Source organism: Esox lucius, chromosome 8 (genome assembly GCF_011004845.1).
Source record: "Esox lucius isolate fEsoLuc1 chromosome 8, fEsoLuc1.pri, whole genome shotgun sequence".
NCBI lineage: Eukaryota > Metazoa > Chordata > Actinopteri > Esociformes > Esocidae > Esox > Esox lucius.
In genome coordinates this window covers 25,070,927-25,143,015 of record NC_047576.1, presented here as the reverse complement: position 1 = coordinate 25,143,015, position 72,089 = coordinate 25,070,927, and the positions used below count along the sequence as shown (strand labels likewise).

Here is a 72,089-nt window from a genome sequence, read left to right as displayed (position 1 = left end):
TTGTCCTGTAGCCCATCCCAGCCTTGTGCAGGTCTACAATTGTATCCCTGATGTCTTTACACAGCTCTCTGGTCTTGGCCATTGTGGAGAGGTTGGAGTCTGTTTGATTGAGTGTGTGGACAGGTGTATTTTATACAGGTAACTAGTTCAAACTGGTGCAGATATTACAGGTAATGAGTAGAGAGCAGGAGGGCTTCTTAAAGAGGTGCAAATTAATTATAAAAAAATCATACAATGTGATTTTCTGGATTTTTGTTTTAGATTCCGTCTCTCACAGTTGAAGTGTACCTATGATAAAAATTACAGACCTCTACATGCTTTGTAAGTAGGAAAACCTGCAAAACCGGCAGTGTATGAAATACTGCATGTGAATGAAGGCCATTGCCTGTTGTTGGTCTCTGAGAAGAGCTTTAGAGTTGGCTAAAGGTCATGCAGTGGGTACATTCAGAGAAGGTCTTTGGCTTGGCCCTGCCCCTTACAGTGTACATATAAACTGTTACTATGACATTTAAACAGGTCTTACAGTATGTTCGAAACAGTGAAAGAATATTCCTGATCGGAGTGATTGGGCCAGTGGTTGACTAAAGTGTATTTAGTTCAATACCATATTGTGTTCTGTCTCCTGCTCAGTGTTCTGTGGTGATGTGGCATTGGAGAGACAAGCCAGCTAAATAAACACATTAGAGCCATATGAATTTACTGTGTTTCTAATGCAGCAGGGGCGTAATCATGTAGAAAATTTGATGGTCTCAGTTCAAGCGTTCATCATGAACCGTCATGGCCTGAGAGCGTCTGCCTTCTCTCTCTGAAACACATGCAAGTACATAAACACACCGCCGCAAACGCACACACCCTCCTAAACACACACCCACAAACGCACACACCCTCCTAAACACATACCCACAAACGCACACACCCTCCTAAACACATACCCGCAAACGCACACACCCTCCTAAACACACACCCACAAACGCACACACCCTCCTAAACACATACCCACAAACGCACACACCCACATAAACACATACCCACAAACACACACCCTCCTAAACACATACCCACAAACGCACACACCCACATAAACACATACCCACAAACGCACACACCCACATAAACACATACCCACAAACACACACACCCTCCTAAACACATACCCACAAACGCACACACCCACATAAACACATACCCACAAACGCACACACCCACATAAACACATACCCACAAACGCACACACCCTCCTAAACACATACCCACAAACGCACACACCCTCCTAAACACATACGCACAAACGCACACACCCTCCTAAACACATACCCACAAACGCACACACCCTCCTAAACACACATCCACAAACGCACACACCCTCCTAAACACACACCCACAAACGCACACACCCTCCTAAACACATACCCACAAACGCACACACCCTCCTAAACACACACCCACAAACGCACACACCCTCCTAAACACATACCCACAAACGCACACACCCTCCTAAACACATACCCACAAACGCACATACCCACAAACGCACACACCCTCCTAAACACATACCCACAAACGCACACACCCTCCTAAACACATACCCACATAAACACATACCCACAAACGCACACACCCTCCTAAACACACCCACAAACGCACACACCCTCCTAAACACATACCCACAAACGCACACACCCTCCTAAACACATACCCACATAAACACATACCCACAAACGCACACACCCACATAAACACATACCCACAAACGCACGCACACACCCACATAAACACATACCCACAAACGCACACACCCACATAAACACATACCCACAAACGCACACACCCTCCTAAACACATACCCACAAACGCACACACCCTCCTAAACACACACCCACAAACGCACACACCCTCCTAAACACATACCCACAAACGCACACACCCTCCTAAACACATACCCACAAACGCACACACCCTCCTAAACACATACCCACATAAACACATACCCACAAACGCACACACCCACATAAACACATAACACCAAACGCACACACCCTCCTAAACACATACCCACAAACGCACACACCCTCCTAAACACACACCCACAAACGCACACACCCTCCTAAACACATACCCACAAACGCACACACCCTCCTAAACACATACCCACAAACGCACACATCCTCCTAAACACATACCCACATAAACACATACCCACAAACGCACACACCCTCATAAACACATACCCACAAACGCACACACCCTCCTAAACACACCCACAAACGCACACACCCTCCTAAACACATACCCACAAACGCACACACCCTCCTAAACACATACCCACATAAACACATACCCACAAACGCACACACCCTCCTAAACACATACCCACAAATGCACACACCCACATAAACACATACCCACAAACGCTCTTGTGAAAAACCCACTTGTGTTGACCAGAAAAAACGATTCTCTATGTTCCTTATCTCCTAACCCTCCCCTTAACCTCAATAACATAACCCTTTTCCATAAACTTATCCTAACTCTGTCCTAACGCCTAAGCCCTAAGGGCAAAACCTGAAACTATCCCAAATTCTAACACTAGCCACAATTGTAAGTTTTACTTATAATAGCATTTTTCATTTCACGGACCAATTTGTGAGGTTTTACAATATTTATATTAATATTTCAGGACCCCACATGTTTTGCTACAATTTTTATCTTCCTCTATGTCTCACACACACCCACTACTCACTGTTGTAGAAGGTCTGCATCATTAGTGAGGAAGAAATGGCTATAGCAAAAACCTATGGTTTCATTGATATACAAACTCTTACCCTGAATCATCAGTAATATTGAGTAATTCATTTGTTGGTTGGAACACAAGTGGGGTTGATGTGAAGGTCATATCTGTGTGATCAATGGCAGGCCTGGAGGGCATCGATTGTCTCCAGGACCGATTATTTCCTCTATCAGGATGGGGGTCAGTATGAGTGATCCACATCTATGCGATCCTGTCTAAGGAAAATGGGATTTGAGATTTCCAGCTTATGGGTTGGGACATTGCAATTGGGGTGATTTTTAAGTGTAGGCATTACCAGTTAGGTCTAGGATTAGGCATTAGGGAAAGGTGACATTTTGCCATAAATGTTGGGTTATTGGCGTTATGGTTAGTTTTGGGTAAGGGTTAGGTTTAGGGCTAGGTAATAGGGAACATGGATCAGGTCTCAGGTTCCCACAAGGACAAAAATACAAACGTGTGTGTGTGTGAGAGAGAGAGATTGATGGAGAATGGGGATAGAGAGATAGAGTGCTTGTCCGTGTTGGGAGTGGGGGTATGAGTATATGTGCCTACATCTAGGATTCTGGGAAAACAACACAGCACTCTCATACCAGAAGTACACTCCATATGGTTCTCTATGTCTTAATGAATTCCAGCTGATAACTGAATACAGTAGCAGCCCACAGCTATTGCTGATGTCAGGATTTTACCAGGACCTGGCATCCAAAGAAGATAGTTGGTCATGCATACACATGGAGACAGGACTTCATGTCCAAAGTTTGAATGTTTTTAACCAGCTGTTGTTCAAAAAGTCTGGTGCTCATAATTAAAGTGGATGATGGTGAAATATATCTGTAAATTCACATTTGATTATTATATATATGCTACTATATCCACTCCAAATGACTCCCACATACTAAAAGTTTGAGTACAGTGTCCCATTCACACCACATCCTGAGACTGAGACCAGCCTGCTAAAATTGAAACGTTTTCCTGGACTATATAAACGGTACCAAAGCACTGCTACCTCTTCCTACCTTCAGGCTATGGTCGAACCCAACAGCCTATTAAACCCCCTCTTCTGCCGCATTTTGTCTCTGGCAATCCAACCTGAATCGGGGGTCAGCTCCTGCCCAATCCAGTCAAACTTTCTCTGGCACCGCTGTAGTTTTTAGCTTGAAGCTAGGACAGTCGTCCATGTCCATATTCTTAAAATGTTTAAACGAGTGTCTAAAATATCTCTATTTTCCCAACAACCCCACTCTTGCAATTTGCGACTTAATGCTTCCACTTTACTTCTTTAGCATTGACTTTGGTACTTTACTGAATAAAATGTAGGCCAGACTACATTTTAAAGAGTCCCTTTAAATAAAGTTCCCTAACTAGCAGAGAATTAGCTTAATGTCTCTGAAACGGGAAATATGAAAAGTTACATAATCACAGTTAAATCAACCCTCAGAGGAAACAACACACCGTGATAACTCAATTGGTTTCATGCCGGGATGATTGCAGAAGGGAGGACAGCATCACATCACACTGCTGCTATAAAATATAGTGAGTTTACAGAAGTCTTGTGCATTGCTTGAATAAATGTACATTTTAGAATTATTCCACCAATGTGGAATAACCTTTTCAACTCGGTAACTTGTTGAAAAAGAACATTTGAGGACATTTTGAAAGTTTTAAGCCTTATTTGTTTGTTCTCAAGAACTTTAATTTAAACAATGACTAAAGGAAGTGTTAATTACATGCTAAATAAAGTAACAGGATAGACTTGATAATTTATTCTTAAATCAGCATGAAATCCAGTTATGACAGATGGAAAAGAAGAATATTCTATTCCACAGAGAGACAGTTGAATACAACCTTAAAAAAAAGCACAGAATGAGTAGGATCAGCTCACCGGCTGTATATGATCAATGTTTTTATAATATATATCTATATTTTGCAATGATGATATATCTACCATCATCATCTATATGCAGTATATATGTGTGTGTAAAAGTTTGTTTTAGAAAAACATGTTGTAATTTTCATTACACTGGGTGATACACTGTAAAAATGAAATCAGTTTTGAGTGGAATGAAAACATGTCTCTTGTTGTTAAATTGTGACTTCGCAAGACCAAAATCATGAATCAGATATGATGAAATTGGTAGGGATGTAAAATATGGCAAAAAATGATATCAGATGAGGGATGCTAAATGGGAGTGGTATAAACAATGACTTACAAACAATGTAGTATACATTTTATTTGTGTTACTTTGTTGATGGACACACATATTTTTTTATTGTTGTAGAGGTGACATGTAGGGACAGAACACACAAAATATACTTAGGTAAAAACATATGTTAAGCATATGTATGGAATATGAGCAGTGAGAGTATATGCCATTAATAGTTTACAGGTATTTGCAAATCATGCACAATTTCCTTTCTATGTACAGAGTAAATCATCCTATGGTGATAGACAGATGTACTATTGGGAGATAACACTGCAACTCTATCTGCATCCCAGTTGCATGACAGAGGCATTTTAATTGACCAGTCAATCAAGGTGAGTTTATATATATAGGCTCCACACCTACTCTAGCCAGACTTCTTGGTAGTTTTCTACATTTTAAGCATTTGTATCAGGAAAAATATTACAGGTTAATTTCAGTCACTCAAAAGCCTATTTTACAGTTCACATCCTGGCTGCATCATACCCACAGTACCCTGGGGTACCACAGAGGGATGTCAAACTTGTCTCAGCATCGTCTGGGGTAGATGGGTCAGACAGAGTTGCCTTGCTCGTTGTACTGTTTGTGGTAGATTGAACACTTGCCAGCTACAACATGCTTGTTGGCTGGAGGATACTTCCCGTATGAGCGAACAGTGTAATTCAAAGCATAACTATTTTGAGAGGGGTGAGATTAAGATAACACATTTATGAAAAGAGTATCTTCCAATAACTTCTCGAAAACACATAAAACAAATAATTTGATTAACCGAACCCTCACAGAGTCTCCATCACCTCTGATATACATACTCTAGCTTCATACACCAATCAGCCATAACATTATGACCACCTGTCTAATATTGTTTAGGTCCCCCTTTTGAAGCTAAAGCAGCCCTGACCCGTCGAGGCATGGACTCCACTAGAACTCTGAAGGTGTGCTGTGGTATCTGGCCCCAAGACATTAGCAGCAGATCCATTAAGTCCTGTAAGTTGTGAGGTGGGATTGGACCTGTTTGTCCAGCACATCCCACAGATGCTCCATTGGATTGAGAACTGGGGAATTTGGAGGCCAAGTCAACACCATGAACTAGTTGTTGTGTTCCTCAAACCATTCCTGAACCATTTTTGCTTTGTGGCAGGGAGCATTGTCCTGCCAATGCCATCAGGGAATCCTGTTGCCATGAAAGGGTGCACATGGTCTGCACCAATGCTCAGGTAGGTGTTACGTGTCAAAGGAACATCCACATGAATGGCAGGACCCAAGGTTTGCCAGCAGAATATTGCCCAAAGCATCACACTGCCTCTACCGGCTTGCCTTCTTCCCATAGTGCATCCTGGTGCCATGTGTTCTCCAGGTAAGCGATGCACACACACCCAGCCATCCACCTGATGTAAAAGGAAACTTGGTTCATCAGACCAGGCCACCTTCTTCCATTTCTACATAGTCCAGTTCTGATGATCACGTGCCCATTGTAGGCACTTTCGGCAGTGGACAGGGATTAGCATGAGCACCCTGACTGGTCTGCGGCTACGCAACCCCTAACATAACAAACTAGGATGCACGGACTAGCCTTCGCTCCCCATATGCATCAATGAGCCTTGGCTGCCCATGACCCTGTCGCCGGTTCACCGCTTTTCCTTCCTTGGACCACTTTTGATAAGTACTGACCACGGCAGACCGGGAACACCCCGCAAGGCTGCAGGTTTGGAGATACTCTGACCCACTTGTCTATCTATTACAATTTAGCCCTTGTCAAAGTCACTCAGATCCTTATGCTTGCCAATTTCTCCTGCTTCTAACACATACACTTTGAGGACAGAATGTTCACTTGCTGCTGAGCCATGACAACAAGATTATCAGTCTTGTTCACTTCACCTGTCAGTGGTCATAATATTATGACTGATCGGTGGGTGTGTTGATGAAACTTTAAAGGGATCGTCACACTCTAAAGAACCTGGCGGTATAAGGCATCACACATTGCATTGAAGGATGTATTCACTTGGGTTAGACAATGGATCCAAATTGTAATAAATCCCCAACTGGGTGAACTACAAAGTATTAGCTACAAAACTGTACATTTCACTCTTAAAGCTCACTTTCTCCCTCTGAACAAAGTAACTTTGTCGCAAAATAAGAATGTGGAGAACCGTCCCATAGTTAATGCCATTAAGACAGTTTTACTCCTGTAATTGCTACCCATTTTAGAATATCCACGTATCCATACCCAAATCCTATTACTGGACTCTATTGTCAATAAAATTATCTGGCAGTATAAAACACATAGAATAATGGAAAAGTCCCATTGTTAGTCCAAATTGGAAGGAGGACTGACTCTCCCATAAGTAATATTTTACTAAATATCAGTGTTATTACATTTTGTCTTAATGAAGCTTCTCCAGTCTTCCCGCTGGCTTGGTGGAGTATTCATACGCGGACAAAAATATGACCACTATATACAGTTCCCTCCAGAATGATTGGCACCCTAAGTAAATATGAACAAAATAGTATGTGAAGAAAATTTCATTTCTGTTTATCAGCTTGCATTTAAACAATGATATGAATCTAATTTGTAATTATGTGGAAATTGATCAAAGACAAAAGTGATAGCATTAGGTCAGGGGATTTTTGATGGCCATTGCAAAAACTTGATATAATTGTTAGTAACCCATTTTTGTGTTAATGTTGAGGTGCAGTATGCTTTGGGTGTTTCAGGAAGCTTTTCCTTCTGGCAGAGGCAGACAGGTTTTGGCCAAAAATCTCCTGGTACCTGAAGGTGTCCATGTTGCCATTTATCCCAATTGGTTCCCCAAGTAAAACGGTCCCACAGCATCACACACCCACCTGCATACTTATTTTCTGTTTAATCATACAGTAGCTCTTTTTACAGCACCATACTAAACTTTGCCTGAGACACTGATTTTGTTAGGATGAGAAAGGGTTGTAAATAGAACTAGATATAAAAGAGAAAAAGAGGAATTAATGCGTAAATGTATATTTGTCTTTAAAATTCTTGTGTGAAGGGAAACCATGATCTCTTGTTGCCATGGGTCTTGTTGGCATATTAGTGTGTGGTATATGAGTATATGTGTTGTATGAGTGTGTTTCCATGTGGTTTTAGGAAAAAGGAAACAGCTGGTTTGACCTTTTTCACTTAGCTAAGAGTGATGATTTTGTTGGACTTGGTAGATTTGTCTAATTAGTAATCCTTCTGTTTCTACTTGCATCACGACACAAATAAGAATAATAGAATGAAAATAAGTTATCACTTTATAATAACTACAATATACTGTAGAATTAATAATGGTTTAGTGAATAATTTATATATTCTTACTAACCTTACTTTCTATATCGTCTTTTGCATTTTTCAGTGATTTGTTTGTGTTTGTTCAAGCAATTTAACCAACATTTTTAATACATATATAGCACTCATAAATGCACTAAAATTTAAGAGGTAAGCTTTACCGGCTGTGTGTGTGTGATAATGGCAGGTGTAGCCCAGTCTGCATGAGACTGAAACATGTAGCCCAGTATGCAAGATACTGAAACATGTAGCCCAGCCTGCAAGAAACTGTAACATGTAGCCAAGCCTGCAAGAGACTGAAACATGTAGCCCAGCCTGCAAGAGACTGAAAATGTAGCACAGCTTGCAAGGGACTGAAACGTTGTATCCCAGTCTGCAAGAGACTGAAACAGGTGTAGTCCAGTCTGCAAGAGACTGACACAGGGGTTGTCCAGTATGCATGAGACTGAAACAGGTGTAGTCCAGTCTGCAAGAGATTGAAACAGGGGTTGTCCAGTCTGCAAGAGACTGAAACATGTGTTGTCCAGTCTGCAAGGGACTGGAACAGGTGTAGTCCAGTCTGCAAGAGACTGAAACAGGTGTTGTCCAGTCTGCAAGAGATTGAAACAGGGGTTGTCCAGTCTATGAGACTGAAACAGATGTAGTCCAGTCTGCAAGAGACTAAAACAAATGTAGTCCAGTCTGCAAGAGACTGAAACAGGTGTTGTCCAGTCTGCAAGGGACTGAAACAGGTGTAGTCCAGTCTGCAAGAGACTGAAACAGGTCTTGTCCAGTCTGCAAGAGATTGAAACAGGGGTTGTCCAGTCTGCAAGAGACAAAATATCAATATCCAGCCTGTAACTGAGAAGACGTCTCTGTGACTTAACTGGGATCTTTATTCTGTTTGATTTTTCTTTATTGAGTTAAAGTCTGGAACTGTTAAAAGCACTGGCCATCAGACGGCCTAGCAGTCAGTGATTATATACCTTACATCCCCCAGGGTTTTTGGGCAGCTGCCCACCCTTCTGATGATGTCCGTTTAAAGAATATCACAGAGCATTATTTAAGGGTCTGTGTTGAGAGCCAAAACGAGGGAGCAAGAGATTGAGCAAGAGTGTCCGTGTGTGTTTGTGTGTGACAGAAAGAGACCACAAGAACAGGATCCAACAGCCTCACATCAGTACTTGAGGTTTGTGCAGAGGCGAGTGAAAGCAAATGTCTGTAAGTCAAGTGAAAAAGAAAAACATCTATGGAGGAAGTTAAATCAGACAGTTGAAGTGAAGGATGAGAGGATTAGCATGGCACCTGCACAATGCTGCACGGACATCAGTCTGGCTGGGCTGTGATTCAAACATATTTGGCTAGGGACGTTGCCAACTGGCTTTGAGCTAAATTATTTTGTAGGGGATTGGATCCACCTTTAAATAATCAGACCAATGAATTAACCATATAATATGGTACCACAGCACTGTATATCACTGCAGGATTCTGTCCCAGTCAATTCCTCTAGCAGACGTTATCAAGCAAGCAAGTGTTCAACAAGTTAGAATGGATTTACCCACAGTCAAGTACATGTGGTAATGACCCTTTCAAATTAGCAGTTGTTACAAATTAAAGACAACCAGCTTAAATCTCCAAAGATGAAGCAATAAGATCTGGAAGCACAGTGGCTTGGAAAAACTGGCTAGTCAGGTAAGAACTTCATCATCATCATCATTTTCTTCCGATTATCCGGGGCCAGGTCGCGGGGGCAGCAGTCTAAGCAGAGATGGCCAGACTTCCCTCTCCCTAGACACTTCCTCTAGCTCTTCCGGGGGGGGGGGGGGGGCCGAGGCGTTCCTGTATCCGGGATCTTGTCCTTTCTGTCATGACCCAAAGCTCATGACCATAGGTGAGAGTAGGAACGTAGATTGACCAGTAAATCGAGAGCTTCGCCTTGCGGCTCAGCTCTTTCTTCACCACGACAGACCGATACATCGACCGCATTACTGCAGAAGCTGCACCGATCCGTCTGTCAATCTCCCGTTCCATCCTTCCCTCACTCGTGAACAAGACCCCTAGATACTTAAACTCCTCCACTTGAGGCAGGCACTCTCCACCAACCTGAAGTGGGCAAGCCACCCTTTTCCGACTGAGGACCATGGCCTCAGATTTGGAGGTACTGATTCTCATCCCCATTGCTTCACACTCTGCTGCAAACGGTCCCAGTGCATGCTGACGGTCCTGGTTTGAAGGTCCTGGTTTCTTGCAGGTAAGAACTTATTGTAGGAAAAGAAAATAGAGAGGAGCTGGGCTCCAGGGGGTGGCCAGTTAATATTTTTAGATACTTCATTCCAAGTATTTATTGCATCTATCATGGTCGCACGAGGAACTACGACGGGTTGCTCTATTGTCATTCATCTTCATTAATGTTGTGTGTCAGATGTAGTGGTAGGTGTACATACATTTTTTTTATTAAAAAATAAAATAGAACACCTTTCATCAAGGCAGAGGTGTGTATGTTTGTATACACACTAAATAGCCCAATAAATACTAAAATAACTGCAACTATAACAGTCAGTTATACCCTTCCCTGGTTAACCTTCCTGTATATATATATATATATATATGTGTGTGTGTATGTGTATGTGTATGTGTGTGTGTGTGTGTGTGTGTGTGTGTGTGTGTGTGTGTGTGTGTGTGTGTGTGTGTGTGTGTGTGTGTTGATGTGTGTGTGTGTGTGTGTGTGTGTGTGTGTGTGTGTGTGTGTGTGTGTGTGTGTGTGTGTGTGTGTGTGTATATGTGTGTGTTTTTGTTCTTCACTAAAATGTTTTTTCTAAAGATGACCAATTCAGAATTTCTCAGAAGAAGTATGAGTATATAGAAACCTAAGGCTTTTAGAGTGTTTTACCTATATCCATTTTGTACTACAAATGCTTGATATATAGGGAATAAAATACACCAGGCAGTATCTGCAAAAATGAATGTATTCTATAGTATGGTACAGGATTGTATCTTTTCTTGTATCCCTGTCGTTCTGCTGAAATTGTCTGGACCCACTACCCACCCTCACTCATGGAAAGACCATGAATGTCAACCTGGTCAATAATTGTGGTACAAATGTCTTCTAAAACTGTAGTTCTTTGTATTCCACTTTGAGCTAACCCACCACAACGCATCTGAACCCCTCTTCCCTTATCTTTGCCTGGACCAGTGTTTCAAAAAGCAACGCTCAGGTGAACTCTTTAATGCATGCATTATAATGGATTTCTGATTGAACTGAACAATTTTGTTAAATATGTAGACATGTAGAAGTGTGGACAGAAGTCAAACTGTTTTGGGACATTGTATACTGATTGATTGGGTATAACTATCTATTAAAGATATATCTTTTCAGTTTGTATCTTTTGATGCAAGGATTTTGTCTCCTACACTGTATTTTATGTTTTGTTGGTCTTTTATACATATTTCAAATGAAGCTTGTCATTGTGGCTGACAGTGTTTCTAATTTGGACCTGCATATTAATTATTATGAAAACGTGAATTCTGCATGGACAAATGCGCTCAAGCAAATTGAGAAAAACTGTAACTTGATGTCTCAGTGACTGAGAGGGACATAAATAAAAAGCCTAATTTGCTGACAAAGGCAAAACAAGAAGAGAAACACTGCCAAGTCTGCTTCGTTGTGAAGTTATTACGTCAACAAAATTTGGTTCAAATGTAACCTTTTTTAAGGGCACACTGTTTGAGAAACCAATGCCTCATAAGTCCTTAAATGGCAGCTTCATAAATAGTACCTGCAAAACACCAGTCTCAATGTTAACATTGAAGACGCAACTCCTGGATGCTGGTCTTCTAGGCAGAATTACAGAGAAAAAGCCATATCTTGGACCGGCCAATAAAAAGAAAAGTTTAAGATGGGCAAAAGAGCACAGACACTGGACAGAGGAAGAACTCTGCCTAGATGGCCAGCATCCCGGAGTTGCCTCTTCACTGTTGTCATTGAGACTATTGTTTTGGGGGTACTTTTTAATCATGCTGTGAGTTGAGGACTTGTAAGGTGCCTTTTTCTCTTGCTCAGTTGAGAGCACCGGGGCCTCCCACTCCTCCTCCTTCTGGTTAGAGACAGTTTGCCCTGTTCTGTGATGGGAGTACTACACATAGTTGTACAAAATCTTCAGTTTCTTGCCAATTTCTTATATAGAATAGCCATAATTTCTCAGAACAAGAATAGGCTGGTGAATTTCCGAAGAAAATTCTTTGTTTCTGGCAATTTTTAGCCTGTAACTGAACCTGAATCAGCACAGAACAGAACAATTTTCAGCTGTGTTAAGATAATCGCAAAAGGGTTTTCTAATGATCAGTTAGCCTTTTAAAATTATAAACTTGGATAAGCAAACACAACATGCCATTGGAACACAGGTTGTACACCTATGTAGATATTCCATTGAAAATCTGCCATTTCCAGCTACAAGTCATTTCAACATTAACAATGTCTACACTGTATTTCTGATGAAATTATTTTTTTATTTTTTTATTGGACAAAAATGTAGCTTTTCTTTCAAAAACAAGGACATTTCTTTGTGACCACAAACATGTGAACGGTAATGTAAAGTGCAAAGATAGGAAAAAGAACAGGGATGATATTTGGTAGAATATTATGGCAGAATCTGATCTTTGATCAGTACTCCTCATAAACATAGGTCCAGGACATGAACTGGCAATCCTTGTGTTGACTAACATGGTTACTAACCAGTTTTATAGGTAAGCATTCTCTGGGGAGGCTGGCTGCCTGGCACCTCCCCTGGTTACAAGGATCTTCCTCAGAAAGTTCTAATTACAAACAAATGTCTTCAGTCCATGACTTTCTTCCATTGTCATGTTAGGTTGAAGCAATGCATTATTATAAACTTGTCAAAGGTTCATATTACTTCTAAAGTTTTATTTTTAATTCAATTTGAGGAAGGATCAGTGGTAAAGCAATTTCCTGGCAAAAACATCCTCAACAGTCAATACCTCAAAAATGCTTACCTGTATTTATTACAAGCTAAGAATATATCTTAAGCTCACTCCACAGGTAGCATGAAATTTGGCCTGTGGAGCTATCCAATTGGTACCTTTTGTATGGCTCAAACGGTTGGAACGTTCTCAAAGAGGGCAGTCTTGTGTGTTGAGGAGCGGAGGACCGCAAAGTTCTGACCCAGTGTGCCCCAGGCAAACAGTCATTTGGGGAAGCTAAACTGTTAGCAGTAGCACACTGATGTCGGTCTCATGCTTATCTTTGTCCTGTAAAACAACAGTTCTTTAGGGGACCCTGCAATTTGTTGTTTCGCTTCTCAACAAAGCCTGTCCATACATGATGACGTGCTATTTGACTGATCAATGTGACCTTGTCTGTGGAGTTTATGATTTGGTTATACAACACCCAGGGCTCTCGCAAGTAGTGGTGCCATTATTTACTTATTTTCTAGTTAGAACAGAACAATCCAAAACTTAAAAAGAGATTTATGTAGATAACAGTTGTTATTGTGAAAAGGCTCCTTGCCGTCTTTGAAATATGTGACCGAACCTTTCAAACAGTATTTCAGTATTCCTTATCTACACCATTGGTCTTAGGAAAGTAAAAAAAACAAAAAACTTTTAAAAGTGTTGAAAAAGGGCATCCGTTAAAAAAGCATGCAAACACTTCAGAAGTGTTACATTGTAAACAGTGTTCAATACTGATCTGAATTTGTGGTGCAGCCATCCAAAACTGCCTCATAAAACTGATAAGGTTCTGTGCGTGTGTCAAGCTTACACCTGTGCAAATAGGTGTTTATCCAACAATGAAATGGAAAATCTAACCAATGCCTCAAGTGTCATGCACTGTCTGAAATGTTAATAGCTGTCAAATGCTTGGTTGTTCTGTCCTTAAGAAAATCTCTATTTTCTTAAAAAACGTTGGAGAAGGTCAGAGGTCCCTCCACTCCTATCTTCTTATTCAGTTGGTTTTTAGAAAGAGGATAAAAAAAGACCTGAGGAATCAAGTAAATGCAGTTTCAAAGAGAGTCATGGTGTAGAGGAAACAAAATCAGAGAAAGCAAGCATTTGAAGCCTTGAAGATTTTATTGATTGTTTGTTTAACTATAAATAATGATTATTGTCAATTATTTAAATTTTGCATTATATTGTCCTTTCACTTTGTAATAATACAATGCTGAAAACATAAACATATGTAATGCAGCACAAACAAACCTCTAAATCACAAAGAACATGCCATGATCATGATTCATTTGACATTTTGATTGACATGTAGATGAGATTGTTGATTCATGTGGTTAAGGTTTTGTGCCTATGCAACCTTACTTTAGTCTGAAAACTAACGACAATATTGTCTTGCCTAACCATTACCCTGAGTTAACATTAACCATTTACCGTAAAGTTTATTCGTATCGTGGTGTTTTTCATTTTCAATCGATAACGTTAAGGAGCAATGTAACCATGAGCCATCAAAGACCAATGGCACTGGGGAAATTTTCATAGAGACAGTAATTGCACTGATTTATATTCATACAGAACATGTTACGGTTTACAAATTTGTTCTATATGAACGTAATTACTGAAAAGTATGGTAGATTATACCAGATAATAAAGTGACATTAATAAAGAAATCTCATATACATAACTTTTCAGAGAGCTGTATAATTTATAGAGGGACCTTCGGCAGCAATCACAAATTCTTCTTTTCTAGGGTATGGCTATACCAGATTTGCTCACCTTTGGGCAGTTTCTCCTATTCAGACTTTTTGCTGTGTTTATGGAGCGCTGCAGAGATGGTTGCGCTTCTAGTAGGTTCTCACATTGAATTCTGAAGTTCTGTTAAAGTGGCCATTGGGATCTTGGTCACCTCCCTGACCAAGGCATTTTGTGTCGATTGCTTAGTTGGGCTGGATGTTCTGAAGAGTCTTGGTGGTTCCAAACTTACATTTCACAATAATGGAGCACACTGTGCTTCTGAAAACTTTCAATGCTCAAGTTATTTTTTATAAACTACGGAGAGTTCCTTGGACCTCAAGTCTTGGTTTTTGGTCTGACATGCAGTGTGAAGTGTGGGTATATAGACAGGAGTGTGTCTTTCTAAATCATGTCCATTCAATGGAATTTTGTAAAGCCTCCAATCAAGTTCTAGGGACACAAGATGCATCTGAGCTCAATTTAGAGTGTCATTGCAAGGGTCTGAATAATTCTTTGGATGAGATCTTTCAGTTTTTTCTTTTCAATGAATTGCACAGATTTCTGATGTGATTTGTTGTGTTTTAATTGGTTGTATGTAAATGAATCAATTATAAATTTAGTCTAGAACATGAAAAAAACCGAAGGGGTCTGAATGCTTTGCGAAGCAAGAACATTTTATAAAGTCAAGGATTACTTTTGACCAGAGCTCTATGGGTCTTCAGCAAAACTAGCTGCCAATATACAAAATATGGTGCCATTTGGGACTCTACTGTAACACTATAATACTGTAACACTGTGACTGACCAAACCCTCTTTATCCTAAAATGCAGGACTGGGGGAGCTCTGAGCTCGGCTCAGTAATGCTCATTGGACCAATGTTCATATGCAGCACACAGCACTTACAGGTTGAGTGCTGAGAGCAGGGAAGATATGGAGGAAGGTTTAACAGTGCAAGCCTGGCCCAGACTTCATTAAAAAGCATTCAAAGTCAGGACCTAGCTACAGCGCTAAAGCTACAGTAATTATAATACATTGAGCATATTACTGTACCAGGCCTATCTCTGTGAGTAATGCCAGGCTAGTTGCTATGAGTACCCAGCTAGAATTGGTTCTTATGCTCATATTGCTAAGGGAAAATTTATCAGTACCTAGCTCCACAGACAGAACTGATTATTGCTCAATTCCCAACACAGATAATTGCTAGGGCCTGGAGCTCTCTGTCTGGTCCCTTTCATCAGAGCGGTTAACCATTTAGCACACTAAACCCTCCAGCCATTGTCTGAATTAGGCCATATCATATATACATATAAACTGGAGCTTCAATCATCTGACATCCTGATACTTGGAGTCAGTGAGAAAGTTGTGTTTTTTGTCTTTTCTCAGTGCAGCTGTGAAGAACACAGTAAAAATATTACACAAATATTACACAGTGAAACAGATCAAAACATTTGTATTTGATAGGGAATTATGAGAGGTAGTAGAATGCAGTCATAAAAATCTGTATTGCTGCCCATTGTAAATGTTTTATGTTTTGAAAGCAGCACATTAACCCTCAATATGGCGGTGTATTGAAAATAGCTTATGAATGTATTGAAAATAGCTTATGAATCTATTCAAAATAGTTTAGAAAGTTTCTAATTGTATGCTAGATAATGGGAAATGTGTCAATTTTATCATTTTATAAAAAGCTTCTGTTTTTGGTATAAGGGCCTTTCATCCAATAGAGACAATATCACAAAACGCTACTGCCCACAGGCGCCCCTGCCCGGCATGCAAACAAACACACACACCTACACCCACACACACACAGCACCCAAGCCAGATCGCCAGAGTGATTGTAGGAGACAGATAGTGATCAAGATTAGACAGATGAGGGATGAGAGGAAGAGATTGGGCATGAAGGTGAGAAACAGAAAAAGAGATGGAGGTAAATGCAGATTGAGAGAAAGAAAGTGAAGAGAGAGAAGCAAGTGAAGAGGGAGCGGTAGAAAGAAAGCGAGAGAATGGGGAGAAAATCTTTCTCAAGTTAACCTTGAGAAAGATGGAGGACGACATGGAAGAGGAGTGGGGGTGCTGAGATACTGGCTGTTGAATAAGGGAGACATAAGAAGGAAAGATAGATAATGGAGATATGTAGATAGAGAAGGAAGCACACGGAGAGAGTAAAGGCATATAAAGAGAGCAGAGGATTGAGATGGAATCAGAAAAGAGGGAGAGAGAGATGGAAGTTGAGAAGGAGAGAGATTGTCTGGAGGTATGCAAGAGGAATGTAGTGATCAGCGCCGGGCTGTGACCCCACTTAGTGGAGCTGCTGAAAGCTTTCCGCTTCACTGGGGCACTGCATGAAAACACACAAACACACACACACAAATTAGCTTATTAGTAACAAGCGTACACCTACAATGTCCTTGCAATCCCAGGACAATTAATGTGTGTGTGTGTGTGTGTGTGTGTTGTTGGATTTTTTTGTGGTTTGTGTCTTGGTATCTGTGTCTGTGGTTTTTTTGTGGTTTGTCTGAGTGTCTCTGTGTGCTTGTGTCTGGGTGTCAGTGTCTACGTGTTTGTGTATGTGTGTGACTCTATGTTTTTGTGTGGGTGTTTGTGCTTGTGTGTAAGACAGAAAGAGATAGAAAGAGAAGGAGACAGCAGTGAGGGTGTAGTTTGTGTGGGAGTGTGCACTGTCTGCATCACCAATCCTGCTGTGGCCAACTGGTCCTAATGGAATGTAACATCCAACCATAGTTGAATCCAGTTTCGGTTCCCGGTGTGCCTGGTTGCCGTTCTATCTTGGTAATCACAGACAGATGCGCGTGGTGCTTCTCTCATCCTCATCTCTCAGCCAGCAGTATTGGCTTATTGCAACAAAAAGCTTTTGTAATTTCCTTAACCACTCTCAGCTATATATATATATATATATATATACATATGACTAGGTGTGTCTAAACCTTTGACTGATACTGTATACCGATCAGCCATAACATTATGACCCCCTGCCCAATACTGTGTATGTCCCACTTTTGCTGCCAAAACAGCCCTGATCCATCAAGGCATGGACTCCACTAGTCCTCTGAAGGTGTGCTGTGGTATCTGGCATCAAGACGTTAGCAGCAGATCCTTTAAGTCCTGTAAGTTGCGAGGTGGGGCCTCATCACACTGCCTCCACCGGCTTGCCTTCTTCCCATAGTGCATCCTGGTGCCATGTGTTCTCCAGGTAAGCGACGCACACACACCCAGCCATCCACCTGATGTAAGAGGAAACATCCATCTTCTTCCGCTTATCCGGGGCCGGGTCGCGGGGGCAGCAGTCTAAGCAGGGATGCCCAGACTTCCCTCTCCCCAGACACTTCCTCTAGCTCTTCCGGGGGGACACCGAGGCGTTCCCAGGCCAGCCGGGAGACATAGTCCCTCCAGCGTGTCCTAGGTCTGTCTAGGTAAGAGGAAACTTGATTCATCAAACCAGGCCACCTTCTTCCATTTCTACATAGTCCAGTTCTGATGATCACATGCCCATTGTAGGCACTTTCGGCAGTGAACAGGGGTCAGCATGCATGGGCATCCTGTGGCTACGCAGCCCCATATGCAACAAACTGCCATGCACTGTGTATTCTGACAACTTTCTATCAGTACCAGCATTCACTTTTTCAGCAATTTGTGAAACAGTAGCTCATCTTTTGGAACGGTCCACACGGGCCAGCCTTACCTCCCCACGTGCATTAATGAGCCTTGGCTGTCCATGGCCCTGCCACCGGTTCACCGCTTTTCATTCCTTAGACCACATTTGATAGGTCCTGACCACTGCAGACCAATTAGACCCCATGTGGGCAGCAGTTTCAGAGATGCTCTGAGTCGTTCTGATCTTTACGCTTGGCCATTTTTCTTGCTTCTAACACATACATTTTGAGGACAGAATGTTCATTTGCTGCCTAATATATCCTACCCACTGACAGGTGCCATGATGACGAGATTATCAGTGTTATTCACTTCACTAGTCAGTGATCATACTGTTATGGCTGAACGGTATATATTTACAGTACCAGTCAATGGTCTGGACACACCTACTCATTAAATAGTATTTCATAATTTTTTTCCTATTTTACACAGTAAAAAACTATTAAATATGAGCATATGGAATCATGTGTCTCCTCTCCCAAAATTAGGAGTTAATTTAGAGTTACAAGCTTCAGAAATCGACAGTTAACTTCACCTCACATTGCAGTGCAAGTAAATGCTAAGTAACTGACCATTATGTTCCAATTGTTGCAAAGGTCAAATTGGAAAGGAACTACTGCTAATGGACAACAACAAAAAGGGACTAGCTTGGTCCAAGAAACACAAGAAGTGGACATTAGACTGGTGGAATTTTCTTTTGGTCTGATGGGTCCAAATTGAGAGATATTTGGTTCCCACTGCATGGATTGGTGAGACAGAATGGGTAAATGTATAAACCTGTCCCATCCTGTTTGTGTTTATTGGGAATATTATTAGTTTTTCAAAAGGACAATGACCCAAAACACAAAAAGGCTATTTGTCCAGAAGGAGAGTGATGGTGCTAGTCTTCACAATCACCCAACCTCAACCAAAGTGAGATGGTTGGGATGAATTTTACCTCAGAGTGAAGGAAAAGCAGACAACCAGTGCTCAGCATGTGTGGGAACTCCTTTAAGATTTTTGGATAAGCATTCCACGTGATTACCTCATGAAGCTGGTTGAAAGAATGCCAAGAGAATAAAATATTCACATTTCACATTGTGAAATAAATATTCCACAGTTATTGGCACCCCCAGAAATTCTCATAAGTAAAATCTAATTGAAATATATTCCCATTCATATTTTACGTTTTTAGTTGTTATGAACACTTTAGTATTAAACCATGACTTTCGGTTTGACTGGATTATAAATATGAGGTGACACACTGGCCAAATTCCCACTGTCATCTATCACAATGGGAAAGACCCGAGAATATAGTAACAATGTCCGACAAATGTTGTTGTGCTGGAAAAATCTGGAAATGACCATACAAAAACAGCTCAATGGTTAAAAATGACAAATATCCCTAACTGGGCAATAATAAGGAACTTTAAAGGAACTGCAGATGCTAACAATCGGCCAGGAAGAGAATGTTTATCTCTATGCACAGTGCGGAGGATAGTTTGCATGGACAAAGAATCTCCAAAGATCACAGTTGGAGAATTGTAGAAGTTAGTTGAGTCTTGGGGTCATGAATGTCTCCAAAATTACGATCAGACATCACCTCTGTTACCATATGTTGCTCTGGAGGGTTGCCAAAAAAAGCATTTGTTGTCATCAAACAACAAACTTTAGCACTACAGTTTGCCAAATGTTACTGGAACTTTCTATGAAACAGGGTTCTATGGTCAGATGAGACCAAAATAGAGCTTTGTGGAAACACCAGAAGTGGGTTTGGTGTAAACAGAAAAAGCCATGCAGAAAAGTACCTCATCCCCTCTGTGATGGTGGATCTTTGATGTTGTGGGGCTGTTTTTCTTACAAAGGCCCTGGGCAATTTGTTAGGATACATGGTATCATGGATAGTGCCGGGTCTAGCCTTTTGGGAACCATAAGCAACATTTTATATGGGGCCCTATCATCCCTATCACTTGGTTGCTCCCTAGCAGTTGGAGGCCCCCTAGTGGTCAGGGCCCTAAGCAACCATTTCTGAAGCTTATGCCTGGAGCAGGCTCTGATCATGGACTCCATTAGGTACCAGCAGATATACCATCAAAACCTTTGCCAGGAAGCTTAAACTGGGCTGTGGTTGGCTCTTTCAGCAGAACAATTATCAAAAGCACACCTCAAAATCAACACAAAAATGGTTCACTGACCACAGAATCAAGATTTTGCCATGGCCATCCCAGTCACCTGACCAAAAACATATGGGATGAGCTGAAGAGGAGAGTCCACAAGTGTGGACATCGGAATCCGAAGAATCTGGAGAGATTCTGTATGGAGGAATGGTCTTATTTCCCTTGTCAAATGTTCTCCAACCTGATTACGCATTATAGTTGAAGATTCTGTGCTGTTATCTTGGCACAAAGTATTAAATGAGGTTGACAATTGTGGCACAGTTGTATTTGAGAAAATAAATGCAGAAAAGTGTTTGTTTCTTTCAATTGTATTCTTTTCATTTAAGGTTAGATTAGTGTTAATATTTTGACTGAGAGGGCAAAAGGATAAACAAAAATATTTTTTCACAGCCCATTTGGCTCATATTTAGCCTACAAGGGTGCCAATATCAGTGGAGGGCACTGTAGCTAAGTCACATGTTTTTTGTGAAATTCATGATTGTTTAACTTCTTCAGAACAGAGATTCACCCGAACACGCACAATTCCTATTCCCGACTTCCTCCTCCTCTTCCCAAGTTCAGGCCCCCTCCGTGACCAGCTGTGTGAGATGACGGTGAGGGAGGTAGAAGATTCCTATTATAGTTGACTGAAGTTGTCCGCTAGGTGGAGATACTGAGGCCTGAGTTGTTTCGTCCGACTGGTAGTCAGTAAGTCATTCAGCCTCAGTACCAGGCAGAGTGCACTAAGCTCAGCGACACAGAGCTGAGACAGAGAGTAGCGAGAGGACGAGGCTGTTACATGCCGTTGCGGTCAGTTTACTAGTGGGCATTCTACTGGACCGAGAAAAGAGAAGGGGACTTTTACAAGGCATTCAAGGGAGGGACTTTAATCATGTTTCTGACTGCCGGCGCTCTGCTGATGGTGGTGGCAGCGATGCAGGTAAGCTACCTACGGAACCGTTGTCTCGGTTGGCGGTGTATGATGGTTTGGTTGGTTATGGGACGGGGTTCTGACGGAGTGGATTTCTCTGTGTGACGATGTTTAACTGAATCCTCCTACGGAGTTACGTATTTTCCTCTACATTACGTCTATATCAGTACCCAATAAAACTCTGCTTCTGATAATTATTAGAGTTAAGTTTACCATAATAAACTACCATAGTAGGTCGTTGATTTATAGCAATTGATTTTAGGCTATGCGTCATCCTGTAGCTGTTAGACATCGCTTTATGGTCTCATATTTGTTCATTCCATTTTCTTAAACAGTTTTTAATATCGGTCTAGCACCCGAGCTTTGCAGTAGGTATTCCGTAGCTTGCACTTGATTAAACTGTATGATCTCCAATGGTATTTTTTGTTTGTTGCATATTGCCTAATATCCGTACATAATTCACGCGCTTAGCCCATAGACTACTCGATGCAAGAAATGTTTTTTTTTTTTTTTAGATATACAGTACCAAACATCTCGTTGCGACGTGTCCATGGTTATGGCTACCTCGTAGTAGATTTGTAGGCTGTGGGGTTGTGGGACAGCGGTGTAAAAAGCCATTTATGACTATTTGATACGATACGGTTATTATTGTGCAGAGGCGTTACGAGGCATAAGTTGCACCAGTGCAAAAAATCTGATGTGTATTCATAACAGAGGGGTCATAGAGGTAAAAATATAACAACTGTACAAACGTAAGGAATTTAAAGTAGCCGTCGGACAATCGCCTGTATCCGCTCCACAAATCGGCTCAGAGGAATTGCCTTGTCTTTTAGTATGTTAGTTCTCCAACACGCAGGGGCTCGCGCACTTATACATATACACACACGTCTAACTCAGATTTCAAAATTGTACATCTGAATTCCCTTAAAATTCCTGTTTCTATAATCCTACACATAACTTAACCCTAAGGAAAAATATATCCATTATTGAAATGAACCTGGTTTAACTATATTTTGGGGACATTTCCTCCAGTTATTTTGCTGAACATCTTCACACGCTTGCCAAAACATTATTTGAAACCGCTCTAACCTACATAGTAAACCCCAACACTACAGGTCTGTAGGCAGAGGGATGCCTCTATAGCAGAGTGGATGTTGTTGAATCAATTTGCTCACCTTCTGGTCTGCGATAACATGTTGGGAAATGAGTATACTGACCAGATATTTTTATGGCTGGTGAGGCTACAGCTAATTAAATGTTAATTTGCAATCATGTCAGTGCCATCAAACATTTTAGGACTGGCCTTTATTTACCCTGTTTACCTGGGAAGCTAACCTCATCCCCCAAGCATGTTGAATGGATGACTCAGTCCATTTGGGTTCACATCTTCATTACATTAATGAAAGCTTTTCATTTAGGGGAATATCAATGTTTGAACCGTTATTGTTGCTGTTATCTGACCTAGTTATTGGCTTATCTGTGGTCATGTTACATTAGAATATTACTTTCCTATGTTGCCTATCATATTGTATTGGTCAATGCTAATTGATTATTTCAGTGCGTATTAATGGTACTTATTCCATTGTTAATATCTTGCCATTTACATGGCAGTGAGTTCATAAATGTCACAGGACCTGTTGTTCACATGCTTCTGCTATTCCTACCCTCTTCTCCAGGTTGCCGTGCAAGGAGGAGGGACCATGGGGTCATTGCCACAGAGGCAAGGGTCGTTGCCATGCACACAAGGATTCTCCCAGGAGGAGTACAGTATTGCTGTAGATGAGGAGCTGAGGGAGGGACAAGCACTCTTCAATGGTACATCTCTCCCTCTCACAAACACACACACAATCTTTAATTGTCTTTAATGGATCCTTGAAGTCAATTTGTACTGTGTATATACACACCTGACAAATAGGGGATTATCTGATTCCTATTTTACTGGTATAATCTGATAATATTTTGATCTCTAAGTTTTTGTATGGATACCTCAGATGGCAAATGTAAGCCCTACAATTCTCCCAGAGTTTGATGATCGTTCTGACACCATTTAATGTATCAGTTGGAAGGAAGTTTAAATTCTTTGGAAATCATGTGTGTATATATATGTATGACTGTGTTGGACTGGAGCCACTGAATTCTGGTAGTTGTCAGTTGTCACTTGAAAGCAAAACATCACTGACACAATCCGTTGCTGGCACAGCTCTGTCTGTTGCCCCAAGTATTGCTTCACCACTCATGGAAACGGAGGTGGCGAATCGGGCTGAACAAAGCCCTACCTTGTCATCTCCCTCTCTTTTTTACCTCACGTCCCTGACAAACATTTGAATGTCCGAGCTTGAGGAATACCCATTTCAAAGAGCTAACACCCCAGATTTTTGAGACTTCACTAAAAGGGCTGTACAGCAGAGTTGAACGTTCTTAGCGCAGCACTTGCCTTTACATCCGGTAATTGTATCCGTTGTTTCTCTCAACACAGATTTTGATTGCCTTTACCAGTGATTAGTAGTGAGGGGGATCTTTTTCATTATCACACATACAGTGGGTGCCCCCCCACACACACACACTGATGAAACAGCGTTTGATCAATGATATTGATCTGGCCAGCTTGTATCTATCCTCTGATCAATGATCTCTCTGTGTGTTCAGACAGGGAGACCCACCAGGGTGTGAACTGGGTGTGTGTGAGCCAGAGGCAGACCTAGCTGTGATTCTGTGTGTAGAATGGTGAAGTTCATTGCACTTCATGTCCTATCCAAGTCCACAGTCTGTTGGCAATTTAGCTCATTTTCACCTTTCGCCTTTCTTTGGCTCCTGTGAATCTGTGACCTGTGACTAGAGTTCTGTAAGTTAATTTTCAGACAGGGACCTGTGGTAAAACACAGGAAGAGAAAGACAGAGAGAGAGAGAGGCTTCTTGACAGAGAGAGCGAACATCCCCCTTTGCCATCTCTTCAATTTGTACTGCTAAGATAACCTCCAGCATTGAATTTCACACCTGTGTACGACATGCCACGGTCTGACTGGATTTAGTGTGTGTGTGTTTTATGATTCTACCTATGCTGAATGACCTCTGGATTGTGTCCTGCTGATTCATTTCCCCTGTTCTTTGTATCAGGAGATTAGCCATTAGGATGTATGCTCACACACACAAACACACACACACAAACACACACATTTGTTTTACTGTCCTTGTGAGGACCAGAAAAACAAAGTTCCCTTTTTTCCCTGTCCCTTAACATTAACCCTTTTGTCAGGTTGCACAATCATTGTGGGAACTTCTTCTAAGCTCACACACACACACACACACACACACACACACACACACACACACACACACACACCAGGAAGACACCTCATTAGTTGTGTGTTTTAGTAGAAACCACTATTATTAGCAGCATCAATCTGGTGCCACCCTCTTTCTCTTCTCTCAGAGACCCTATCTCTATTCCAAATGGCACAGGGCTCTCAAAAGTAGTGCACTGTGTTGGTAAAAGGATTCCATTGGGGACACATGCCTGTCATCAGACAGATGGCCCAGCTGTGAGATACATTCTTCCTGTTTTCGGGCTTGTTATTTTCACATCCAGAAAATCATGGAAACCCTTTCATAATATAATGTATAAATAGTTATGCTGGCTCCAGGTTGAACTCTAGTGTCAAGATCAGGTCTCTGGTCAAGAAGAGCTCTCTGGTCACAAAGAGGCTCTGGTCAAAAATAAACTCTGATCAAGAAGAGGCTCTGGTCAGGAATGTGTGTACTACAGGGGGCTAGTTGAGTGGGCCTAAACATGGTTCAGTGAGGAAATGTGTCAACTAACCACAGGGAGTTAACATGGAGATGACTGGGCAGAGACACCCTGTGTCTGTTTCTGTTAGGAAAGGTATTTTCAACAGTTCAGTCACAGAATGACTTGTGTGTGTCTGTATTGTGTGTTTTGTGTGCACCCAGTGGAGTGGAAATGTCAAAAACTCAATTTAACAGATGGTAGAACATGGCAAAAGTGTTTTGACCATGCCTTTTTCTGAGGGTGGATCCAACAGTTTGTGTGTATTTCAGTCTGTGTTAGAGCATTTGTTATGTACACTGTTCTTTTCTATATAACAAGTTTTAAAACAGGTTAATGTGATTTGTTAAGATGACAGAGCAAACAACACAGTCAGACAAAGACAGACAGTCAAAGACAGACATACAGAAAGACCGCAAGACAGAGAATAGGGACAAAGAAAGACAAGACAGAGAAAGACAGGATATGACATGATGTAGGAAGAGACAGACGCACACAGACATAAAGCCACAGACGGACAGCCCTGGGGTACAGACGGCTCGAGGCTTAGTTAATTATTTAATTGGAGCAGGAGGAAGAGAGTCAATTATTAATTAGGGGATGAAGATGAGCCATGATTAAAATTAGGAGGGGGGGTGAATGGAGTGAGTGGTAGATGGTTGTAGTGGGGGCCTGGGCTGGAATGAAAGGGCGGAGGGGTAGATGGTTGTAGTGGGGGGCTGGAATGAAAGGGCAGAGGGATAGATGGTTGTAGTGGGGGGCTGGAATGAAAGGGCGGAGGGGTAGATGGTTGTAGTGGGGGGCTGGAATGAAAGGGCGGAGGGGTAGATGGTTGTAGTGGAGGGCTGGAATGAAAGGGCGGAGGGGTAGATGGTTGTAGTGGGGGGCTGGAATGAAAGGGCGGAGGGGTAGATGGTTGTAGTGGGGGGCTGGAATGAAAGGGCGGAGGGGTAGATGGTTGTAGTGGGGGGCTGGAATGAAAGGGCGGAGGGATAGATGGTTGTAGTGGGGGGCTGGAATGAAAGGGCGGAGGGATAGATGGTTGTAGTGGGGGCCTGGGCTGGAATGAAAGGGTGGAGGGGTAGATGGTTGTAGTGGGGGGCTGGAATGAAAGGGCGGAGGGGTAGATGGTTGTAGTGGAGGGCTGGAATGAAAGGGCGGAGGGGTAGATGGTTGTAGTGGGGGGCTGGAATGAAAGGGCGGAGGGATAGATGGTTGTAGTGGGGGGCTGGAATGAAAGGGCGGAGGGATAGATGGTTGTAGTGGGGGCCTGGGCTGGAATGAAAGGGTGGAGGGGTAGATGGTTGTAGTGGGGGGCTGGAATGAAAGGGCGGAGGGGTAGATGGTTGTAGTGGGGGGCTGGAATGAAAGGGCGGAGGGGTAGATGGTTGTAGTGGGGGGCTGGAATGAAAGGGCGGAGGGGTAGATGGTTGTAGTGGGGGGCTGGAATGAAAGGGCGGAGGGGTAGATGGTTGTAGTGGGGGGCTGGAATGAAAGGGCGGAGGGATAGATGGTTGTAGTGGGGGCCTGGGCTGGAATGAAAGGGCGGAGGGATAGATGGTTGTAGTGGGGGCCTGGGCTGGAATGAAAGGGCGGAGGGGTAGATGGTTGTAGTGGGGGCCTGGGCTGGAATGAAAGGGCGGAGGGATAGATGGTTGTAGTGGGGGCCTGGGCTGGAATGAAAGGGCGGAGGGGTAGATGGTTGTAGTGGGGGCCTGGGCTGGAGAGGAGGGGTGAGCGATCAGATTAGCAGACAGAAAGAGGGAAGGTAGAAAATGGGGACAAGTCTCAAATAATGGAGAGACAGGGAAAGTCCTTATGAAGTATCGGGCTTTGGGTCTTTTTTTGTTCTCCGTGCTCTGCAGATCCACGGTGATCACTGCTTCCTCATAGGCTCCCTTGTTCTGGGCCCGACCAAAAGATTAGCTGATTGGCCGACTGAGATGTTTGTTCAGGTTATGGGGCCTTCATGGGAAGATTGGCTCCACTGTTCAGTGTGTTTGTTTTGGATGTGGTGGTGGTCAGCCAGTGGGGACTCTCCGGTCAGTGGTGGCCTTCTCTGAATCACCGTACAGGGAAGCGGGAAGAGGAGTCAGATGACCACAGCCCTCTTCAGAAACAAACGTGGGCGTTTCATAGTCATTGTGGACATGATTGTTTGATGTGTGGTCATGACTGTCTTTGTCTATATATGGACAGTGATTCACCTGACCACCCGAATGGCAGACACTAAAATGTGGGAGTGTGTGTGTGAGAGACAGGGAGTGAGACGTTAGTGCTGCAAGGGAGAGAGGGGTTATGTTACGGTCAGCCAGTGGTCACAAGACAGAAGTTTTGGCTGTGGAGTGTTACAAATCAGCCGTTCACTGCCAATGAAACGTACGTATTCCTGTACATATTGTAATTATTAATGCCCAGATTCCACAGGAGTCACCTCAATTTATTCACACGCTCATGCAAATTCCACACGAAACAGCAGTCGCTCAAGGGAAGCCGAAAAAACCCTATTTAATTTAAGTCTGACCTCACTATCCCACTCCTCTTCCAGATCTTTTTATCTCTCTCTGCTCCTCTTCCTCCCTTTCTCTGTGTGGGGATTGTCCTAGTTACACTTAACCACATCACTGTTTCTGTCTTCCTGTCTGTCTATCTGTCCGCCCGTCTGTCTGTCTATCTGTAGGTCTGTCTGCTGCATTTGGGGGACTGGAAACAAAGAGCTCAATCTATATCTCTTCCTCCCTCTAATTCTCTCTGTCCATCCCTCTGTTTCGCTATATCAGAGCTCAGTCTCAGAGACAGAGAGCTCAATCTCTTATCTATCTCCCTCACTCAAATCAAATTCAATCTCAGATTGCTTTAACTACATGAAATACAATATGTAGATTTTGCCACAGCAGTGTAGTTGTAAAACATTTTGGAATTATAAAGCTATAACTAACTGAACTAAGTCCAACACTATTAATCTTCAGACAATAAATATGAATATATAAACCATAACATATTTATGAAAGATTGTTGCACTACTATATAATGCTGGTTAATTATGTAAAATATAAATACTTTTTGGAATGTCCCTATAGCTATGGCAATCATAGATATATCCGGGAGTAATATTTGCTGTTTTTCCTTCACACAGAATCATTCCCAGCATTGTCTTCAGTAAAGGCACAGGCATTGTTAGGGATTGATTGGGAAAAGAGAAAAGATTCTCTTGTTTGGGAGTATTTCTTACAATGAAGGAGAAAGTGTATCTGTCTCTTCCTCCCCTGCCAAGTTAGGAATTGATTGGGATATTTTCCCCAGAAAGATTCTCTTGTTTGGGAGTATTTTTCAGAGTACAGAAGACAGTGTATCTTTGTCTCTTCCTCCCCTGCTGTGCGGTGCGGGACCCACACACGCGCCTCTCTGTGGGTAGCCATGTCTTCTTGTGTCTGCCTTTTTCTACAGCCGCTCGGTGGTCCCCAAGCCTGTAGTTGGACAGGATTTGATCTGTGACAAGAGTAGAGACCTGAGAGCACCTCAGAGAGTACCTCTCGTTTTCTCTTCCCTTCTCCCTCTCTCCATCTTTTTTTGTCTTCCCTTCTCTCTCGCCATAATTTTTTTGTCTTCTCTTCTCTCTCTCCATCTCTACCCCCCCCCCCACCACATCCCTCTCCCTCTCTTTCGCTGTCTATCAACATTTCTATTTGCTTTGTTGGCATGACTTTTCAAAATATAATGCCAAAATACAGTTTTACATCAGAACAAGTTGTTAACAAAAGAAAATTATGAAATTAAAATTGCTACAGAAAGGGGGGAGTGGGGGTCGAGGAATGCTCATTATAATAAATAACACTGTAGACAAAAGGCTACAACAACCACACATATTGTGACTCACTGTCCCTCGTCTTGTGGCAGGCTGTTATACAGTGTGCTGCCAGGCTGCGGATCCCTTTGTTCTCTCCTAATAGGATTGGCAGCTTTTCATTATCTCCGAGAGCTTTTTCAAACTTTTGATTATACGTTCACGGTTTCACAGTTTTGGAAGTTAATGTCTAATTGTTTAGCATTTTGTGCGTCTTGTGAGGAAGTGCAGCCTTGTCTCTGGTTCTTTATTTTTCAGCAATCGCACAGCCTTTCCTCTACAGGGAGCCAGGTTTTCCTGTGTCTGCCCTTCTCAATGGCAAGGCTGTGCTCGCTGAGCCTGTACTTTGTCAAGGATTTTAAATGTTTTTTATCTGTAACCGTGGTAAAACACAGCACTTTTCCATGGTGTACTGCTGATTTAGGGCCAGATAGCGGCCCATTTTGCTTTGTCCTTGCGTTTCACAATAGGTAATGTCGTTTTGTTATATTTTGTTACAATATATTTTAATTTGGTATATTCTGAACGAGTGGATGTTCTGTTCCTGAAACCTGAGCGTGTTAGTAGAACGCAGCCCCAAGACCAGCTTGATGAAAAGACTGTTGGCATGGTGGGGTGTGGTAATGATCTCTCTCTACCAGCTCTCTTTGTTTCTGTTCTCTCATGTCTTTCCACCTGCTCTTGTCTGTCCTCAGTGAGATAACGTAGTTGTATGTATCAGGGGTATAGTGTGCGACACGTGTTATCGTGTTAGCGTGGGTAGAAGGAAGTGCTAAAGCAGGTCTTCAGGGAAACTAGCTAACAGAGGTGGGAGGGGCTCCTGTCACACACAATATCTCCACATGTCCGATTAGCGGACTCACCCGTCAGCGCTCAAACTGACAACATCCCTGTCTTTTCCTCTTCTCAATCCCTTCTTCCTAGTGCATCAGCAAACTTCATACAAAAAACGCTCACATGTTTCTTTCAGCCCCTTCCTACTTGACTGTTCCTATAGTAGCCTTTGAGGGCTGCCCGATGCTCTCCGTCCCAGCCCTGGGCCATGTCTGATTTAAACTGTAATCAGTGGTCGGTCTGGCTACAGCCGGGCGGCGCGGAAATGACAGGAAGGTCGCAGTGGTCTTTTCACAGTCAGTCAGAGGTGAGTGGAGTGCAGGAGGGCTACCGCAGAGCCGTTACAGATACAGTTCAGAGTTCACCGTGGGCTCTTCACAAAGTCCTGCTCTCACTCGCAGTCATGGGACTGTGTGTGTGCGCCTGTGTGGGCGTATGTTAGAGGGGTTCAGCCTTTGGAGTGCCTGGGTCTGGTTCTGATTATACGTCTGTGTGTCCGACTGACTGACAGTGAGGAACACCAGCCGTGCCATCCAGACCTCGACAAGTATGTCCGGAATGCCAGTCGGGGGGGAGGACCGGGCGTTGGACTCATTGGCGCGCCATGGTGACCCCACATTTTTCTGCATGTGTACGTCTTTTTGTGCACATCTTCATGTTTGTTCGTACTTCTGTCAGCCTTCCTGTTTTCCTTCCGTTCTATATTCAGTCTCCCTCTGCAGATCAGCAATTGGATATTCCCTTTCTCAACCCGCCTCCCAGAAAATGAATTTGGATATTCCCTTTCTCAACCCGCCTCCCAGAAAATGAATTTGGATATTCCCTTTCTCAACCGGCCTCCCAGAAAATGAATTTGGATTTTCCCTTTCTCAACCGGCCTCCCGGAAATGAATTTGCGGTTGCTTCTGTCTGTGTTCCTGCGTGCTTGCGTATGTGTGTATATGGTTCAGTGTGTGTGTACATGTACCAAGCGCTTGCCTTAGCAAACACGGGTGTGTGTGAATCCTGGATTGATAAGAGTGTTATGAAAGCCTCCACTCTACAGTCTCCCTATGGTCCTACCAGAAACACATTGTTGTTGTACGGCTGGCTGGATACTGCTGTCCTCTTTGCCGTCTCTCTGTCCACACGTCAACAGGAGGCTGTTAGTTAATCTCCCTTAATCCTGATTGGAACTCCTAATGTGTGTGAAGGACTGTGTGAAGTGTGTGTCTGTGTTTGAGGGAGGGACAGGGAGGGTTGGGGAAAGGAAAAAGGAACCTTGGCACGTTGTTCTTGCAAGTCCCCAGCTCCTGGGAGAAATTTGTATGTGCGTAGCATCTCCGGTTTACTCTTCATAGCTTCATAGCGTCATGTTAATATGCAGACATACGGCATTACGCTAGATCTAAAGGACTAAAACAGACATACTGTCTCCATATTTTGTTGCTAATTAGCTTTTTGTTTATTAGTGTATTCAAAGTAGTAGCTTCAAAATAGCTTCTGATGTTTCTAGATAGTACGCACATTAAAGTATGGCTTTTTTCCCCTGACAGCTATGATATGTCACTATCATGAATGATTGAGTGTTATGAAGGAAAGGGCTCCACACAGGCTACAAGCTCTTCCGTAGTAATGCCATTTAGTGTGGTGGGCATGTGTGTGTGGGTGTGTGTGTTCTCCCTGGTTGGTAAACAGAGAAGGCTTTGTGGGACTGGGAGGCAGTCTGTCTCGCTGTTGTGTTGAGTTAGAAGTCCTAAAAGGCACCCTTCTCCCTGTATAGTGCACTACTTTTGACCAGAGCTGATATGCCCTTGTTGATATTAGTGTTCTACGTAGGGACAATGGTTGCATTAGGTAGGCAGCCTGTGTCTTTAGGTAATGGTTAAGGAAATGTAATCAGCTGGGCATGTTAGTGGCGTTTAGGCCTGTCACAGCCTATTAGACCTCCATCCACATCATTACAGTCTTGAAGACACACAAACATAAAAACTCTCTCTCTCCCACACACGCACATACACACACACACAAAGATTTTACATTTGCAGGCACCCCAAACAGATTCAAACTATCTTTTCTGGTTACGCTAACCAAAAACAAAACATTATTTAAAGATGTTTTATTCTTCAGGCATTTGATGCTTCATTGGACAGAAAAGCGATGAAAGGTAGAGTGAGGACGCAACCAGATGAATAACCCACAGAACGGTACATATTGTGGTTTGAGGGTGACATTTGGTACGTTTTCAGTACAGCACAAAGGCTTATCATCAACCGTTAATTTGAGTTAATTTGGCAAAAGTTGCAACACTATTCCAGGAAGAATAGATAATGCCTGTTGAGAGCACAATATAACAAAGTACAATATGCAAACATGGCACAGACATTGTTGTACATATTGCTATGTTGGCATGGTTAAGCTAAATATCTGATTAGCTGCTTGCTAAATTGGGGAATGACAATGGCTATACACATTCAAATGAGAAGGGGAAGTGAAAATATAACAATCATATCATTGGATGTATTGAAATGAGATGACAACGTGACGTCAGGTCTTCCAAGCGAAACCAAAACTGAGTGATTCAGACTTAAGTCATGGATTTTCCAATAAGGCTCTGCAGACAGTGCAATGATATAGATTTTCCATACTTTGGTGTCAATAATTACTCCAGCCTTAATTCAAATCTGCATTAAATTCAGTAGAAGTGCAGATTTTGTATATACCCTCAAATGTTTCATCAACAAGTCTTTGTCCATCATTGTTCTGGTCTACCTAAAAGCAAAAATGCTGACAAACTGTAGATTTAAACAAAGCTGATCACTTCAACAATGCTTGTTTATCGATACCGCCACTCGGCACAGTGGAACTAGCTGTTCCCCGTTTTCATTACGACACATGCAAAGCCTCTTGTTTCAGCAGAATCGCCTAAAATGTTTCATTTCAGGTCAATCAGATGAATCCAATAGGCACTGAGCCTACTGGCGTGCAGCAGTGACCTGTAAAGAGCCTCCCGTAACCGTATGGTTATGAGCGTGTGTATTGTTACGGCACCCGCGGTATTACATCCCCACCAGCGGCGTTAGACTATTGGACCTCCAAATCGAACCCAAATCCCATCAGTAACTGCCTAACCCCTGTGCCCGGAATGTCCTTTATCCCTGTCAGACTCTACCGTTTTCCTTGTTTTATTATCCTTAGGAATCTAGTTTATTTTTGAATGAAAAACCCACGTGAACACAGCAACGCGGCAATGTCACAACCTCATCACTGCTCCCTGTGGCCACGCCGCATGGTCAAGCACACACACACACACACACATTATGTCGTCGTGGGAGCTCATTGACCCGCAATTTAAGCCACATGCAAATCTGACTTAGGGAAGGTTGTCTGATATGATGGGGGTGGGGGTTGGGGGGGGTGGGGGGGTGTTAGAGGAAGGATAGTTTCTGTTTTAATCCGTGTTGACATCCTCTCTAGGCTCCGCACACACACACACACACACACACACACACACACACACACACACACACACACTCAGTGACACATTGTGTTGTGTTCAGGTGCCCCCCCCACTCGCAGGCATTGGCCCGTTAGCGATCCATTTCCCTGATGCTGTTCGGCTGCTTTTTAGGCTTTAATGTGTGGGCATGTGTGTATTTGTGTGTGGCAGGAACATTTGTACCACATGTTTAGCTTTGGTAGTCCAGGGCGGCGGACTGGTCTTCTGAGATTCTGATTCAGATTTCGGAGGACAGTATCGATGCCACGAGAGTCCAAGCCATTTGTCGTCAACTGCACAAACAGCTGTGTGGGTCCGCCTTTGTGTCTAGGTGGCTGTACTGCACCTGTCTGCCACTAGCATTTGTTGTAATCAGCGTAAGGTTTTTGCCTGTGTGCTTATTGTTCGGGCGTCTCTCTGTGTGTGCAGGGATGTGTGGGTCCATGCCAGTGTCAGGGTCATGTCTTCCTCATGACAGCTGTCCTATAAGGATTAGTTGTCTATGCATCTGTAGTCTGCTGTCTTTGTGTGTGTGTGTGTGTGTGTGTGTGTGTGTGTGTGTGTGTTGTCGGCTTCCCCAGCAGGCCGGTGTTTAAGATCTCTGAGCTTCTTTCTGCACGCTCCTAACCCTGGTCTGACCTGCGTGTTTGAAAAACCTTTAACCCGTTACCCCAAGCCTGTACCCCCACCCCTCCCAACAGTGGCCCAACTCCCTCCTTGTCCTGCTGTTTGGAATTAGCATCTAGTCATCTTTACCTCACCATTTAACAGCCTCAAACTGTACGAAACAGGCCTGACTATGAAGCATAAAACACCATCCATAAACCAGGCCACCTTTACTCATAAAGCAATCTTAAATGTACTCAATAAAACATGCTACAGCGGTATAAATCACAGCCATTATATAATGTGACATACAGATGCCGCTGCTGGAAACACACACACACACACACACACACACACATTCAGCCTCACTTATCGTTGTCAGTAGGCTGTCTTGAGATTCTTTGAGATTGCCTTTGTGTGGCAACGCCGCGTGAGAGCTGGGTATCGTGCCTTAGTTAGCATGTGGTGTGTAAAGGAGTAACATGGCTGGATGCCTTGGCCTTGGCTAGGGCTGTTAAGACTATAAAAGCTTCGCTCCGCGTCCCAAACGGCACTCTATTCCCTATGTAGAACACTACTTTTGGCCGGGGGCAATAAAGACGTTGGCTCAGGTGAAATGTAGGGTACGTTATAGGAGACATGGTGCCATTTGGGATGGAGAAACACTGTTCTGCTGCATATTTGAATAGATTCATTAACACAGTAAGGGTTAGTTCATTATCAACACCACAGCTGTGTGTGTGTGTGTGTGCGTGCGCGTGTGTGTGTGTGTATCTGCTTCCAGACTCCCCGCCGGTGACACACAAAACAGAGGCGTGTGCAGATTGTGTATTTGTGATGCCTTGACGTGTGCCCTGTTCATTGGCAGAACTGCAGGTGATCAGACGCTTTCTCTTCTCATCGGCACCCCATAGACAGTCCTATATTAACGGAGCCTTTATTTAAACAGACACGACCGATATCGCCTGCTCCATGAACACCCCCAGATATCCCTGACGCCGGCCTTGCCGTTTTAGAACGCGCTGTACAGCGTTTCGGTGGCGCTGATGTGGTTTCCGCGACGCAGCGGGTGCACGGTACGCACGCCCCGCCTCCTCCCCGGCGTGTCTAAATGTAATGTAATCTTAGTCGAGTGCAGGCGGGCTGCGTGTGGAAACACACTGGCGCTGAAGCAGCGGGGACGGCGTGTCAACATGCCAGGCGATCCGCTGAAAGCCTGCCCTTCACGGGGGCTGTATGAAGCGTCATGACTCATCCCCGTGTCGTCTGCCTTCTCTTCCGTAAACCCATTAAGCCGTCCTGATGCATATGTGTAGTGCACTATTTCTGTCCAGGGCTCGACACACACACGCGCAAACACGCGCACACACAAACACACATGTAGCGTATGTTATTATTTTCAAGCAGGCGTGCAAATGGCCGGGCCTTAAACTGCGATAATGGCCCTCACAACAGGTGGCTGGGGAGCTGAAGGAGGCTGGCCGTTAAGTAGATCTCCTCTGGTCTCCTGTTGACTCGGATGTATATTCTGTGTGAGTGGGTGGATCTATTCATTAGGGCTCCTATTCAGCATCTTCACGTGGTAAATGCTGCAGGCTGGGAGTATACGAACATGGGGGTTGAAGCCAGTGTAGCCCAGCACATCCCGGTCCGCACACACTGTACTGACAACGCTCAGCAGAGAGGAGCTACGCAGGTTGTGTGTGTCTGTGTTGTTACGGTGTTTCATGCGTGTGTGATTCGCTACCTCAGGGGCCTGTTTGGGTGCCGCATCGCTTTTTTCAAGGCGTGGTCGATGGATTCGACAGGGTTTCCGTGGCGTTACGCTGTCGGAGGACCTGGTAGTGAATAATGGAGCCCCGGGCCCCTCCCCCGCACAATGCCTAGCCCCACGCCCTAAGGCAGAGAAAGGCATTGCATTCGTTCGCTAGGGGTTGTCAAGGGTGACCGGAGCAGCGCTAAGCAACCATCTCCTCTTGGCCAGAGTGTGTGTGTGTGTGTGTGTCCCAAACGGCACCCTATTCCTCCTGAATTGTACTAACCGGACTAGTGAAATAGTGCACATTAAGTAACCAGACCATGTGTTTTAACTTGAATCTTTTTGAAATAACAATATTAAGAAGGTCAGTGAAACCAGCTTTACAACTGGAGCTACTTGTATGTGGTTTCTGAGTGGTAGGTCATCTGAGTGCTTGGTCGTGGAGACCAGGGCGGCGTTAGGCAACGAGACACCGACACGAACTGACAAAAACTCACTTACAGCCTCTGAATGTGTGTGTTTGTGGGTTTTAATTGGCCTGTTGTGGTAATGTGGAGGTTACAAGGCTTGACTGAGCCAGAGTTAGTGACAGGTGAGAGAAAGGGGGATGGGGGGAGGTATTGGGGGGCTCTTACAGACGCTGAGGTCATCCCTGTCATCCACTGTCACTCTAAAACACACAGACAGACCTCTAAACACACACAAGCCTCTACAGTGCGGTCAGCTCTTGTGTCTGTGGTCAGAATGTGAAGGGCTTGTAGAGCGAAACAGGAAAAAAAATTACACTGTGGGTTTTTGAATTCATAAGGACAGATTATTACAATGTAATACTGTTTATTTGTGTGTGTGTGTGTGTTTGAGAGAGAGAATGAATGAACAGATTGATTCTACTATCGGTAAGTTTCCCAGGTTTCAGGTCTGGGTACTGTCAGGACACTCACAATACAACATTATCACCATAAACATGGATACCATCTACTTGATATACAGTTCATATGTTTAGATACTGTATCTATTTATAACAATATTGTTTGACGTAATGTGTATTGCTATTTCTACGATTCTATTTTATTTTGATTCAATGTTCCAAACCGTTTGTCTCATCATATGTCTTGTTACTGAGAGATAGGAGATAGCCATGAGAATACAATTTCAGTCAGTCATTGAAAAGAAAGTGCCCAAAAAATATTATTGAAAACAAGCAAGCTACATATGAATTTAAATCTTGTTTAATCAAAAACAATATCGCCACAGTGTCAAAAATAGGCTATGACTGAAGCCAAATCGATTTTTCCACATTCGCTATAATCTTCACAGTGGAAAAAGTTCCTTGAAACTCCTTTATGCTATACCATTAGACCATGTCAGTCATTCTGTTAGACAAAACCACTCAGGCACATTCCACACCCACACACACCAGTTCAGTCATGCGCACGTACACACTCACGGTCCAGTGACTGAAGCATCAGACAACACACACGCACACATAGCATCTTGTCCAGCACGGGCCATGTCAGGTTCCTGACCAACACCAGATGTACCTCATTAGACCCTGACCAACGAGTGCCAACAAAATGTCACTGGGCAGAAGGCCCGTCTGCAACAAATGAAACCGATTGGCTGTGTTAGGTCCAGCCATATATGGTATGTAACGGCTTCATCCACGACCACGTGGAACAACAGACACACTCGTTTCCATGTTGGAACATTCGTGTGCTGAATCATTCAGATGGATCCGCTGTGGCTCATTAGTGAAGCCATAGATAAGACAGGAACATGTATGGTGATCCGTAATGGGGAGCCAGTCGCTTAGGAAACAAATAGAGAAAGATGTGCGGCTATGGCCCTGACCGGCTGGAGCGGCTCTGTCTGTCGACTGGTTAAAACCAACCAATCAGCCGTGAGCTCCGGTCTAATCCTTGCTAAGACCCCACCTGCTGCTGTCCTCCAGGCACTCACTGTGTGTCCATTTACATGTGCGTGTTTGCATGTGTTTTCAATGTAATTATTTTTGTCTGGTCAGGCCTTGTACAAACACGCACACACACACACACACACACACACATCTGCTCCACCAACTCTGTGGGGGAGGGTCTGACTCGTTTTCTTCACCCCAGTAAAACAAAATCAATTTATCCCTCGGTCCTTTCCTCCCTTTATTCATCCATCTTTCCCTCCATCCCTCCCTCCCTTCATCCCTCCCTCCATTCCTTCCTCCAACCAGCCGTTCCCTATCCATTCCTCCCATCCATTCCTCCTTTTGCCCCTTCTCCTGACTGAACCTCCGGGACAGAGGGTTGATTGTGTGCAAGTATTATTTCAGACTTTTTTGTTTCTCTCTCTTTCTCTTTCCATCCCTGTCATCTTCCATCTGTCTTCCTCCTCTCTCTCTCTCTCTTTCTCTCTCTCTCTCTTCTTCTTTCCTTGTCACCCCTCTTTTTCTCTTTCCATGGCTATTTATACAAGTGTGAAGTTATTCTCATCACCTCTCACACACACATGCACAATAACAGAAATAAGTTTGGGTGTGATGGTGTTAGTGCGTGTGCAATAGTGTGACTGTGTACCTGTGTGTGGGTGTGTGTGACAGTGTGTGTACACTCATCAGGTGCAGCAAACAGCGCCTGGTTCACAGATACTCACCCAACAACATGTCAGATAGGTGTTAATGTGTCACATGAATCCTCTTCTGGATCTTTAACTGATGCAAACCACAGGGTCATTAGATGCTGTTTTAGGCATAACAGGCGTGTCTGTTCATGTTTTATCGGCCTGTGTGTATGTATGTGTATGTGTGTGTATGTATGTGTGTGTGTGCGTGTGTGTGTGCGTGTGTGGTTGTTTGAGGGGAGAGGCAGGTAGGAGGGATACTACAGAATGGAGGGGGAGATGAGGAGAGGAGGAAGAGAGGTCTGTGGGAGGGGCAGGGGGATGGAGGAGATGAGGAGAGGAGTAAGAAAGGTCTGTGGGAGGGGCAGGGGGATGGAGGAGAGGAGGAAGAGAGGTCTGTGGGAGGGGCAGGGGGATGGAGGAGATGAGGAGAGGAGTAAGAGAGGTCTGTGGGAGGGGCAGGGGGATGGAGGAGATGAGGAGAGGAGTAAGAGAGGTCTGTGGGAGGGGCAGGGGGATGGAGGAGAGGAGGAAGAGAGGTCTGTGGGAGGGGCAGGGGGATGGAGGAGAGGAGGAGAGGAGGAAGAGAGGTCTGTGGGAGGGGCAGGGGGATGGAGGAGAGGAGGAAGGAATGGTGTGTTAGTAGGGGAAAGAAGGGTGAAACAGGAAGAATGTACATTACCTGTGTTTTCAGCACTCTGCTGTGTTCATTTACGTCCAATCCTCTGTGCTGTATACGCTGACGGCATGCTTTCTCTGGACTGAGTGTACAACCATAGGGCCCTGAGTTGTGTTCTACTTGTTATTAGTCCTTGCTGTCAGGTTGTGTATTGATGTGATCACTATCCCCTCACTGATTTTAATCACTATGTGGACTATTGACTGGGCGAACTGATGTCTATACAGCCCCCCAAAACACACAGTCACACCAACTCACACATGTTGGTTTTACTATCAAAGTGAGGACCGTCAATTAAGTACCTTTAAAAAAAAATGTACCCTAACTTTACCCTAAACTTAACCTCAATAACCTAACTATAAAGTCAAAACCTATCTCATAATGCCTAATCTTAGGGCTCCTGACTAACAACTTCATATGTTACATATGTTTAGTTGCCAATCATTGCCCGCCAAAAAAATTCTTATTTAATATTTGGCATATCTTTTTATTCTAAATAAAACTGAATTCAGTAATTTCCTTAGATTGTATGTTTAGACCTCTGTTCCTTACATCTAAGATTAAGCCCATGACATTAGGAAATCACTGTTTTTTGTTAAACTCTATTATGCCTACACCTATATAGCACTTTTTTACTGCTATTTTATCAGGTACGTATACCAAGAACACATTACTTACAGTCAAGTCCTTAATAGAGAACATTATATATGTTTTGCATTAGATTTGTATTGGGTTGATTTTGCTATTATAATGTTACATCTTAGTAAATACCTCAACGACGCCGATAATGACTAGTGATTAGAGATTCAGCTATTTGTACTGAATCGGATCTTTGAGTCATCCAGTGAAAAGCACAATTATGTCACTGATTTCATTCATTTGAGTCAGTAATGCAGAGAGCACCCCGTGACCCACTGCCAGTGAACAATTAACTAAAAGCCATGATTCTACATACAGGCCTCTTCTTCAGAATAAGGATTTACTGCTGGCATGCTTTAGACTTTTACAGGGTTCAAATAGGGTACGGGGGTAACTACTAAGCATACAGTAAATAGTATTTCTTAATGAATTAAAAAACGACAGTAGGCCTAGTTGCAGCTTTAAAACAATTAGATTACTTTTCTAACAGAAGAGCGGGTGATGAGCACAAAGACAACGAACTGCAGAGATTTTGTTGTTTACACATTCATTAATCTTAGTCAGTAGGCATGGAGGCGAAGCAACTTGATCCGCTGTGTAGCCTATGTTCTATTTTCTCAGCTATGTTGCCAATAAACCAAGCACAGGTTGTTTCTTTAGCATGTGTCGGATAGAGGGGAGCAAATTTTTTTTTGTACAACAAGCTCTGATTTGAACTTTAAATGGCATTTTATAGGCTTATTGAATTCCGCGCAAACAGCTGCTGTTGTAGTTACTCCCTCGTCGAGAGGAAAGATGAGTGGGAGGGAGACAGAGCTGATTATCTCACCTTTCACAGAAGTAAAGTTAAGTCTTTGCTTAATATGTTCCCGACCTGCAAAATAATAGTTCTGAAAGGCAAGCCAACCCCCAGTAGAAAAATTGCTTTTATTCCATCGGTTGAGTGATTCATATGCAGGACTCTAGATAAAGCTTCTAAGTCAAAGTGAGGACTGTCTAAATCATTTTCGTTCTTTTTGTCTGTTGTAGTGAGGACCAAGATACTGAAACAGGAACACACACTTCACATACCTGATTTGGGACCCACAAATCAAATGTACAAAATAGAAAGGACAAATGTTTAAGGTCTGTGTATGTGAGGACCCCCAGGGACACACACACAGAAACAAACACTGTCACACAAACAAACATACAGCCCTACTAAACACAATTCTGTCCTAGTTCTTCCGCTGTAGATGATGCATGTTGTAGGACAGGAGAGGATAGGTTGCAGCTAGTGTTTAGCTTCAGCACAATGTAGCTTTCAGCTCATTTCTCTGGATGATTCATGAGCATTTACTCAGCCCTGCCTGAGATGCATGTCCCTCCACAGAGAGATACAGTCGATATAAAAAGTCTACACACCCCTGTTAAAAGGCCAGGTTTTTGTGATGTAAAAGAATGAGACAAAGATAAATCATGTATTTTTCCACCTATAATGTGACCTATAACATGAACAATTCAATTGAAAACTGTAATCTTTGAGGGGAATTTTTTTTTAACTCACAATAACCCGGTTGCATAAGTGTGCACACCCTTAAAAAAATACTTTGTTGAAGCACCTTTTGATTTTATTACAACACTCAGTCTTTTTGGGTAAGAGTCTATTAGCATGGCACATCTTGATGTGGCAATATTTGCCCACACTTACTTTGCAAAAGTGCTCCAAATCTGTCAAATTGCGAGGACATCTCCTGTGCACAGCCCTCTTCAGATCATCCTACAGATGTTCAATTGGATTCAGGTCTGGGCTCTGGCTGGGCCATTCCAAAACGTTAATCTTCTTCTGGTGAATCCATGCTTTTGTGGATTTGGATGTGTTCTTTGGGTCGTTGTCATGCTGAAAGGTGATCTTTCTCTTCATCTTCAGCTTTCTAACGGATGCATGAAGGTTTTGTGCCAAAATTGCCAGGTATTTGGAACTGACTAACGCCCCGGTTCCAGCTGAAGAAAAACAGCCCCAAAGCATGATGCTGCCACCACCATGCTTCACTGTGGGTATGGTGTTCTTTGGGCGATGTGAGGTGTTGTTTTTGTGCCAAACATACTTTTTGGAATTATGGCCTTGTGCGTTTGGGGTAACTTCAGCCGGGCTTGGATGTTTTTCTTTGTAAGAAAAGGCTTCTGTCTTGCCACCCTACCCTATAGCCCATTCATATGAAGAATACGGGAGATTGTTGTCACATGTAGCACACAGCCAGTACTTGCCAGAAATTCCTGCAGTTCCTTTAATGTTGCTGTAGGCCTCTTGGAAGCCTCCCTGACCAGTTTTCTTCTCTTCTTTTCATGAATTTTGGAGGGATGTCCAGTTCTTGGTAATGTCAATGTGGTGCCATATTTTCTCAACTCGATGATGACTGTCTTCACTGTGTTCCATGGTATATCTAATGCATTGGAAATTATTTTGTACCCTTCTCCTGACTGATATCTTTCAACAATGAGATCCCTCTGATGCTTTGGTTGCTCTCTGCGGACCATGGCCTTTGCTCTGAGATGCAACTAAGAAAATGTCAGGAAAATCCTACTAGAACAGCTGAACTTTATTTGTTATTAATCAGAGTCACTTTAAATGATGGCAGGTGTGTAATTACTTCTATTTACCATTTGAATGTTTGAATGTGATTAATTAATTCTGAACACAGCCACATCCCCAGTTATAAGAGAGTGTGCACACTTGTGCAACCAGGTTATTGTAAGGTTTTTATTTTTCATTTTTCCCTGTGAATGGCAAATTTCAGTTTGTTTTTCAATTGAATTGTTCACATTATAGGTCACATTCTTTTACACCACAAAAACCTTCCATTTTAACAGGGGTGTGTATACTTTTTATAGCTACTGTGCTCACTGTAATGTGTATGTGTTTTTTTAGGTCACACAGCAGGCCAAACACAAATCTCCTGTGACTGAAAGACACATCTTTTAGTATGCTTTACACTCTCCCTCCATCGCGCCACACCCACATATACAAATGTGGGCTCCTCTTTTCACTCTACCTCCCTGTCTTACCATGGTTAGCTCTCTCTGACCTCTGCAAAGTTACCCTCCTCAAGGGTTTGGGGGTAGTAATGTAGTAATGTTTGACATTTTCATGCTGACTGACTTGTTCTTCTTCAATGTGTGGTCTCTAAATAACAAAACAGACAGAGTCATAACTGAGTATACCAAACACCACACCGCAGATTGTATAGTGAATGAAAAACTAGCGATGGGTCTAGTTATTCAAACACTACTAAACAGTGGTGGTATTTGTAAACCAAAATTGTTAAAATCTCAAGTTTGACCGCATTTTAGCATTCCGTGGGCAACAATAGTAATAGAAAGAAATTATGATAAAACTGCTGCGCCGCAGTTGCTAACACCAAAAACATGTTGACACAAGCTAAAATCACGTATACAAGCAGCCTTTAACATCAGTCTAATCAGGTAAAAAAAAAAATGACAAGAGCAATGAGTGTGTAACAATAGTTAGGTCCTACAAATGAGAATAATGGGTTTCAGAAACTTCTAAGGTGCTTAACGAATATTCCTTTCCAACCCATTTCAGCAAATAGATTGTAGACTTCCCACAATATATGATTGTGGAACAATGGCTGTGTTATGTGTATTATTTGAGATTGTGCTCTCACCAGACATATATTCTTTCTCGATTTGATCTTTTGGCAAACTAAAAACTGCAATATGTACGACTGGTTTCTTTTTGGGTTCGGACCCTGCTAGGGAGTTTTTCCTAACCACGGTGCATCCATTTCTGGTTATTTTCTCTTAGAGGTTTCTTGGCAGGGTATCTGTATAAACACTATGTGACAACAGCTGATGTTAAAAGTACTTTATGAAATAATTTTGATTTGTTTGATATAATCAGGTCTAAAGAAATTCTGAAATCATGAGTGAGACGACCAAATATATATATAGATTATTTTTTTGTGAATCTGCGGGTCTGCAGAAACGGGGGGGTGGGGGGGGGGGGGGTGCTCATCTCTGATATACAGTAAGCCTTTATTGCTAAGGTTATAAGGAGAATGATTGTTACTTGGAGATTACATTTTATGAGAAGTATCAGTCATGTAACAGTTGCGCCAGTGTAGTCCTGGGAGCTGTTTTAATATCATGCTGGTCTCTCCCCCTCTCTCCCCCCTCTCCCCCCTCTCCCCGTGCAGTTAAGTTTGACGACTGCGGCATGGGCCCGGTGCTGTTGGAGGTGAGAGGCGGTAAGGACTTCAGACTGGGAGGTGATGGTGTGGTGTATACCCGGCATGCCCTCCGTCTGGCCCACGGGAAAAGAGCCTTCCTGGTGGTGAAGGCAAAGGATCCGAAGACCAAGGAGGAGTGGCAAACGCGCGTTCACCTCCGGCGGACACCCCGACCGACGGCAGAACTGACGCACCACAAACAAGTAGGGATTTTATATAATATATATATATATATATTTTTTTTTTTATGCTTTAATTTAACAGACACTTTTGTCCACAGCAATTTAGAGAAGCTGTACGTTTACACTGTGTAAGTGTGGTTAGTTCCGGAAAACTGCAAATAATAATGTTGTCATTTCGGAGACATTCTCATCCAGAGCGACTTGATAATAGGGAGTGCTTGGATGTAAACACTTTATTTGGGAATCGAACCGGCAGCCCCCATTGCAAGCAACCGGCATCAAAACTGAGACACAAGGCTTGTAGTCCATGACCACTCCCCGGCCCGAAGGATGGACAAAGGAACAATGAAGCCCTGTTGATGAAGTAGCTCTATAGTGATGGGCAGTGTTGAGGGATGAGCAGTTCATCAATTATCCATCAGCAGTACATAAACCACCACCCAGTCCATTTAACCAGCACTCCGACTTATCCATGCAGATTAATTAATGTTACATTAACTAGGAGCATGTCAAAACTCATAGCCTACTCTGTTGGTCTTTCACGGCCAGTGAAGTACTAATCACCACGGGAACAAGCCCACGCTCAATACAGTATAGGCCCCATCCCAAACACCACCCTATTCCCTATAGTGCACCACTTCAATCCAGGATATGGTTCCTTAGTAGTGCCCTGCATAGGTTATAGGTGGCCGGTTGGGACCGATCCTTAGCATCTGGTGCTGCTGCCTGCTGTGTGTGAAGCAACCAATAAATCAATGAAGAGGTCTCCTCTGAATGAGGAGACATTAAAGAGGTACTGCATGAACCCACTCCCATCATCCTGTAAACATTTCCCCAGAAATAGAGCAGTGCCATATGCTTGGTGTCTGTTGGAGTATCTCAGCCTTCGGTGGGAGCAGGGAAAACGGTGCGAGGAAAGAAAAAGCTGTCTGAAACACAAGCACTTCCAGAACTGTGAATTAAAGCTATGAAATGTAACAAGTAGAGTGTTAAGCAGCTATTAGTCAGCTAGCTCTCTCAAGAGATGGATGGATCCAAATACAAGAAGAGAGTGCGGGTTTGGAGTGAGTAGAAAAAATAAGATGGATGGAGAAGTGGGGAGGAAGAGATTCCAGTGAGAAAAAAAATCTAATTATGTAAAAGAAGGCTTGACAGAAGCTGAGAACTTGAGTACAGAGATGAGATGGCGCATATTAGAGTGACTGTGTCACAACGCATGCATTTATAGGCTGTAGATACTTTGGAGGGGACCCCTTTGGCCATACTCACACATTCACACACACATATATGCACACAAAGCCATGGCTAGACATTGATCAGGTCCTCAGTAATGAAAGCATTAATCCAGCTCTGTGGATTGAGGTCATAAATACTCAGAGTCACCAGGCCGGAACCCATACAAACCTACTGGACATAAACAGCTTCAGCTCTGGAAGCACATCCTGGGATTGATTCTGTGTGTGTGTGTGGGGGTGTGGGGGGGGGGGGGTGTGGGGGGGGGGGGGGGGCTGTGGATTCCCGGAGGCGTAGTGGAGAGATTGAGGGAAATTGTGAACGTGGATGTTTGGTGTTTTTTTCTGGTTTGTGTGTGTGCTTGTCTTTATCTGCGTGACCTGTGTTTAACCTTCGATGTTATCTGGTCCCAGCAGGTGAACTCCAGCTCCGCAGCTGTGACTCAGCAGGGGCGGGAGATTGTGTTTCCGTGGCGCAGTGTGGTTGTCGGGGGCGATGGATCTCTGCGGAGGGTGAAAAGGGACTGGGTCATCCCTCCCATCAACGTCCCAGAGAACTCACGAGGACAGTTCCCAGAGGAGCTAGTCAGGGTATGACACATAGACACGCATAGATGCGCACTCACATACACACACAGATACACGCACAGTTGGGACACATTTCCCACACATTTCCCAGTGGGGCTTATCAAGGACAACAAACACACTGTCACACAAAGTCTGTCAATTGGCAGCTAGCTCACATGGTTGTATAGAGAGTGTGTCTACAGTGTGTGTGTGTCTCTACAGTGTGTGTGTGTGTGTGTGTGTGGGGGGGGGGTTATCCAGTGTCTATAGGACTCACTCGTTCCTTCTAACACCATCTGCTGATTTGGTGTTTGTATTCTGGTGGGCAGCCTCAGGAGAATCAGGGGGTTAGTGGTAGAATGGTAGTATGGATTTCCACAGGTTTTATTAAGGCTGTTTCTAGCCTGTGTCTGTGCAGCCTATTGAAGGGTGTTGAGGGGAGCTTAAGATGTGCTTCTAGCTGTGTCTAAAGTGGAAATATCGCTTTCTCTCTCCTCCCCCCCTCTCTCTCTCTCCTCCTCTGTGTCTCTGGCCCTCCTGTTAGATCCGGTCGGACCGTGATAAGAACCGTCTCCTGCGCTACAGTGTGACCGGGCCGGGCGCTGATCAGCCTCCAACCGGAATATTCATCATCAACCCCATCTCCGGTCAACTCTCTGTGACAAAACCCCTTGACCGCGAAGACATTGCCAACTTCCATGTAGGTTTTCAGCTCATAGAATTAGAGTGAGAAGAATGACATCCCCATTCCGGTCAGTTACGCTTGGCTGAGTATTCTTTGTAGGTCTATGTGAAATGCCATACAGAGTGAATTGGGTAGGAAACTTCAGTCGGAGAATGTAAACTTTGATCTCGTATACTTGTATGCGTGAGTAGCTCTGACTCTGATCCGCACGCAGGGCATTTGCATGAAGGGTGGGTCTTCATGAATATTCATGCGGCGTGATGTAGTTGTCAGAGTCATGGATGCTTCGCCATGAATATTCATGAGCGGTTGCCGTGGCAGTACTGGAGACAGGGAATAGGAAGCAGCACAGCCAGTGGAGCAGCTATGTATGAGACCGGCTACAGCTGGTCGCTACTCTAACGGTAGAGCGACGTGGCCGCTCCTCCTCCGTGGATTGTGGTAGGCCTCTCCACCTCTCTGCGATGGCTTTTCTCTGACAGGGTTTTCTCTCTTAGAGAGGCTTGAGGAGAGCAGCACTTACGGGTCCCTAGAGTCATCATAGACAGGACAAGTGTACGCTAACCTCCGAGTCAATGGCCAATCCCTGTACTCCACACCCATCCCCCATCACTACCCTGGGTGGCTCTGAGGTGTAAGTAATGTGCTGAAAACTACACCTATCACCAAGGCCCATGAGAAGGTATTATCATAGCGCTTGAACATACTTATATAGCATCATGTCAGATCCATGTGGGAGACCAGGAAACGTCTCGAGCTATATCTTTCGGGAAAACTCTCAAATATTAGAAAGAGGACAGCCTCTTGAATCCAGTCCGACGACCGGACTGGCATTCCGGTTAAACCGGCTTCAGAATGCCATCTGATAACCCTGCATTGGTTTTCTCGGGGACCTGGAGGCTGCAGTTGTTCGTCCATCAGAGGTCCATGTCTAGCCTTAACCATCCACCACCATCTGTGTCCTGTAGCTGCGAGCCCATGCTGTGGACCTGAATGGAAACCAGGTAGAGAATCCCATCGACATCGTCATCAACGTCATAGACATGAACGACAACAGGCCAGAGTTCACACACACTGTGTACAATGGGTCAGTGCCAGAGGGATCCAAACCAGGTAACAACACAGTCACGGGCACACAAACAGTCCATTTGGGTGGGAGGTTTTTAGTTGACCGCTTGTTTTCCGTTTCCAGGGTCCTTTGTTATGACCGTGACATCAGTGGACAAGGATGACCCGAAGACGGCCAATGGGATGCTCCGATACAAGATTCTATCTCAGAACCCAGAGAGCCCTTCCTCCAACATGTTCACCATCAACAACAAGACAGGAGACATCATCACGGTGGCTGCGGGGCTTGACCGAGAGGTAGCTGTGTGTGTGTGTGTGTGTGTGTGAGAGAGAGAGAGAGAGCGAGAGTGTGTCTATAATGCTAACTGTCTGATTAGATTTGTTGTAATCTGAGCCTTTTGTTTTCCTTCTTCCAGAAAGTTTCTCAGTACAAGTTGATCATCCAGGCGACTGACATGGAGGGGAACCCCACCTATGGACTGTCTAACACAGCTACAGCTATCATTAGAGTCACTGACGTCAATGACAACCCTCCCGAGTTTACCTCTGACACGGTGAGTTACTGACTAGCCTTGTCGAAAATGGAACATCCTGTTAAAGTTAAGTTGTGCGGCCAATTACAACTTGTTTGGCTAATACAATGGTCTCCAGTCAATCTCAGCTTGATTTTGGAGGTGTAGTGATCTCCTACAGGCTTTCTACGGTATGAAGATCTGTCATGAAAAGGCATGCATCATTAGTTCCAGTGCCTTAGGCAAAACTTGAATTCGCCTGTGTTTTTATCTTTAAATATTCAGTGGGAGATTGGCCGATAGACTTGCTGATACATTTGAAAGAGGACAGAGCTTGTTCCAGTTCTGTTCTACTAACACGTATGGACCCACAATTAAGTTATTTTTAATCAATTAAAATAACTTAATTGATTATCTGACTGATTCCTCTGAATAGAGGTGTAGCAACTTGGAGCTAGTGACAGACATTCAGAGAGACAGACAGTCAGTTGACATATACACACAGGAACGATATTTCGGTGAACAACGTTGGATGTCTTCAATTGCGCATGACAAATCTTTCTCATATTACCGAGCATGATTGTTCTCCTTTCACTGTCAGTTCTACGGAGAGGTTCAGGAGAACCGCGTCACAGTGATTGTAGCCAACCTGACGGTCACAGATAAGGACCAGCCACACACGGCTGCCTGGAACACAGTTTACCGGATCACGGCCGGAGACCCAACTGGACGCTTCTCCATCCCCACCGACCCCACCACCAACGAGGGACTGGTCACTGTGGTCAAGGTAGAACATCCCACCATCGACAGCACGCGCGTCCCACTGGCCCGCAGACACATTCCGCCCGGGATTTCGGCACGAATACATTTCGGGAGCGCGTAAATGCAACTTTCCTAACCACTGCGCAAACTTGTTCTAACGGGGTGTGTCTCCTCAGCCAGTAGACTACGAGCTCACCCGCTCCTACATGTTGACGGTGCTGGCGGAGAACCAGGTTCCCCTGGCGCGCGGTATCCACCTGCCACGCCAGTCCACCGCCACCGTGTCTGTACGCATCACCGACGTCAACGAGAGCCCAGAGTTCTCCCCCAACCCTAAAGGGCTCAAACTGGAGGAGGGGCTACCAGCCGGGTCGCTGCTAACCACCTTCACAGCCCAGGACCCAGACAGATACATGCAGCAGAACATACGGTACAGAAACCAGAGGGGGTTGACTGGGACAGAGGGAGGGGGCTTGTTTCAAGTGCATCGTGTGGTGTCATGTTGCTTGTTGTGATGGTGTTCTCTAATCCCTCATTGGTTGGTTTCCAGCTACTCCAAGCTGTTTGACCCTGCTAATTGGCTGGAGATAGACCCTGTAAACGGGCGGATCTCCACCATCGCTGTGCTGGACAGAGAGTCTCCCTACGTGAAGAATAATCTCTATAACGTCACCTTCATGGCCTCGGACAACGGTTAGTGCCGTGTGTGTGTGTGTGTGTGGGCCTACATTGTTTTTAGTGCTTACTCTTTAGATTTGGTGACGGGTATTCTTGCAAAGGAGCGCTTAGGGCTAAACTTTACTGCTACATTTATATTATTCAGCTACTATTCATTCAGTTGTGAAGCACTTTCTCAGTGCTCCTAAAATCCTTTTATTGTCTGAGCCACACACAAAAGTCAAAGAAAATCTCAGACACAATGTTAGTACTACTACTACGTGAATACACATGAATACACAGCTAGTGCTCCCATTCTCTACAAACTCTCTTACCCTGTCACATAACTACACACACACACACACACACGAACACGCATACATACAGTACCAGTCAAAACTATGGACACACCTACCCATTCAAGTGAAGGGGTCGGTGTGTCCAAACATTTGACAGGTACTGTACATACAACCACACACAGAGCCCCTGCTGTTTCTTAACAAGGTTCTGACAGAGCTCTTCATTGTGCGCCTGCCAGATACACACGCACATGCGCGCGCACACACACACACACACACACACACGCCAGCACAGAGCCAGACTATCTGGGCCTCAGACATCCTACCTAACATACTGATTTTTTGAACTGGTTCTGTCACTCCCCCTGCTGGTGTGTCAGATCACCTCATAGCTGTTGATGGAGTGTGGGTGTTGTTTGGGTGTTGCTGAATGGTTCGGGTGTGACATAATCCATCCTGTTTGTTTTGTGTGCAGCAATGTCCCTATAAGGGTTGTTATCGCACTAGTAGAGTTGAGGGGGGAGAAAAAGCAAGCAGACTTTTGCAATCCTGGTTCCTGATATTTGTTATCATATTAAACAGCTTTCCGTTGAGTCATTTTGGGTGAGCGAGGGGTCTCCTCTTTGCCTCTCTCACTGGTCTCCGCTTTTTGGCCTCCCTCTCAGGCGTCCCCCCAGCCAGCGGTACCGGCACGTTGCAGATGTACTTGTTGGACATAAACGACAACGCTCCTCGTGTCTTCCCTCCGGAGGTGGAGATGTGCGAGAAGCCCGAGCCCAACGGCATCAACATCACCGCCAACGACCCCGACTTGACCCCTAACGCCGGCCCCTTCGCCTTCGAACTGGCCAACCGGCCTGCGGACGCGCGGCGGAACTGGACCCTGTCGCATCTAAACGGTTAGCCTTTTTGTCCGCGTTTCGTCTCCGCCGCTTCTCTCCGCTATCGCTCTCGCTCAGGTCGGTATGAAAAAGAAACGCTCGGCCTGAGAAAAGGAACCTCTTTTTCCCCGTCTCTCTTTCTCTCCATCTCTGTCCTTCTGTACGTCCTTTGGCCCGGCCCATCACTCTAACCCCACTCCCCGTCACATCCCGTCGTCCGCCTTCCGATACCTTCCGGTCTAACCCCTCCTCCTCCTCCAGGTGAATATGCTCAGATGAGGTTACGGATAGGCTTCCTGGAGAGCGGCGTCTACGAGGTTCCCATCATCATCACGGACTCGGGCAACCTGCCCATGTCCAACACGTCCTACCTGCGGGTGAAGGTGTGCCAGTGCGACCACCACGGGGACTGTGTGGACATGGAGCGCATCATGGCTGCCGGGCTGGGAACGGGAGCCATCATCGCCATCCTCCTCTGTATCATCATACTGCTGGGTGAGGGCGGTCGTACATCCACAGACAGTCCCGTCCCCCAATAGCAGAGCACAGACACTGTGTTTTATCGCTCCGCTATGAAGACGTAATCTGCGTAAACGTTTGGCCTCCACCCACGTCTCCCCGCAGACAGCAGCTACTGTAGATTACATTAGATTACAGTGGCTACATTAAAAGCTATCTGTAAATCTGCCTAACCTGACTGCTCCTTTTGGGGTTCAAGCACCACTAAGTACCCACCCCCCCACCCTTTTTTTTTAATACAACCCTCTACGCAACTTGGTTAAATCTGCCCACAGTCTTACCCAGTCTACCCACTGCATTACCGGTTACTGTACCCATCAACGTCCTCACAGTCAGACTCTGAAATCCCAGCAGATTATCTGGATCAAACCAGGAAATCGCTGATCAAGCTCCTGTCAAGCTTAAAACATGCAAGAGAAATATGGCTGAAAGAAAACTGATAAAACTGAAGCATGTTGTTTCTTTTATGGCTTTATACCCCCCCCCCCCCCCACACACACGTATATCTCCCTCCTTCTCCCTCCCTCATTCCCTCTCTCTCTGAGTGTTCTTGATTGATAGGGGAGTACAGTGTAAACGTGGCCATTGATGCGAGGCACACTGGTGCTGAAGTAAGCTCTTTATACCGATCAAATGAAATGGTTGTGAAATACTAATTACACCCTCCCCTTCTCCCTGCCCCCTCCCCATTCTCCCTCACCCACCCCCCGCTCGCTCTCTTTCTCCCTCAACATCTCTTCCTTCCTTCCCTCCACTGCTCTATCTCTCTCCCCCTCTAGTGATGGTGTTGCTGTTTGTGATGTGGATGAAGAGGAGGGACAAGGAGCGCCAGGCCAAGCAGCTCCTCATCGACCCGGAGGACGACGTCCGGGACAACATACTGAAGTACGATGAGGAGGGAGGAGGAGAGGAGGACCAGGTAGACATTAAAAGCGCTCCCATTATCATCACGACAGGGACCGTGGCTGCGGATTCATCCGCCGAGGGCTAAGAGGAGAGGCAGGAGGTCAGGGCTGGGTGGGGGTGGGGGGGTGGGGGTGATTTACAGTGGACAGGAGAGAGGGATTGTACCCACCCTGTCGACAAACTAAACGCCTGTAAAACTGGGGGAGCTGGAGGAGCTAGCCAACCAGTCATTGGATATTAATGGACCTCTGAGAGGCCACGATAAACATTAAGAGAGGCCATCTTTCACTAAATGGATGAGGCTCCCTTCCGTCCCGCTGTTTGTGGAAATTGTCACGTCTGGGAATCAGCCGTGCTGAGGAAACGAACTGTTGGGAGAGTGGAGTGGCTAGTCCCCCCTGATCAGGCCTCCTGCTGTGGAACAGATTAGTCTGTCTGTCTGGGCCGGTGAGTGGAGGAGCCAGGCCAGTGACCAGTACAGCCACACACTCTGTCTCTCTGTTGCTAAATGCTCACTGTCCTACACTGACGCCAGCTGCAGAGGGAACTTCCCACAGGGCCCTGTTCAAAAGAAGTGCACTACTGTTTAGGGAATCTAGGTGCCATTTGGGAAGCAAAAAAATCCTTAGCAGTTCTGAGGCTAACAGCACTTTGTTCTTGGTCGTGTGCTGACTTACTGTCGCTGCTAACGACTACACAGGCCTGACCTGGAATAAATCCAGACACAAAGGAATGTACACGGACTCACACGACTCCTGCATCGTGAGTCTCTTTTCTGGTACTTAACAGTAGGGTGTTGATGGCCACATGGTCTTCATTCACATTCTGCTAACAACGGCACCACCTCTTTCATAGAACATTCCAGACTCCGAGACTGCCAAAGCACAGCCTCTCCAATGACACACACCCACTCTTCCCATTACAGTCAAGGTTTGAAAGGGATAATAACATTTTGGCAGCTTTTTGTGTAAGTTACCCAGTGTGGATGGTGAGCGGTAACAAAGCATAGCTACCTCCTGGCTACCTGGCTGGTGGTAGAGAGGGCTGTGCTAAATCCCAAATCACACCCTAATACCTATGAGCCCTTGTCAACAATGGTGCACAATAAAGGATATAGAGTGCCATTGGGAACTCACTTTGCACATCTCCTATGTCTGGGATATAACAATAAAGCATAGCCGAGTGACAAAGCCCTCCGTCTATTTCCTCTCCTCTTCTCTGTCCATCATATTATGGTGGCATTCACAGCTGTCCCCTGAAAGAGCTTCATTGGTTAGCTATTACAGTGAACACAGCCCAAGGTTGTTACATGCCCGGCCTTTATTGTGCCTAAAAACGCTCTTGTAGTCGATTCCTCCTGGAGATAGATGCTTCATTGTGTGTTTTCGGACGATTCCTCCTGGAGATAGATGCTTCATCATGTGTTTTCGGACGATTCCACAACGAGCCTGACACACCCCAATAGGGGAAAGATCAGGGCCCATACCTCTTTACCTTTCATCTCCACTCTTCCAACCCCCTCGACCCATACAGAATCTCCCCCTTTCTCTGTTCCTTTATCTCTTCCTCTTCCCGCTTTCTCTCTTTCTCTTGTTCCCTCTTCCGTTTCGTTTCCCCCCCATCACTCCCCCGCTCTCCCTGTAGCTCAGTCTTTTGGCATACGGTGATGTTGGTATGGGACCGAGTAGCCCGTGTTCTGAGAGCAGTTCCACGTGCGACAAGGTTCCACGGTGTCATCTCCCTGAGTTTTGTTCACGTAGCATACGCCGCTTATTAGCATTTTGGTCATAGCAACGGCGCCACTGGGTCTTACGTGGTAACAACCCCCGATGGCCTCCCGTGGTAATGATGAAGTAATGACTTCTGCATGGTATCTCTGTGTTTAATTAAACATGTTAATAATCCCTCACTCCCTCCCTGCCCCCCCCCCAGGACTACGACCTCAGCCAGTTGCAGCAGCCCGATGCGTTGGAGCCGGAGATGGTGAAGGTGGGTGTCAGGCGTATGGATGAGAGACCCCTTCACCAGGACCACCTGTATCCTCTCCGCTCTGCTGCGCCCCACCCTGGAGACATAGGAGACTTCATCCACGAGGTAGCCATAGAGAGGGCTCGGGGGGGTTAAACCGGATGATGTTGTATTAGCGTGAAAAAATTATTGTATGTATTCACTGCTGTAAATTGGTCTAGATGAGCCTCTACTTAATGTCAAATGTATTGTAATTGTGTGTGCGTGACACCGGGAAAGGGGACCTTGTCTTTTTATTTAGTTCTTAATTGGCTTTGCTAACAGTGCAGATTAGTGTGGTACATACATGGGCTGGCCCGGCGGGCTAATTGAAGGTAAATCCATAGACGTCCATTAATCCCAGAGAAAGACTGGCTTTAGGCTCCAACTCCTGTCGGCTCTACAGCGGAATCAATCTCAGCTTGTCTGCTGAGGTGCTTGATGTGAAAGGAGCGGCAGGTAGCCTAGAGATTAGAGAAACTGACTAGGAACCTGAAAGGTTGCTCTGTCAAATCCCCAAGCTGGCATGGTGAAAAATGTGTTGTTCTGTCCCCCAAAAAAAAAAAGTAATCCTAATTGCTTCCCACATTGACTTACAACAGAAGCCAGTTCTTGGTTGGAACTTAAAACTTAAAATGTACCCTATTGCTAATGTTTCTGTTGAATCTATTAAGATTAGAACAAGTCTTGGCCATGGGTTGATTCAGATGCTTTCTTTCCAGTTGAAGGCATCGTGTGTGATGAGTGTGATGTGTGTATGTCTGTGTGCCACCGGGTTATGCAGGAAGGATAGAGCCGTCTGCCAAACACAGCTCTGAATAATGAAGCGAGCTGTCAGACGTGGCGAGCTGATCTAGACAGCTTAATCTAGCAGACACGACAAGGCGATGCTTCTTCCGCTGCCTGACTCCTCCTTAAGTCAATCAAATGATAGCGACAGTTGGGGGTATGACATACAGAGATCCTTAGTCTACAAAGAGTGACATATCCCCAAAACATGTCTAGAGTCCCAGCTTATCAGATTTGTAATGCATGTCCATAACAACAATTTAAGACAAAGTTATAACAATATTGTGATGATGTCTACGCTGTGGCGTATATATGTATGTGTGTGTGTGTGTGTGTGTGTGTGCAATACTGGTTGGTTATAAATATCTGTGCTGTGCTCAGTAATCTGCTGAATCTCCTCAGAGAGACAGACCCAGCATCTGTCCAGCCTGACCTAAATCCTCCTCTCTTCTCTCCTCCCGCCATAATCCTTCCTTTTCCTCTGCTCACTATGCTCTCCGGATCCCTCTATCTCTCTTATCCACTATCTCTTTCAACCTATATCTTTCTCTACGCTCCGTTTCTCTCTCCCGCCAATGTTTGCTTTTTCTCTGTCTTTTACTTGTTTGTCTCTCGTCACGCTCCTTGATTTTCTCTCTACCCCTCTTGCTCTCTGATTCTGATTTTTCCTATACATACACTCCCTCCCTCCCTCTTTCCTGCCTAGGGTCTGAAAGCAGCGGATAATGACCCAACGGCGCCTCCTTATGACAGCCTGCTGGTGTTTGACTACGAGGGCAGTGGCTCTACCGCCGGCTCTCTCAGCTCCCTTCACTCCTCCTCTTCTGGTGGTGATCAGGACTACGACTACCTCAGCGACTGGGGCCCACGCTTCCGCAAGCTGGCTGACCTCTATGGAGGAGGAGACGACTAGAAGCCCCCGTGCTAGGGTCTGAGTGGGGTTAGGGAAGGGGCAAGAGGTGGATGGGATAGGGGACGTAGGGGCGGGGGAATCAGTGGCACTTTTTAAAATCATGGGACCTGGAAGGATTGTTGGTGGTAAAGAGACATCTATTTTGCCTGATCGGACTGGAAAGAGGAATAACAACAGCATGACGTATGTTGGAGTGGCAACTGCTAGCCTAGCCTATTAGCCCATATGCTAGGGATTGCTAAAACTCAGAAGAGAATGCAGTGACTGCTAGTCTAGCCTGCTAGCATGCAGGCTAACTCAGATTAGCATGGAGTGTTAGCCATCATGCTAATGGTCGCTAGTATGTCCAATACATTTGGGTGGCAACTGCTAGCCTTATCTGTTAACATACAAACTGAGGCTAGCAGAGCACACATGCCTAGGATGCACATTGCTCAGATGGAAACCATGGGAGGAAACCCGGCGGTTCACTGGTTGTTTAAGGATGAGAGAGCCTGGGCGCTCTCTTAGCAGTTTGCAATGATAAAGACGCTCAGTTACACTTGAATCTCACGGTACAGAAGCACTGGGATAAAACGTGCCTTTTTGTACATTCTTTGGATTCTGTTTTAGTATTCTGTTCATATCATGACTTGCAGGGATATCCGGCTGTAAGAGAGCAGACGTTTAAAATGAGGAACACGGGCTTGAACATGTGTGCAGTGTGTGAATGTGTGTGTTCATGTTACACCTCACTGCCAGAGTGTGTACGTCATCGTCATTGCCATGGAGATGAACAGGATGAACGCTTCCCACTGAGAGAAGACATGTACAGTAAACGCTACTCTGTAGATACACTAGTTTCCCTGTTTTTCTTTGTTTTGTTTATATGCTTTTTTTCATATTGTAACTTAAGCAGCTGGTTGCTAAATAAAAGGAGTCTCCTCTCCTACATTTTGTAGCAGACATATTGTTTTGTTACTCTGAGGTTTGGTTGGTGGATTTGACTGAAACCAAAGTGGGGGTTATTATCATTTTAATTCAGTTAATTCAGGATGTTAACTGATATTTTAATTCAGGAAGTGAATTAATGTCCCAATTAAGGAAGTAAAACAAAATTCCAGTTAAAATGTTCCTCAATGCTTGTGTGTAACAATTTTTTTTTTACTGGAACGTTAATTTGCTTCCTGAGTTTAACAGAATTAAATAGAAATTGACCCCAACTCTGACTAAACCAAGATGATGGTGATGACGATGAAGTTGTTGATTCTGTCCATTTATATGCCTTAGTGTTGGTACTCTGGTACTCTTTGCTGATTGGCTACTCACTGTAAACACAAATATGTACAGATTGTATTTTATTTTCTGTTGTTCTTTTTGAGCTTGACCTCTAAAAGAAATATTACAATACAGAACCTTGTATATGTATAATTTAGACTACAGATTAAACGTTTTTTGCATGTTTTTATCTTTTCATTATACATAAAGGTATTTTCCCAATCTTTGCAAAAACATACACACATTCAGAGGACACAAAGACATACGGGGAGAAACACTCCTTTTCCCATTCCAAACAAGGGTTTCCTGCTAATTTTAAGATGTTGTGTATGTTGTGTTTTCTCGCTGTTTCTCTTAGTCTCTCCATCCCTTTGGCCCTCCAAGATTGACAGAAGTGTATTTTACTTGAAGAGGAATGGGCTAGTAATACGTTTCAGTGGTTTGAAGTTTATAATTTTAATGCCTCAGGAAGCGTGTGTGTGTGCATGTGTGTGTGTGTGTGTGTGTGTGTATGTGTGTGTGTGTGTGCATGCATGGGTGTATGTGCATATGTGTGTGTGTGTCCTCTGTGGGCAGTTCTCCAGTCCAGTATCAGTTGATCAATGTCATATTCAACCTCCAGCTTGCTACTGGCAAGTGCTATTTTTAGACTACCAACTCTTTTTCTCTTTCTCTCATCCCCTATTGCCATCCCTTTTCTCGTTCTGTTCTCATTTTCTCGTTCCTATATCAACACCCTCATCACACTACAAATACACACAAATCTCTGCATAATTATACCCCAGTCTATCTCTGCATACTTATACACCAATCTGTCTTTGCATGCTTTCACGGTTCCAAGGACCTTTAACTGCAACTTCTGACGGCCTTATTCAATCAAACACTAGTAACCGGGTCGTTAGGGATGGGACCAAAACAAGATGTCAAAATGAAATTAGGTTGGAGATCTTTTCATAGTTTATTATTCAAACATTGATTTATTAATGAGCAGTGTTGATGTATATAACAGTCTATACAGTCCACATACTGGGTTACTGTAAACACACATTCATTCCCAATTTGTCATTCTGTGTGTGTCTGTCCTCTAGTACTCTTAGCTGGTTGAGCTTAAGCGTATTGTGGGAGGTTTAAATCTTCTCCTTTCTTTGGCTTCCTTTGTCTTAAATCCAACATAAAACACACTGAGGCTAGTCTCACCCTCCAGTGTTGCGTTCGTTAACTCCCTCAAGGGCATTCTAGCTACTGTATATCTTCCCTCTGCAGCCTGCCGGAGGCAGAGAGAGAAGAAAAGGGAGGGGACTGAGAATGTGGGAGGTAAAGAAAACAAAAAAAGGATGGTGTTTTAATTAGAAAAATGTGTGTGAACTATTTTGTGTCTGTGCATGTGTGTAAGGTTGATTAGGTTCATATTTTTACAGTTAAATTTAAATGCCTTTGAGAAAACCCAAAGGTGTCATCATTTATTTTCTCTTCTTCATTTTAGAATTTTAAGCAAAAATATTATAGATTTCTTTTTTTTATGTAATCAGAAAAAGATAAGCTGGCATATAACTGCATTTCTTTCCAACCCATGTCTGTATGTGACAAGTCTTATCTAGTCTCATCGCCCTTGGAGGTGTTGAGAACTGTTTGGTCTTTGTGTGTCTGTATGTATGTGTATGTGTGTGTGTGTGTGTGTGTGTGTGTGTGTGTCTAGTCCCACATGCCAGCATGGACTACTTCTCTCCTCAGTAGAATTGTAGTGCACCTGGCCATCTGGCTGTTACAGTTGCCATCTGATCCCCTGTATGTGCGTTTGTGTGTGTTTACTCTTTTGCCAGTAAGGTAGAGTACAACCAGTATTCTATTTAGTTAACATTTGGTAGATTATTTTCATTTATTCTTCACTTATCTGCATGATATCTGCATGACCAATGCGCATGCAGATATCATTATTAAATATGTCCTAATTGGACATCAATGAGCACACTTCATTTTGAAAACATCCAACCTCCATTTTGAAGTTGTCCATCTTCTTTTACTACTTCCATAAGTTGGCAAACAAGCTGAAAGGGTGCATACTGCCATCTAGAGTGTGTTGTTTCAACACATATAAAGCCATACAAGGCAATTTACTGCCACCTGCAGTTATGGCATGTTTGCTCACCAGTATCATTAATTGTATCAGCCCTCCTGATTACCCAGAGTAAATAATTAGATCATTCCTTAAGTCATGCACAGCTGATTCATTTAAATTGATAGACATCTTCAATAACAATGAATGTCCATGATAAATTAATCCATAAAGTCCTATATGTAACTATGCCACATCTCCTGCACTCCCTCACAGTGAGTGTGTGTGTGTGTGTGTGTGTGTGTGTGTGTGTGTGTGTGTGTGTGTGTGTGTGTGTGTGTGTGTGTGTGTGTGTGTGTGTGTGTGTGCGTGCGTGCGTGCGTGTTGGAAGGCGGCTGTTAGTGTTATGCTCTGCCTGCTTTATTCAGGCCTGGGGAGAGAACTTGGTCAGTCCCTCTGTTTCTATAAAGATGAAAAAGAAGCTGTGGAATGTTCTTTGATGTGCCTCCTCTCTGCCTCTGGTTGTTAAACTTTAAATAGATAAACGTGGACATGGGATGCCTGTTTTAGTCGGACCCTCCTCTCACTATAAATATATATTTTCACTCTCGGTCTCTCTCTGCTGTTGTGGTGTGACTTTAAAGTAGCTTCAGTGTTCCCGCTGTCCCAAATTGTACCCTACGGGTCGGGATGTGGGGAATAGGGTTCCGTTGTGGAGGTAAATGTAGCGCGTTGCAACTAGCACGTCACGCAAAGCTTTCCTAGCCTGTCGACGCCTTCTAGATACTTTGTGGAATAACAGTCACTGAGATCCAGTAAAGCAGTCTGAAAGTTTGTCCTAAGGGAGTTTAAGCAGTGTTATCACTGGGGTTATCTGATAAGATTATCAATAAGGTTATCCAATTTAACCTTTATTTTAGTGTCAGCCATAAAGGTTGTGTCTCCGTGTGTGATCTGTGTGTGTATGTGTGTCAGAGATAAAAGCCAGTGGATGTACTGAGCCAGTGGTGTGGAAACAGGGATCAAACAGAGAAATCTGCTGACCTCGTGATGTTGTGTGATGCAGAGCTTTATTTTCTCCAGCTAGCGCTTATGTGTACATCAATATCTGCTAGCATTACTAATCACATACCCACACTCCTCCCTCTCTTTCTCTCCCTCACACACATACACACACACACATGAATACACATGAACATGCAAACACACACATTAATACGTGTACTACTCATTGAAAGAGAGAAAACTTTCAACCCAGGGGGTTTGTACCGTATTAGTATATCACAAGCGTGTCTATACGTATAATTAAGAACAACTGATCTCGCTGGTGTCTTGTTGACCTGTTCATGAAGGTTTTAGCCTTAGTGTTAATTAAAGACTTATTTAACTCTTTTTCCCTTTCACCTATTTCTTTTTTTATATAGGGATGTCAAGCAGGTTTTACTGTTGAGCCCTGTGTTAAAGCATTCTTAAACAAATATAGAAAAAAGCAGACAGAAGCACAGGAATATGAAGAACAGACACACATTAAGAGAAGCAATTACAGCGAACATAGAAAATGTATCAAATATTTGAAATTCTGTTATAGGTTATTCTGCAAGGTATTCCACGAGTGTGGTGCATGGTAGTCGAAAGCAGTTTTACCTATATCTGCAAAAATCTTCAGTATATCCAAGACTAGCCAGTCTTGAGAGTGTTTATGATATATGCTGGTTTTCCAGTTCATTTTAGGGGTAAAATATTATTACTTTTCTGCAGTACAGTCTGGAATATGAACACCAACCAATGTCTGTTCTTTCTGGAAGTATTGGTGTCTCAGCCAACTGAAGTGTATAAAAGACATTCTGTACAAAGTTTTGCACCAGTAATAAACACAACACTGCTACACAGTTAAATGTGGCCTATACAAATTTGTGTCAATGCTGAGATGACAGACATTGTTAATTATTTTTTAAATAAAGTGTTCCTTGAAAAAGATTCTTTCAGCTTTTCACCAACTCAGCAAAGTTTATTTTGGAAGAAAGATTATCATCTAAATACATATTTTGTAGGTACACGTTCTATAAGAGAACCATCAATGGTAACTTTGTGGTTATCCAATTGTAGATTTTGGTACCTATAAAATAGCATATACTTAGTTTTACTGGCAGTTAGCTACAATCTAAGATCCATAAGTGAATTGTTACTAGTAGGAAATCAGGTGTGGAAATGCTTGCGCAAGAAATGGGGCATCAGCTTACAGTAGTGTACAAATATAAATCACAGTTTATCACAGTTACAGATATCATTTATATATACAGAGAGGACCCAAAAGAGAACCCTGTGTAACCCCTTTGTTAACAGCAACATGTAAATGTAATCCATTGGTAATAGCTTGGGATATATCACTTAGGTAATACGGAAACCATTAGCAGGTGTCTATGACCAAGCCAATGGAGGTCAGTAATTCCAGTCATTTGGAATGGTCAACCCTATCAAAAGCTTTAACATTTCAATAAAAACACAATTTCATTTTCTCATTCAAGACTTTGCAATATCATTCCCAACCAGTGTAGTGGCCTTAATAGTACTATGCCCAAGTCAAAACCAGATCAATACTAAAAAATGTACTCAGATTTTTAAATAAACTCCTCACTCATACTCTTCCATATGGAGCATGTCTGCATCAGAGGTAAAAAAAAAACGAGTGAAATCTGAATTTATTCTGGTGATAATGTGAAATTTGGCCCTCTGGTTTCTGAAATTGCCTATACATGTATTAGGGAAATGGTAACTAATATTTAGTGGAAAGACATCACAATTTTTTTTTATTAAAATGCAAACACCTTTACCCATTGATCTAAATACAGCGCAATATCTCCATCATTAGTCTTCTTTGATAACCAAGTTTCAGATATTATAAAGATGTTTAGATTTGACTGAGATATCCATATGATAATGAAGTCTATCATAAACAATACTCTGTATATTTAGGTGCGACAACATGTGGATTGTCAATATATACTGGATTAAAACCAACAGCTGACACCTGACATATTTTCTTCTGAATACTCTTAAAGATTTATTTCAATCAAAAACCTCTGCGTTGACCTTAAGAAGTATTGTGTCTTCTGGTAGGCTACAGAATATGATAGATGAAGGGCCTCCTCCTGTTCACTCTCTCCTTTCACAGTCTTTAAAACACTATGACTGGATCCCAAATGGCACCCTTTCCCCTTCCAGGACTGGTTAAAAATAGTGCATAATATGTAGGGAATAAAACTATATAGGGAAATGGCTGCCAAACCATTGCATAATGCTTAATACTGTAAAAGATTGCTCATTATGGCGTGCCTCTGTCTCAGCTGTGATAAAGGCCAGTAATTAACCTACTACTCCACAGTCTGGAATGGTCTTAAAGGTGCTGCTACATTTCTCTCTCACTCCCCTCCTTCCCATCTGTTTCACACCGTCATTTTTTCATCCTTTCAAATCTCTTTCCGGGCTCTGCCTTTCCTCTCATTTTGTAGCGCCACTTCAGACCTACGTTTCTCTCTCACTGGGTCATTATTGACAGGGGGTAGGGGAGATATGGGGAAGGGACCCAAAGGCCAGGGTACTGTACTCAGTACAGAAAGGGAATTTGGGGAGAGAAAGGGAGTGAGGGGGTGGTAGGTAGCTCAAGACCCCCCCCCCCCCCCCCCCCCCCCAAAATTCCATCTCAGTGAGCTCACCACATTAGACAGAGTTAGTGGATATCTACAATACAAAACAAGGGGACACACACACACACGCATTCTCCTGACACCCTCTTACTGGAATATTCACAAAGGCATTCAATCACATAACTCAAACAACCACTCTGTGCAGACCAGTGAGCCGAGTACGCGAACACAATACAGTCTACTGACTCTCAAAACACTTGGCTAAAAATTGACACTTTCTGAGAAAAAGGCTCCATGACTCACAGGGTGACTGATGCATTGTGTTTCAGTGTCTCGTTTGATTCAAATTATACCTGTCACCGGAGGCCCATATCATTCTTCACCAACAGTTTTGGATAGATATTGGGGACCAATCAATGAATACTTTCACTGGTCAGAGAAAGTGCAATTTCAGAAATCATATGAAAACTAAACACTCTCTAGCTTGTAGTTTCCTCACACTATGATGTATCTCTCTATCTCTCCTTCTGTTTCTGGTACTCCCCATCTCTTGCTCTCTCTGGCTGACATTCACCTCATCGTCTTAACCAGAGCAAGACGCCTACCTTCCTGAACTCTGCTACAGGAGGTCATTAAGCTGTCATTGTAATTACAGCACACACACAGCCAGAAATACCTCGTCCACCTTGACCCCCTAGCCCCCACTGCTTCTCCTTCGCCTCCCCTCACCTCTCTCCTCTCTTGGTAGGTGCAAACACCCATACTTCTTCAACCCACAACTCTCTCTGTTCCTCCTTGACCTTCTCTCACCTTTCCCCTTTCCCTGGCAAAAGCGTATAGCATAGCATTACCCAGGCCCGCCCTGTCTCTACAGCGCTGAACTCTGACATTCACTAAATGGTGTGTGCGGTAATGGCTAGGTGGCTAGGAAGGTGGGGAGGGAGAAGGGAGGAGGACTTCAGATGAATGTAGCTCACAGTTTATAATCTCTGGCAGAGAGAAGCCCTGTGACAGGCGTGGCCCTTTGTCTGCGTGTGAGTGGAGAGGGAACGTTTAGAGTGTGACACTAATTGCAGGTACTCTATATATTATTAGGCTTAGTGGTTCATTCACAGCTGATTATCGGCACAGTCAGGGAAAGGGTGATTTGTCATGTGGCGTCCCACACACAACCTTTACATCCCCTTTAGTTTTTCTCTACCTTTACATACCCTCCTCCTCCACTGCCTTTATATACACTTCCTCTAACATACAGTGGGGAGAACAAGTATTTGATACACTGCCGATTTTGCAGGTTTTCCTACTTACAAAGCATGTAGAGGTCTGTCATTTTTATCATAGGTACACTTCAACTGTGAGAGACAGAAAAAATCCAGAAAATCACATTGTATGATTTTTAAATAATTAATTTGTATTTGATTGCATGACATAAGTATTTGATCACCTACCAACCAGTAAGAATTCCGTCTCTCACAGACCTGTTAGTTTTTCTTTAAGAAGCCCTCCTGTTCTCGACTCATTACCTGTATTAACTGCACCTGTTTGAACTTGTTACCTGTATAAAAGACACCTGTCCACACACTCCATCAAACAGACTCCAACCTCGCCACAATGGCCAAGACCAGAGAGCTGTACAAGGTAGACCTGCATAAGGCTGGGATGGGCTACAGGACAATAGACAAGCAGCTTGGTGAGAAGACAACAACTGTTGGCGCAATTATTAGAAAATGGAAGAAGTTCAAGATGATGGTCAATCTCCCTCGGTCTGGGGCTCCATGCAAGATCTCACCTCGTGGGGCATCAATGATCATGAGGAAGGTGAGGGATCAGCCCAGAACTACACGGCAGGACCTGGTCAATGACCTGAAGAGAGCTGGGACCACAGTCTCAAAGAAAACCATTAGTAACACACTACGCCATCATGGATGAAAATCCTGTAGCGCATGCAAAGTCCCCCTGCTCAAGCCCAGGCCCGTCTGAAGTTTGCCAATGACCATCTGGATGATCCAGGAGAGGAATGGGAGAAGGTCATGTGGTTTGATGCGACAAAAATAGAGCTTTTTGGTCTAAACTCCACTCAGTGGGGAGAACAAGTATTTGATACACTGCCGATTTTGCAGGTTTTCCCACTTACACAGCATGTAGAAGTCTATCATTTTTATCATAGGTACTCTTCAACTTACTTACATGCTTTGTAAGTAGGAAAACCTGCAAAATCGGCAGTGTATCAAATACTTGTTCTCTCCAATCTATGTCTGGCCTTTTCCTTAACCTTGTCTACCTACACTCCCTTTCCAAGCCCTCTACTTTTTGCAGTGACCCTCCACCTCAAGCCCTCTCCAGTCCCCACAGCCTCCACCTCAAGCCCTCTCCAGTCCCCACAGCCTCCACCTCAAGCCCTATCCAGTCCCCACAGCCTCCACCTCAAGCCCTCTCCAATCCCCACAGCCTCCACCTCAAGCCTTCTCCAAACCCCACAGCCTGCACCTCAAGCCCTCTCCAATCCCTACAGCCTCCACCTCAAGACCTCTCCAGGCTCTACAGCCTCCACCTCAATCCCTCTCCAGTCCCCACAGCCTCCACCACAAGCCCTCTCCAGTCCCCACAGCCTCCACCACAAGCCCTCTCCAGTCCCTATTAGCCTCCACCACTAGCCTTCTCCATTCCCTACAGCCTCCACTTCAAGTCCTGTCCAGTCCCCACAGCCTCCACCACAAGCCCTCTCCATTTCCCACAGACCCTCGAGTCCTCTCCGGCTCCCACCTCAAGCCCTCTCCGGTCCCCACAGCCTCCGCCTCGAGTCCTCTCCGGTCCCCACAGCCTCCACCTCGAGTCCTCTCCGGCCCCCACAGCCCCCACCTCGAGTCCTCTCCGGCCCCCACCTCAAGCCCTCTCTGGTCCCCACAGCCCCCACCTCAAGCCCTCTCTGGTCCCCACAGCCTCCACCAAAAGCCCTCTCCATTTCCCACAGACCCTTTACCAGAACCCCTTCCAGTCCCGACAGACCCTCCACATCAAGCTCCTAATTCTCCTTCCTCCTCCAGTGTTATTCCAGTGCTCCTGGTCAGCTGATGTTTTTTGCCCTCTGTCTGTCTTTCTCAAATAGGATTAGAGATTCCACAGCTCCATAGTGCACAGCCTGAGCCCATTTTAGATACACAGACATGGGTGTGCACTCACACACATACACAAGTACACACCCTAAAACAAACAGTAGCACATATAAACCCCTCACAACAACATAGACAACATCACAGACTTAATCAGAGAGGGGGATAAAACTCAAAAAATGACAATGCTCTTTTCTACACATATAATTATTGCCTGACAACCGTATTATGTATTATAATATATACAGTATCTCACAAAAGTGAGTACATCCCTCACATTTTTGTAAATATTTGATAATATCTTTTCATGTGACAACACAGAAGAAATTATACTTCGCTACAATGTAAATTATTGAGTGTACAGCTCGTATAACAGTGTAAGTTTGCTGTCCCCTCAAAATAACACGACTCACAGCCATTAATGTCTAAACCACTGGCAACAAAAGTGCATACACCCCTAAGTGAAAATGTCCCAATTGGGCCCAACTTGTCAATTTTTTGTGTGGCCACCATTATTATCCAGCACTGCCTTAACCCTCTTGGGCATGGAGTTCACCAGAGCTTCACCGGTTGCCACAGGAGTCCTCTTCCACTCCTCCATGACGACATCACGGAGCTGGGGAGAACTTGTGCTCCTCCACCTTCCATTTGAGGATGCCCAACAGATACTCAATAGCTTTTAGGTCTGGAGACGTTTGGGCAGTCCATCACGTTTACCCTCAACTTCTTTAGCAAGGCAGTGGTCGTCTTGGAGGTGTGTTTGGGGTCGTTATCATGTTGGAATACTGCTCTTCGGCCGAGTCTCCGAAGGGAGGGGATCATGCTCTGCTTTAGTATGTCACAGTACATGTTGGCACTCATGCAGCCCCAGACCATGACACTCCCACCACCATGCTTAACTGTAGGCAAGTCACACTTGTCTCTGTACTCCTCACCTGGTTGCTGCCACACATGCTTGACACCATCTGAACCAAATAAGTTTATCTTGGTCTCATCAGACCACAGGACATAGTTCCAGTAATCCATGTCCTCAGTCTGCTTGTCTTCAGCAAACTGTTTGCAAGCTTTCTTGTGCATTATCTTTAGAAGAGTCTTCCTTCTGCGATGATAGCCGTGCAGACCAATTTGATGCAGTATGCAGCGTATGGTCTGAGCACTGATAGGCTGAACCCCACCCCTTCAACTTCTGCAGCAATGCTGGCAGCACTCATACGTCTATTTCCCATAGACAATTTCACTCAACTTCTTTGGTCGACTATGGCGAGGCCTGTTCTGATTGGAACCTGTCCTGTTAAACCGTTGTATGGTCTTGGCCACCGTGCTGCAACTCAGTTTCAGGGTCTTTGCAATCTTTTCAATCTTCTTATAGCCTAGGCCATCTTTATGTAGAGAAACAATACTTTTTTTCAGATCCTTAGAGAGTTTTTGCCATGAGGTGCCATGTTGAACTTCTAGTGACCAGTATGAGGGAGTGTGAGAGTGATAACACCAAATTTAGGAGACCTTGTAACACTAACTAGTCACATGACACCGGTAATGGAAAATGACTAATTGGGCTCAATTTTGACATTTTCACTTAGGGGTGTACTCACTTTTGTTGCCAGTGGTTTAGACATTAATGGCTGTGTGTTAAGTTATTTTGAGGGGTCAGTAAATTGACACTCTTATACAAGCTGTACACTCACTACTTTACATTGTAGCAAAGTGTCATTTCTTCAGTGTTCATGTGTCACATGAAAATATATAATCAAATATTTACAAAAATGTGAGGGGTGTATTCACTTTTGTGAGATACTGTATAATGTTATATTCTTCTGAGCTTCCCAATACCCTTCTGATGCATTTCAAAGCATATTTCTTGCACATTTACAGTGTCCTCCAGAATTATTGGCACCCATTGTAAAAGGCTATGAAAAAACTACTTACGCTTAAAGTTGGAGAGAAATCCAACATTTAGCTGAGGTAAACATGATCAAAGCAAAACCAAATTATTTATCAATAAATAATTTTTCTTGAAATGTGAAAAAATTCCAAAAAATAGGATTGATTTTATTTCATAACAAAATGTTTATTGCTTAGTTGTGGTTCATTTGCAGTCCAGAAATTATTAGAATTATGTTACAACCTCCAACAGTCAGCTTCATTAAAACTTGTCCTGCAGCTGAATCTAGCTTACTACCCTGCTCTCAAATATATACACATCTGGATTGTGCAATATGTTTTCTACTTCTCCCTCTTCCAAATCTCTTCAACTCCATTCACTCAACCCACATTTCTTTGTTCCACTCTCTTTTGACCAGCTCTTCAGACAACAAAACATCTTAAAAGGAGAGGTTCTCCCAAATGCATTTCCTAAAAGGTCTCATAGGAAAGGAAGGTTTAGTTTGCCAACCCCTGCTCTAGACCATCCTATCCCATCCTAAGCAGGCTCCATTTGTATTTTATATTTATTGACAGTATACAGCTATTTGATCTGGTTTTCTATCAATAAATTATTGTCTGAAGAAACGACCATGCTTGCTTCAAACACCCAAAAAAGGGAAAAGATTGGTGTGTGGATATCAATTTACTGCTTTTGATTTCATGGGTTGAAAATGTACCATATTTTGGGTAATATCTTATCATATTTCTTAGGAAAAGAAGCATAATCAAGTTTCTGTCCAAAAAACTCATAAAGCACATTAAAACATCCTAATAGGGGCATTTAACAACCACAAGTAGTAGGGCTGTCAAATTCACATTTAACATCGGAATTATCCAAAGTAATTTGAATATAAAGAAATGGCAATTCAAGCTCATTTGCAGGATTTATGTCTGACTGTGACATTTCATGCTACATTTTCCAAACTAAAAGGTGGCATTTTCTTCACTTCAACAGTTCAAGTGTAGAAATGTTAAATTTTGTAAATTACTATTGTTGTGGGAAATGGCTGATTTTCAATGGAATATCTACACTGGTGTACAGAGGCTTATTATCAGCAACCATCAGTCCTGTGTTCCAATGGCACGTCATGTTTGTTAATCCAAGTTAATCATTTTAAAAGGCTAACCCTTTTGTGATTAGCACTGTGTGTTAGCACTGCTGAAAACAGTTGTGCTGTTGATCTGAATGTAACTCGGCCCTTTCGCTCCACTGTCCGAGAGCCTGAGGTGTGAGACCTGAAACAAACTACCCCAGCTCCGATTTGGGATGAGCAAACCAATGGATATCAGCTATATAAGCAACTACAGATGATTTCTGAGATGCCAGGAAATTGCAATTTTAAAACAAAACAGAGACACTTACTGAGTCTACAGCCTTCCCCCAAACATTTAAAACCTGAGTTCACAACTAATAAATAGATGTCAATCATGCTAGCTTAGCTGCTGGCAGAGACTTCTATCATACTAATGCGTTGAAGAACTCTGGCCATTTTCCCAGCTAAAATTAAAAAGAAGCAAGCATAAATGCAGCCTGACTTCAGCATGTCCTAAATTGGCTACAAAACTGTCATAATAACTTTGCTTTAAAGAGAGTTGTTTTCTAGTCAGACAGTGTTGTGCTCAGTTAAGAGGCCGAGAAAGATCTGAAGCAACAGACGAAGGAAGTAAAGGATTGTTAGGTCGGTTTCCAAACTTGGGGTCAAGCCGATGTGATTTCACTTGAGAAAAGCTTTACTTATATAATAAAACAAATCACAAATTGATTTTCTGAAATGAATCATGACAACTGACTGCACAATCGGTGATGCTATGAGTCACTGAGAATATTTTCTCATGTTTGCATTACAACTATAGTAATTGTTGCTTGTTGCTGATCTACAAACAGCATATTATAGTTTTTGATTTGCATGGTAATGTGATAAATAAGTAACATCCTTTAACTTCATACTAAGATGATACCTTATTCCTGAAAAAATATTTTTTGTAGAATAAATACTAAAAGTATCTTAATTATAATACTTTTTTTTCTTTAATGTTGCAAATGGACAGATTTGAAAGATCAAATTCTTATTATTTGTTGTCAATTTAGTTTCAAATCAGAAAATTTTACTTAATTTAACATTATTTCCTGGTGTCCCCTACTCCATGTACCTATGTGATATGTACACCGATCAGCCATAACATTATGACCACTGACAGGCCAGTCAGGGTGCCCATGCTGACCACTGTCCACTGCCAAAAGCTCCTATAATGGGTACGTGAGCATCAGAACTGGACCATGGAGCAATGGAAGATGGTGGCCTGGTCTGATGAATCACGTTTTCTTTTACATCACGGGGATGGCCGTGAGTGTGTGTGTGTGTGTCACTTACCTGAAGAACACATGGCACCAGGATGCACTATGGGAAGGAGGCAAGCCAGTGTGATGCTTTGGGCAATGTTCTGCTGGGACACTTTGGGTCCTGGCATTCATGTGGATGTTACTTTGACACGTACCACCTACTATTCAAGAGCATTGTTGCAGACCATGTGCACCCTTTCATGGCAACGGTATTCCCTGAAGGCATTGGCCTCTTTCAGCAGGATAATGCGTGCTGCCACTATGCAAAAATAATTCAGGAATGGTTTGAGAAACATAGCAACGAGTTCAAGGTGTTGACTTGGTCTCCAAATTCCCCAGGTCTCAATCCAATCGGGCATCTGTGGGATGTGCTGGACAAACAAGACCGATTCCATTGAGGTCCCACCTCGCAAATTACAGGACTTAAAGGATCTGCTGCATCTTGGTGCCAGATATCACAGCACACCTTCAGAGGTCTAGTGGAGTCCATGCCTCGATGGGTCAGGGCTGTTTTTGTGGCAAAAGAGGACCTACACAATATTAGGCAGGTGGTCATAATGTCATGGATGATCAGTGTATATGACATTAGCAAACATAAAAGGTAATTGCTCGAAACCTTTGGGTCTGGGCTAATCCCCCAGTGTCTCTAAAATCTAGAAACGCCCTGCTTTCCATAACCTTAGTAAGTAACCACTCAAAATTAATGAAAAAGAATGCCTAAACATGGCCATTGAGTTTTAGGGCTCTCCCTGGATAATTTCTACATTTGGAAGGAAACTGTTTGTCGTGCTGCGAGCACCCTGCCTCCCAGTGATAGGGGTGCCGGCAGATGCAGGCTGTGAATCTCTGTTCATGGCTGTATGCTGTAATTACATGTTACATTTTCAAGCAATTCTGTGCACACGTTTGTGTGTTCACACATGCATGCACATGTCCATGTGGCGAGGTCTCAAGGTTCAAACCATAAATCATGAAATTGCCACCAGTTCCTATGAAGATTCATCTTCTGTTGGTTCATTAGAAAAGGATTCATCCTCCTGAATCTTTGGTTCATTAGAGGGATTCTCCTGATGATACTGATTATATTATACACAGCTATTCATCTTACTCATTATATGGTCAATCTCATAGGCTATTCCAAATAGCAGCATATTCTTATGTGGTACACACTACTTTTGATCCGAGCACTAAAACCTTATGAGTCCTAGTCAAGAGGAATGAACTAGAAAAAAAATTACTTTTGGGAGCAGTCAGAATGGAGGCTTTCTGTACTCTAGCTTCTAAGTATGATAGTTGTTTCTGCCAATATTTCCATTCATGAATCATACATATTATATGCATTATCTGTGAACTTCAGCGACCCCCTAAGGAACCATTTCTACTCTTTGCAAGCTCTCAGACATCCACTTTGGGTCCGAAAATCTGCCTCAGCAGCAGAAGCAGAATAGAAACCCATTTACTGTGACAGAACTTGTCAGTTAAATCAAACAAACACAAACACACACACACACACACACAAACACACACACTGTCTCTCCAGAGATCTGCTAGAAGTTAAATTCTGCAAACCCACCCAGACACATGGAGGATGTCCCTCTGTTGTGTTCTTTATTAGTCTGAGCTGGC

General features: G+C 43.8%; 1 protein-coding gene across 2 annotated transcripts; it reads left to right on the top strand.

Moving 5' to 3' along the window:
* Positions 1–21,467: 21,467 nt before the first annotated feature.
* Positions 21,468–57,580, top strand: cdh2 (cadherin 2, type 1, N-cadherin (neuronal)). 2 transcript variants are annotated; one of them, XM_020049360.2, is made up of 16 exons: positions 21,468–21,703; positions 23,371–23,509; positions 44,124–44,359; positions 45,988–46,161; positions 46,682–46,837; positions 47,791–47,935; positions 48,015–48,187; positions 48,307–48,444; positions 49,004–49,189; positions 49,341–49,594; positions 49,715–49,857; positions 50,786–51,019; positions 51,263–51,496; positions 52,300–52,439; positions 54,359–54,520; positions 55,929–57,580. In XM_020049360.2, the coding sequence occupies exons 1-16, from the start codon at positions 21,656–21,658 to the stop codon at positions 56,133–56,135; spliced, it is 2,769 nt and encodes a 922-aa protein (XP_019904919.2). In that variant the 5' UTR covers positions 21,468–21,655; the 3' UTR covers positions 56,136–57,580. The 2 variants fall into 2 exon arrangements, with proteins under 2 accessions (XP_019904919.2, XP_010870618.2); XM_010872316.3 differs by having other exon boundaries at positions 45,985–46,161.
* Positions 57,581–72,089: the final 14,509 nt, after the last annotated feature.

Coding starts and splice junctions, on each gene's coding strand:
- cdh2 (XM_010872316.3), top strand. CDS start 21,656: ATGTTTCTGACTGCCGGCGCTCTGCTGATGGTGGTGGCAGCGATGCAG. Junction 48,188..48,306: donor CTGCGGGGCTTGACCGAGAG/GTAGCTGTGTGT, acceptor TCCTTCTTCCAG/AAAGTTTCTCAGTACAAGTT. Junction 49,858..50,785: donor CTTCATGGCCTCGGACAACG/GTTAGTGCCGTG, acceptor CCTCCCTCTCAG/GCGTCCCCCCAGCCAGCGGT.